The 60,948-nt window shown below is 36.5% G+C and overlaps 1 protein-coding gene across 1 annotated transcript; it reads right to left on the bottom strand.

Annotated features, from left to right (window-relative positions):
• Positions 1-4,460: 4,460 nt before the first annotated feature.
• KRIT1 (KRIT1 ankyrin repeat containing) lies at positions 4,461-40,781 on the bottom strand (the record flags this gene model as incomplete). Its single annotated transcript, XM_079710959.1, has 17 exons — positions 40,411-40,781; positions 35,966-36,124; positions 34,860-35,019; positions 31,661-31,753; positions 30,369-30,498; positions 29,125-29,368; positions 28,799-28,914; positions 28,431-28,574; positions 21,908-22,064; positions 20,849-20,956; positions 18,463-18,619; positions 17,525-17,676; positions 12,157-12,323; positions 11,429-11,516; positions 10,730-10,936; positions 5,372-5,488; positions 4,461-4,529 (listed from the first exon to the last, which is right to left on the bottom strand). The coding sequence occupies exons 2-17, from the start codon at positions 36,065-36,067 to the stop codon at positions 4,461-4,463; spliced, it is 2,211 nt and encodes a 736-aa protein (XP_079567085.1). The 5' UTR covers positions 36,068-36,124; positions 40,411-40,781.
• Positions 40,782-60,948: the final 20,167 nt, after the last annotated feature.

Raw genomic sequence — 60,948 nt, 5'->3', positions numbered from 1 at the left:
TAGAGATATATATATGAATTAATATATCTAAAAGTGCTTCAGACAATGCCAGGCATATAGTATGCACCATTTTAAAGTATTAGTTATTATTATTTAACTAATGGGGAAGTATTTCCTGTTTATCGTTGGTGCCCTTCAAATGAATTCTGAACAACCAGCACTTCCTCTTATAATAGAAATTGGCACAATGTACTGAAATTGCTTTTCTCATCTACACCCTAAGATGTCTAAAATATATTTCTTTGCCTGAAGCACTCTGGTTTCTAAGAACCCCCAGGGCTTACCCCTCTTTTGCTTTAGGGTCTTTTCAGTCTGCCTATCCCTGCCTCTTCAAATACCAGATATCACCATGGAGGCATTCTGGCTTTACGAATACAAATGTTAAATGGGAATCATACCATCACAGATGGATTTTTGTTGAGGAAATATTTTTTGCGTGTACTCAAACCAATTTAATTTCATGATCAGTTTCCTATACACACAGTACAGCAAAAACAATTTAAATTTTTCCCATTTTCATCTGACTGAAATTATTTCAGTAAGAAATAATTTCATTGTTTTTTTCTCTGTAAATTTTAAAGGAATTGATTAATAAATCAGTTTTTTGCACATATCAAATTCTTCCAATTACAGTTTTTGCCACTGAGTTCCTCAGGATCAAATTAAAATCTAAATTTTATTTATGCAATTCTTCTATTAAATTTGGTCAAGAACTATGGGCAGTTTTACTTCATTATATATTTCTATCAAGTCTAATTTTTCTAGGGTCAATTTTTGCAATTTTTAATCTTACAAGATGTAGTTCTTCAGTAAGTTTTCCTCTTTACAATGGAGTTATCATGCACAGGGTTACCTATTCTGGTTTTATTTCTACAATGGAAATTCATTTGCTGTGATTTGGATAAACAACTGTTTGAATTCACTTCTTAGCTAAAAATTGTAATTCCTCTCATCAGTTCTCCAAGACCACCCTTGAGGTCAAAATATCTCACCTCACTTCCTTTCCCCTCAACTCTCTTCACCTCATTCATTCCTGCTTACTCCTCAGATGCCAGCTCAAGAAGCACTGGCTTGAGGAAGCCTCTCCTGATCTCTAAGACTAGATCAAGTTTCCCTCTTTTTGCTTAGATAGTACATTTTATTTTTCTTTCAACACAGTTCATGGGTGAAGATTTTTTTTAATTTTTAAAAAAGTAATTTTTTGGCTGCGTTGGGTCTTTGTTGCTGCGCGCAGGCTTTCTCTAGTTGCAGAGAGTGGGGGCTACTCTTTGTTGCGGTGCGCGGGCTTCTCATTGTGGTGGCTTCTCGTTGGGGAGCACGGGCTCTAGGCGCGTGAGCAGTAGCTGTGGTGCACAGGCTCAGTAGTTGTGGCTCGTGGGCTCTAGAGCACAGGCTCAGTAGTTGTGGCACACAGGCTTAGTTGCTCCGCGGCATGTGGGATCTTCCCAGACCAGGGCTTGAACCCGTGTTCCCTGCACTGGCAGGCGGATTCTTAACCACTGCGCCACCAGGGAAGTCCCTCATCACAGTTCATAAATATGAGTACTTATTATCTCCCTCATTAAACTCTGATCCCTGAAGGCAGGGACTTTTTCTTACCACTGGATCCCTGGCACATAAAAGGCACTCAAATTTATTGAAAGGATGAAAAGGAAAATAATCTTTTATCCCCAGTGCTCATATAGTGCCTGACCAATCCTAGGCACTCATTAAAAGCTGTTTGCATTTTCCCCTTATTGTTTATTTCTGGTTTGTTATGGTCTGACAATGATGAATTTTTTTTCAATACTAACTTTGAAATTGACTTCTTAATGCTATATATTTTTAAGCTTTTAATAGGCATGCTACTCCAATAATTTCCTCTTCCCTTCTCTCAGGGCTGCCATACTGTACAACTCCGGGAGGGTACACTGTACTCAATGGAGCAGGGAGTTGTTTGATGCAGCATTGATGCATCCTCACTTCCCTCTGTGAAAGGAAAAGCATTCAGCTATTTCCTAAAGTTAGTTACAATAGCAGTTCTGAACCCTAAGCTATAAATCAAAAACACCTGGGATACTTTCAAAGCAGAAATGCTTGGGCCCCACCCGATAATTATTGAGTCATAAAGTACCAAAACTCCCCAGGTAACTGCAGAGCTAGGGTTGGGAAACACTGGGTTGGGAGCACAGGATGAGTGTGGGAGAATTGGTTAGAAATTAATCTAGATAGGCAGGTTGGTGTATTCAACACTTAGGAATTGGAATTTAACTTTACATCAGTGAGGAGGGTTTTAAGAGGGTAATGAAATAATCAGATCTATGAGAAAGGTTAACTTGGCACCAGTGTGGCAGGGTTTAGAGCCTGAGTTGGGGAGGCCAGGGGAAGAAGCTACAATGAGCCCTAGAATAGACTGCGAGGACTTGAACTAGGGTGGCTGCAGTGCAAACACAGAAGAAGGGAATAGGGGCTTCCCTGGTGGCGCAGTGGTTGAGAGTCCGCCTGCCGATGCAGAGGACACAGGTTCGTGCCCCGGTCTGGGAAGATCCCACATGCCGCGGAGCGGCTGGGCCCGTGAGCCATGGCCGCTGAGCCTGCGCGTCCGGAGCCTGTGCTCCGCAACGGGAGAGGCCACAACAGTGAGAGGCCCGCGTACCACAAAAAAAAAAAAAAAAGAAGGGAATAGGAAAGGACTCACAAGACATTTGACAGAATTTGCTAAGTGGAATGTGTAGGGTGATTAAAGAGGGAGAAGTTATAGACCACTCCCAGATTTCCAGGGTAAGCAAATGGATGCAGTTTGATGCCATTAACCAGAGAATACAAGTGTAAGGATAGAATGGAGCAGGTAGATGAAACAAATTCTGTTTCCAGCTGTGATGAAACAGGCGTTCCTTGTGTAAACCATTTAGGTGGAGCTAGAATAGCAAGAAATTGGAAATTAAGATCTAGAATTCAGAAGATAGGTTGAGGCTGAGGTTTTAGGTTTGGGAGTCAACAGGGTATTTGGTAACAATTGAGGCTACTGGAATGGATGAAACTGAACAGAGCACTGTCTATGTAGAGTCAGAAGTGCTTAGCACAGAATTAAAGATAAATCAGGCTTTCTCATTAAACTTACTTAACCACATAATCTTAATTTTATTTTTTAATATTTTTATTTATTTATTTGGCTGTGCTGCATCTTAGCTGCAGCATGCGGGATCTTCGTTACCGCGTGCAGGATCTTTTTAGTTGCTGCACGCGGGATCTAGTTCCCTGACCAGGGATCAAACCCGGGCCCCCTGCATTGCGAGCATGGAGTCTTAACCACTGGACCACCAGGGAAGTCCCCTTAATTTTAATAAAGCTCAGCAGACCACCATTAAAAATATGCAGATGTCAATGTGAAGAGATGATAATATAAAAAAATTATCTGCAACCTGTAGGATAATTTTAAGTATTACTACTGTTATCTCTGAACTTACTTAGAACACAACAATCTGTTAGCTTGGAAAGACTAATTTCTAAGCTTATTAAATAGCAGATTAATCAAGTTAGCTCCTCATATGATATCCGTGCTCCCCTAAATAAAACAACCAGATATTTGGTGATCTACTGCCTACAATGTAAAGGCAATATAAATACATCATTGAGCCAACTCATAAAAATACATGTTCTTAACAAATGCAACTACTAATATTCAGAGATTGTCACTTAGTCTATGCGTCCATGTATGTATGTGCTTATGTGCCAGGCAGTTCTGTGTAATTTACTTAACTTTAATAATACAAGTTCACTATTAGGTCTGGAATTATTTCAACAGAAAATTAAGTAAAACTTAAGAAAAAATTCCCAGGCCCTGCTATTTCCAAGAGAGTGAATGAACTTGTCTAGAACTTGTCCCTGAAATCGTTGTTTTTAAGAGGCACTCATGTAATTATGATGCAGGGGGTTCAAGAACTATAATACTTTGAGAAATACTAGCTTATACCAAATAAACATTTTAACTAAGTCTTTTAAAAACATGTTGAGAAATGTTCAGAGATTACAAAAAAAAATTTAAGTAACTGTTACATATGCTTTAAGTAGAAAACACATTTTCTTTATTCAAATCATGTGACTTTCTGTACATTTTGAAATGACACACAAAGTCATAGCAAAGCTATATTTTAATTTCATCATATTCCACTCTAAATTCTGTACCATTTACCAAAAATAACTTTTTATAAAGCTTACTGTTTTGTCTAATATTATACAGACTATCAATCTACACATTTTTGTGTGTTTCTCCTAAAAATTAGATTAGCTTATTAGGATATTATATAAAACTAATTGGTATATTACACACCAAACATAAGTACAGATTCTGTACAATGTAATAGTATACATATATATTACAAGAGACTAAATGCCTTGTTAAAAGTAATAGTTTAAGAAATCTTTCATGGAAAAAATCTATATCACAAAATGTGGTGGCTTAAGTATCAGTTGCTTTCCTCTCATGAATTTCTTTCCGTGGGCATTAACTGTCCATTTAGCTTCATTAGTAGTTTTACCACAAGGCCAGCCTACAAAGTAAAATATATGTTGACAATAAATTTGAAACATGTAAGAATGTGTAAATGACATACATGGCAGTGGACAGACAGTTCTCTATGTATTTGAAAAGGAATTTTTCATTGTTATAAGACTGCAATAAATTATTCAGATAAGTTTCGGGCTTTGCTTAGGAAAGGCCTGCCTTTTTACCTTGGTCTTAAATATGTTAATTTCATGTTAGAGGTTTTCCTTAAAGTAAAATGGACTATCATTTTTTTTGTTAGTTTCTGCTTTATAACAAAATGAATGTTATACATATACATATGTTCCCTCCAGGCTTGCGTCTCCCTCCCACCCTCCCTATCCCACCCCTCCAGGCGGTCACAAAGCACTGAGCTGATTTCCCTGTGCTATGCGGCTGCTTCCCACTAGCTATCTACCCTACGTTTGGTAGTGTATATATGTCCATGCCTCTCTTTCGCTTTGTCATAGCTTACCCTTCCCCCTCCCCATATCCTCAAGTCCATTCTCTAGTAGGTCTGTGTCTTTATTCCTGTCTTACCCCTAGGTTCTTCATGACATTTTTTTTTCTTAAATTCCCTACATATGTGTCAGCATACAGTATTTGTCTTTCTCTTTCTGACTTACTTCACTCTGTGTGACAGACTCTAAGTCCATCCACCTCGTTACAAATAGCTCAATTTCGTTTCTTTTTATGGCTGAGTAATATTCCATTGTATATATGTGCCACATCTTCTTTATCCATTCATCCGATGATGAATGATGACTATCATTTTTTAAAAAAGAAATAACTTTATTAATACAGTAGAGTTTATTACTAGAAGTCCAGAATAACTGATTAGGTACTCACCTGTTTTGTATGTACTATAAAGCTCATTTTATATTCCATACTATGGATCTGAAAACATGTATCAGCATCTCCCAACTGCCACATAAAACAACCATACTTAAGACTGATGAGTAAAGCCTGCAACATAATTAGAAATCATTATATTGAAATATTTATTAAAAACAACACCCATCTTCTCTTACTATCTACATCTATCTAGACAGGTCTAAACACAATAGTTTTGAAAGTTAGAATAAAACTTGTTCAAAGTGCCCACACTAACTTCACACAGCCTGCAGTACAGAGCCACATATATGGTAGACTCTTAGAAAACTGCCTTCAGCAATGATATTCTTATCAGAATGACAAAATTTTTTAAAGATGCCCATTCTGTGCTATGTATTTGTATATGTGTACACACACAGAAAGAAGTATTATTCATCCATGAGAAATAAGGAAATCCTATCATTTGCAACAACATGGATGGAACTGGAGGGCATTATGCTAAGTGAAAAAAGCCAAAGAAAGGCAAATACCATAGGATACCACTTATATGTGGAATCTAAAAAAGCCAAACTCACAGAAATAGGAAGTAGAATGGTGGCTACCAGGGGCTGGTGGGTGGTGGAAATTAAGGAGATGTTGGTCAAAGTAGTACAAACTTTCAGTTATAAATTCTGGGGATCTAATGTGGGGCATGATGATTATAGTTAGCAATACTGTACTATATGCTTGAAAGTTGCTAAGAGAGTAGATCTTAAATGTTCTCACCAGAAAAAAGAAACTGTAATTATGCAGTGTGATAGAGGTGTTGGCTAATGCTATGGTGGTAACCATTTTGAAACAGATAAGTGTATCAAATCAACATATTGTACACCTTAAACTTACCCAATGATGGGGGGGAAAAAAAAAAGATGCCCATTCTATCAGTGGCTTTCAAGAAAATTAAGTGTACTGCAAGTTTTTACTTCCTGCATCTTAAAAACAATTCCTTTTACTATTGATATATTCAGTACCTTTTGAATATTCATATAGTACTTTCAGATCTGAAATTTATGTAATAGGGTAACATGTCGATTTAGGCAATTTCATATCACTGAAAATAAGTACACTGATATATTTATTGTAAATATAAGCATTATTTTAAAAATTAATAATATATCCTTCATATATTCAACAGAACTATTTAAAACCAATTACAGTACCCTATTCCTACATGTTGTAACATAATGGTATACTTAAATAGGAATCCAATATATTCTTTGGATTATTTAAAAAACAATTATCTCCTAGTAGTAACTTACATTTTCTTACCCTAAAAATATATTCTTTGTATACACATATACAAAGAAAGTGCTCATGCCATCCTTTAAAATAAGTATGTTGAGAAACATTACCTCTCTATGACTAGCAGTTCTTAACATAATGATTGTAAATAATAAACTAAGGATATGCCAGGAAGGTAATGGTTTAGGGCATTCTGAAAGTGAGGTTCTGTAAGTGAAATGTAATATAATTAATTTACATGAGTGTATACCACTTATAATGGGAAAATAATAACATCTTGCTTAAAAATAGCTATACTTATAAAATATAACTTATAGACAGGATCTACTAAAATAGCTATTTACCAAAGTACACAATGAAACACTGAGTCAAGATATTATAAAACTTTAAACTGTCTTTTGGATCAGTGACTTGAAACTTGTTTAATCAAGAGACAGGAAACTGTCCATTTAATATGTCCTCAAAACAGTTTAACATACAGAAAAAAATACATCTGTGGTATAGCAACTCCTCGATTACATGAAGGTCAAATGACCAACAAAAGCACTGAAGCCATAAGTTAAAAATAAAGGTTTTGTTTTTAAAGGACAGTATGCAGGGAGAAAGGAATTCTTGAGAAATCCACAATAATGAAAACGGCTGAATGGAGTTGAAGAGCCCACATGGCTGTTTTGAGAGACCAGTCTGCTCCAGAAGGAAAAAGTAGCTCTCATTAGGAGGTAAAACCTACAAAGGGGAAGGTGCTTAGTGAAGGAAGTCAAAAAGTAAGAGGGCTTCCCTGGTGGCGCAGTGGTTGAGAGTCTGCCTGCCGATGCAGAGGACACAGGTTCGTGCCCCGGTCTGGGAAGATCCCACATGCCGCGGAGCGGCTGGGCCCGCGAGCCATGGCCGCTGAGCCTGCGCGTCCGGAGCCTGTGCTCCGCAACGGAGAGGCCACAACAGTGAGAGGCCCGCGTACCGCAAAAAAAAAAAAAAAAAAAAAGTAAGAGAAATGACAGGGATAGTTGAGAGCAGAAAAGGGAAACCATGTAAGTCAGAAGTAGAAATAGCCAACCAGGACACACAGGAGAAATAGTGATGTTGACAAGTGACCATGAACAATGGCACTAATGGGTATTTAAAGAACCAGTTTTATTTCAGAAGAGCATTATGGTCTACATAAATTGACATCAGCAAAGGGTAATCTATTGCCTGGATTAGCAGTGGTATTAAGGCTGAAGATATATCAACAAGTACAGTTCAGTTATGAAGACTGAAATGCTTTCACTATAGTAAAACATTGAACCGTAACACTGCATTTACCTACTCGATAGTGCCTACATTTTATGTAAGTAGACAGATAGGTCTCTGATGAGTATATGAAACTGGCTGAGCTGTATTTTCTGAGGGGCAACTTTCATTATTCCAAACAATAACAAAATATAGAAGGCAGAAGTAATTGAGATTAAAAAAAAAACCACAGCTGTATTCTATGGCTTTTCCTGAGATTTAATCTCTGAGGCTAATGTATCCCATATGTAGACTTTTAAATGCAAATGAAAGTATTTTTGCAGATGAAGATGTTTATTTAAGCAAGCTTGTCATATTCAACCCTAGCAGATTTGGTCAATCTAAGACAACTGAGGACAAGCTGATTGTTCCTATCTTTGATCGTTTGAAAATGTAATTATCTTAGAGCTTTTATAGGTGCCATAAATTTATCAGTAGCTTACAGAACACAAGGTAATGATTATGTGGACAGAAAACATTGTTACCCTTGGTTTCAATCACCTTTTTATATGCCCAATGACAGCATTTCTATTTATATTTCTAGAAAAAGAAGATTCTTAATAACACTATCATCCTCTGCCTGCTACTGCTATCTCACTTACTCAATTCCTGGACCAGAATATTATTCATAATATGAAATGTTACATTACTGAAACATCATTTGAATACTATATAAAACTTTTCATTGTTGCCTAAATTTGGAATGCTCCCAAAAGTCAAACATAAAATACAGTTTAGAGAAAAGGCTCAGTGTTATGCCCACAGTATCACCATCCAGTTCAATGAAGAAGAATTTGCAGATATTTGTATAAAATGGTCTGAAATAGCAGAGGAAAAATTTCTTGAAATGACAAGGGGAATTTCTCCTTCATTTCCTTAGTACAACAGGAATAGAAAAAGTAGTTACAAGCTAATAAGAAGTAGCTTATTTTGTATGAGTAAAATAGTCTAAATAGAAAATGATAAGCAAATGATTCCAAAGCAAGCAGATATCAGAGACTTCAAAAAATCAAGTTCCAAGTCAGTCACTGCCCTATGTCCCTGCATATTCTTTATCTCCATTCACAGGCATATGTAACAGTATGGGAAAATAACTGTTGCCCATAATGATGATCCTGAGTTATCAGGAAATAACTAAACTACAATTGGGATACTTTCAGAAGGTATGTGATTACATAATAAAGACTTACAAAAATGATGAAAAAAGTTAGGTTTACGATGAAATTCCCTAGTCTAAAACGCCTTTTAAAAAAATGCGTAACCTTAGTTACTTAAACTGATTTGGAAAATAGTCTATTCGTGACATATCTGAATGAACAAAATAGACTTTTATCTGCTTCCTTTACTAACCAGAAAGCTGTTTATCCTGTGAAATGTGTTAAATATGCTAAAAGTAATTGATAACCCCATATTTATATTATCATGACTTTGATTAGAAAAAGGAGCACAATACGGTAATAAGCCTCTGATTGAAAAGCTCTGAAGTAGGGGCGGCCAGATCAAGATGGTGGAATAGAAAACCTCTGAACAGTTCTAATAGGTATTCACAGTCCCATCCACACTTCATCTTGCCCCCCAAAATGTTCTTATAACTTATTCTAATTTGCAAAATGAACCACTTGTGTCAGATATTATATTTCCTTTTTTAAATCTGTATTTTTTTCATTTAAATCTAATTGATTTTTAGAATAGGTAATACATTCACAGTTAAAAAAATTTTTTTAAGTTGTAAAATGCTATATAATGAAAAGTCTCCCTTCTACTCTTATTCCCAGTTACATGGTTCCCCCCTCTAAAGGCTTTAAGAGACATTTTATGCATACAAAAGCAATACGTATTTATGCAAATATAGTATTCACTTCCCCCCATTTTTTGAGGTACAATTGACATATAACATTATATTAGTTTCAGGTATACAACATAATGATTCAGTATTTATATATATTGCAAAATGATCACCACAATAAGTATCGTTAACATCCATCACCATACATAGTTACAACTTCCTTTTTCTTGTGATAAGGAATTTTAAGATCTATTCTCTTAGCAACTTTCAAATATGCAATACAGTATTATTAACTGTGGGCACCATGCTCTATACTACATCCCCATGACTTATTTATTTTACAGCTGGAAGTTTGTACCTTTTGACCCCCTTTACCCATTTTGCCCATCTCCCAACTCCCTGCCTTTGGCAACCACCAGTCTGTTCTTTGTATCTATGAGCTTGTTTTTTTTTTTTTTTAAAAAGATTCCACATATAAATAGTGAGATCATATGGTATTTATCTTTGTCTGACTTATTTCACTAGGCATAATGCCCTCAAGGTCCATCCATATTGTTGCAAATGAAAGACTTCATTCTTTTTAATGGCCAAATAATATTCCATTGTATATATTTACACATTTTTTTTAGGCATTCATCCACCGATGGACACTTAGGTTGCTTATCTTGGCCATTGTAAATAATGTTTCAATGAACAGGGACGTGCATGTATCTTTTTGTGTTAGTGTTTCTGTTTTCTTCAGATAAATACCCATTTCCACCCATTTTTACATGAATGGTGGCATATTACATATGGTTCAGCACCAAATATATCTTAGAGATCATTCCACAGAAAAATATTCTTCTTTCTTTTATATGGCTGCAAGGTATTTCAATGTTACAATTAATATGTTAACTCCCTATTGATAATCATTTCGTTTTCACCCCCCTATCCTTTGCTATTATAAATGAATGAAATTGTTCATGTAGGCTAGTACTGTTATTTTAGATATTACATAATGTGACTGGTCAAAAATAGCTGAAAAGATGAAAATCTACCTTAGTTTCCATATTGAGAAGATGAAGTCCTTTTATATTCACACCTACATACACAGGGATGACTTTATGATTACTGGGGCTTGCCTTTGTAAATATCTGTCCTATGAAAAAAGCTGCTCCATATGTAGGAATTTCCCAACAATTCTGTAAGAACATGCGCTGTAGGTGATGCATTTCTTTACTGACACCTTCACTTGTACTAAGATTCTAAAAACAAAGTAAAATAAACAGATGTGAAAGGAGAATGTACCTTTGATAATCCAAACAGGTCAACTAAACAGTTTCTAAGATCAAGGCTATCCCAAAGACAAATAAAATTGTGTGACATTATCCCAAAGGCAGTTTTTCTTTTGAGATCTTATATTAAAAAAAAAGAAATATCAAGGTCTAAAAATAACGTTTATCTATTCTATTACATTTTTAAGTGCCTCGTGGATAGAGATAGTGTATTATCTCATGTTTTTTTAATCTCTAGCACTTACCACAGTATCCAGCATACAGACGGTATTCAGTAAAAGATTCTACATTATTAAAAATAAAACTATTTTGCTCCTTTTCCTTTCAGGCATGTGAACTATAAGATCCTTATTTAATTGCAAGAATAAAATGTAATGTACCTATGTTTAAAACATATTAATAATACTAACAAAATTTCAACTAGGCTATAAAATGTCTTTTTATTTCTATTTAACAGCTTACCTTGTATTCATGAAGTATTCGGTTTGTCCAGTGAGGTGCCTTACTTTTCAATTTGGTAATAGGTACAATGGATTTTAGATTTTCTTCACTGTAAGCAAATACGCCAACATCTTTTAAATAAATCAACTTTAGTAGCTACAGTAATATAATCATTTACATGTAAATGGCTTTAAATAATATGATTTTTGAGCTGAAAAATATTATATTGTAACATATCAGAGAACTCTCAACATGTTAAGCAAAAAGTCACGATCCTAATATTGCTCAATTTAGAGAAATGTTTCTTCTTTCAGTAGGCACAAAATATTTTTGAATATTGAAAACTACAATAAACAAACTTTAGATATGCTAAAACCTCAATGTTTTCTCTCAACATGAAACATGAACTAGTTTTTGTGGTGGTATACTGAAATGCATCTGCCTTGTAACATTTTTTCTACTAATCCAAGTCAGGTTTTAGTGAACTTATTTAAACATACAGTAAAGAAAGATAAAGCTAACAAGTATAAGGCATATCAAACTATATTCAAATATAAAGAAAAGAACTTTGGAGACAGTGTAACTTAAAGAATGCTTTACTATGTTTTTTTTTTCTCATTCCATGCCTTATATTATTTAATTCCAAACCAACGTCTAAATAGTTCTTAGTAACATAATATTTCTTAATTTTCTTGGTTAAACTGAACCTTGGGTACAGCACAAGACCATGAATTGTATTAAATACTTACTTCAGGAAACCTTGCTTGTGTTTCTTACTCTCATAATTTCCATAAACTATCTGCAGCAGTAGACTTGCCAATGTTATCAGTTTAGCATCAGGAGCTGTATAAAAGCCCTTCAATAAATTATATCTGGCTTCATCAAAGAGAATAAGAATAGCTAATGGGTCTTCAATCTTAAAAGAAAAAGTATAATTTGGTTATTAGGCCACAATTTCCTGTTATAAATGTACAACTTGCCACTATCTAATATGAAAAAGCAAAAGCTATGTAATTTCATATAAATAAGCTGTTATTGCTTTAGAGCAGAGGTTGACAATTTTTTTCTATTAAAGCCCAGACAGTAATATTTTAAGCTTTGTGAGTCAGATATTCTGTTAGAACGACTCAATTCTGCTATTGTAGCACAAAAGCAGCTATAGACAACACATCTACAAATGTTGGAGTTGTTCTAAAACTTTTTATATTGATTCTGAAATTTGAATTTCATGAAATGTTCATGAAATATTCTTTTGAATTTTTTTCAACCATTAATAGCTTGCAGGATATACAAAAATAGGCAACAGGTCAGATACAGCAATAGGCCATAGGTTGCTAACCTCTGATTCACAGTTCAATAAAATTATCATCAGTTTATGGATATGAGTGTGTATAACTTCTAGTACAATTTTACTTAAATTCTTTATACTCCTCAAACATTCTTCTACAATCTGTGCTTCACCCAATATAGTAGTGAACCTCAAAGAAGATAAAAGGAAGTGTTAATTCCCAGAAGGACACATGAAGTTTGAAAAAAGCTTAACATTTTTTATTTGACTAAAAAATATTCAGTACTTTGCACTTTCAAATAACACTAAAGGAGGGCGTACTTTTTTCAAGTTTTGAAAACTTTAAAGTTTCACTTTATCTGATAAGATTAACAAACATTGAAAAATGCCAGCCTACAGAATACATTTCTACTTGGAAATAATCACCAATTATAGAGATTCTGAATGAATACTTAGTGTGTTTCCAAATATTATTCAAAATGACCCAAATTCCTTATGGTAAAAGAAATTTTGTCATACTAACTAAAATAATATCTTATAATACTCCATATATTGCTAATATCAAAAAAACTGAAACAGAATTTCATGGGGAAAAAAGATAAGGGGATTGCTCTAGATTAAAGGAGACTTAAAGAGACAGTAATCAAATGCAAAGCATGAACGCTGACTAGCTCCTTCAGTTGGGAATTATAAGAGACTGAAAAATTGGGGGGAAATCTGAATATGGGTCTGATATTAGATGTTATTATGGAAATACTAATTTTATTAGGGTGAAAGTGGTACTGTACTATGTAGGTACATCCTTGTTCTTAGAAGATGCACGTTAAAATATTTAGGGATGAAGTGCCAGGATGTCTGCAACTTAATTTTAAATGGTTCACAAGGAAAAGAGAGGAAAGATGAAACAAATGTAGCAAAATGTTAACAATTAGTGAATTTAATGAATGGTATATGGTATGAAGTTTATTACTTTTTCAACTTTCCTATGGGTTTTTTTTGTGGTACGCGGGCCTCTCACTGTTGTGGCCTCTCCCGCTGCGGAGCACAGGCTCCGGACGCGCAGGCTCAGCGGCCATGGCTCACGGGCCCAACCGCTCCACAGCACGTGGGATCCTCCCAGACCGGGGCACGAACCCGTCTCCCCTGCATCGGCAGGCGGACTCTCAACCACTGCGCCACCAGGGAAGCCCACCTATGGGTTTTTAATTTCTCAAAATAATTGTTGGGAAAAAATGAAAGAAAACATTTTTCTAATAAAAATTGACTTAATGAATTTGAAGAGTTTGAATAGAGAATAGTTATAATTCCTAACAGTGTGTTCAGTGACTATTAGTCAACAATTGTTCTTTTTAAATGAAAGCAGGCTCTTTTCATCCTAAAAGAATAATCCTAACCAAAAAAATTGCAATTCTTCTATTTTTCAGGTGGTAAAAATAGGAATTTTTCAATTACACAATGAGTGAAAAAGAACGCAACCACTTTATCAGATGATCGTGATATTCTGATTCACCTTAAGTACTCACTAAGCCTTACTTCTTTTCACTTGAGCCTACTTTATATTATTTGTAACATAATATGCAATTAATTAATATCCAAGTATTATCATTATTGCTCTTTCTCTACCAGCCAGCTTTAAAAATATTACTTAGGGAGAAAGAAGACAGGCTGAGTATATTTAGATTATTTGCAAATTTCATACATCTATTACATTTTAAGAACTGCTAACAAAGTTTGCTATTTTTAACTATTTTTAACTGTAGAATTTAGTGGCATTAATTACATTCACAATGTTGTGAACCATCACAACTATTTACATATTTTCATCGCCCAAACAGAAACTCTGTAACCATTAGGTCCTCATTCTCTCCCCCCATCACACTTATATACTTTCCGTTTATGATATCTATTCTAGATATTTATTTAAGATAAGTAGAATCAAACAGTATTTGTCCTTTTGTGTATGGCTTATTTCACCTAGCATGTTTTCAAGGTTCATCCATGTTATGACATGTATCAAAACTTCATTTCTTTTTATGGCTGAATAATATTCCATTTTCTTCATCCATTTATCTGTTAATGAACACTTAGCTTGTGTCTACCTTTTTGGTTATTATGAATAATGCTGTTAAGAATGCTGGAATACAAGTATCTGTTTGAGTTCTTGTTTCCTTTAGGTATATACCTAGGAGTGGAATTGCTGGATCAAATGGTAATTCTATGTTTAGTTTTCAGAAGAACCACTCAACTATTTTCCACAGCAGCTGCACAATTTTACACTCCTACCTACAACATACAAGGGTTCCAATTTCTCTATGTCCTCATCAAAACTCAACATCTTCTTTTATAAATTTTTATTATTACAACCATCCTAGTAGGTGTGAAGTGGTTTCTCATTGTGTTTTGATTTGCATTTCCTTAATGACTAATAATGCTGAGCGTCTTCGCATGTGCTTGTTGGCCACTTGTATATCTTTACTGGAGAAATGTTATTTAAGTCCTTTACCCAATTTAATTGAGTTGTCTTTTCGTTGTTGAGTTGTAGTTCTTTTTATATTCTGGATAGTAAACACTTATCAGATTTATGATTTGCAAATATTTTCTTGAATTCTCTAGTTTGTCTTTTCTCTTTCTTGATAATGTCCTTTGATTTACAAATGCTTTTAATTTTGATGAAGTCCCATTTATCTATTTTTTCTTTTTTTACTCATGTTTTTGGTGTCATATCTAAAACTCCAAGGCCAAATCTAAGGTCATAAAGATTACCCACATATTTTGTCCTATGAGTTTTATGGTTTTGGCTTTTATATTTAAGTTATTGATACCCTGAGTTAATTTCTGATGCGGTGTGAGATCAGGGTCTAATTTTATACTTTTTGCATATGAATTTCCAGTTGTTCCAGCATCATCTGTTGAAGAGACTATGCTTTCTTCATTGGATGCATTTGGCATCCTTGTCAAAAAGCAGTTGGCATGGATATATGGGGTTACTTCAGGACTCTCAATTCTATTCCACTGGTCTATGTCTATCCTTATATCAGTACCACATTGTTTGGATTATTGTAGCTTTGTACTAAGAAATTTGGAAATGTGAATCCCACAACTGTATTCTTTTTCAGGAATGTTTTGGCTATTCAAGGCCCTTTGCAATGAATTTGGGGATTGCCTTTCCCATTTCTGCAAAAACGTCTGTTGTTAGGGAATTGTGTTGAATTGGTAGATCACTTTGCTTGTATTGATGTCTTAACAATATTAAGTCTTCTTATCCTTGAACATGGGATGTCTTTCTAGTTACTTATGTCTTCTTTAATTTCTTTCAGCAATGTTTTTGTAGTTTTCAGTGTACAAGTTTTGCAGCTCTCTTGTTAAATTTATTCCTAGGTATTTTATTCTTTTAGAAGTTATTTTAATGGAGTTTTTAGTTTCCTTTGTGGAGTGTCTGTGGCTGGTTATAGAAACAACTGATTTTCATGTGTTGAGCTTGTACCCTACAACTTTGCTGAAACCATTTATTAGCCCTAGTAGCTTTTGTGTAGATTCTTTGGAATTTCCTATATACAGGATAATGTCATTTGTGATCAACAGAGACAGTTTTACTTTTTCCTTTCCAATCTGGATGCCTTTCTTTTTTTTTTTTTTCTTTCTTTCCTTTTTTTGGGGGTGGTGGTGGGGGGAGTGTGGCTCATTGCTTTCGTTAGAACTTCTAGTTCTATGTTAAACAGCAGTGGTGAAAGCAGGTATCCTTGTCTTGTTCCTGATCTTAGGAGGAGTTTTCAGTCTTTCACCACTGACTATGTTAGCTGTGGGTTTTTCATAAATGCCATTTATTACACTGAGGAAGTTCCCATCTATCCTAGTTTTCTGAGAGTTTTACCACAAAAGGCTACTGGATTTTGTCAAATGCCTTTTTTACCTTTAGTTTGATAACAGAAGAGGGACAATATGAATAGTCAGGCATAAAACATTTACCAAGTTTGGACAAGGTCATTGAAATTTTCATGTGCTGAAATTTGTTTAACCTTGTCTGTTTAATATTTTCTTGAATAAAGAATCAGGAAATTGTGTATTTTTTCTTCACCAAATTTATGAGACCCTGGAACTTTTCTTTTTCCCCCAGTTTTCACAGCTACCACTGCATTTAGATTATCACCTAGTTTAACTTGTAACATCTCCCTTAGGTTTCTTCCTTGTCCAGTTGTACCTCAGATGACATTATTTCACTTCTCCTCTAAAATTTAAAGTAATTCAAATCCAAACATACTTGTTTGGGACAGACCTTTTTTTAATCAAATGTAAATTCCATTCTCTTTTTTACTATCTATATAGTTCTCTGTTGAGTCAAAAACAGCTATTTACCGACTGTTGAGAATAACTTTTTAATGTCCCCTTTGTAAATATAATCTTCTCTAACCAGGATGTTTTTTCTGTTCTCCCCCTACACCAATGCATCTCTTTGCTCCTTTGAAACTTACACAACTGATTAGCCTTTATTAAGTTTATCTGACACTGTACTCCCTTTCTAACTACTCTAAAATTTTTTTCTACTCTAAAATCTTTCTCCCATCTGGTTGGTAATTCTCTTTAGGATGGATTCTCTATTTCTTTTGTATTCTAAGACAATGGAGGTGGGGAAATGGAAAAACCAACCAGAGGCTTTGTAAGTAGACTGACTCAAACTCTACCACTTACAACAGGGATGTAAGGATTGAACAGAAAAACAGAAATAAAACCTCCTGTAAAGGAAGAGCACAATTTTTGCCTCTAGTGCTTAAAACAGGAACTCAGTAGATTCTGAACATTTAAATGACTGTAAAAAAGATTTCTGAGCAAACCTTTTTCTCAACTTCCAAAGGAAGTCTCACATCTCTTCTTAGGAAAAGCTGCGGTGTCTCCCTTTGGGGATCCAAATTAGTCAATTCAGCAAGTATTTCTGGCCAGTCACGAACATGTTGCAATGGTTTATGATAAGGCTTGAGTTGAAGGCCTGAAAAACATCTTTCCTTTTATAAATGATAATGTAAAAATGAACCAATTAAATCAACACACAAACTTTTTATCAAATTCTGTACCTAAGTACTGAGCACACACAAATTAAAGGTCTAAATTTAAATCAATATTGACTTTAATCAACATTACTACCCAATTTGAGGTTAATTATTTATTAAGAATATAAGAATTATGAGACTAAATCTGAAAATGAATAAAATTTATCAAATATATTTAAGATCCTTAATTCCATGATAGCCTACTTAATGAGAAAATCAGTAGAATTTGGTGTTTAAAAAAATACAATTAAATCACTAGATAACCAATCACAACCAACTCAATGAAATCCCTTATGTATCTGCAATACTTTGTCTGAAAGACAAATCTATAATGACATTGGGTTGAGTGTAAATAACAAAGATCTGATAGAAAACCAATATACAGAAAAAGAAAATCTGTATTATTCTGAGATGAGGTGAGCACTGAAAATAAAGGCAAGTTGGATGAGCACTACGTTTAACAGCATTCAAATCAAATTCATTGCCAAAGAAAAAATGTTTTGGTTTTTATCATTTCAAACATTGTATGAACAAAGAGGGGCCAGGAGGAAGCAGAGGCTTATCTGTTTCAGCAATTTGAACATAAACAATCTGTATAAAAGAGAAGAACACTGTATCATTTGAAAATTTAAAAGTCAATAATAATTGATGCTATACTTAAGTTTACCAACCCACTCTCAAAAAGGAATAATCAGGTTTATACAACAGAATAACAAATTGCTTACTGAGATTTTCTGAACAGATCCAAATAGTGAAATATTGCTGTGTTTCTTGAGAGAGACGCATTCCTTCCATTATCTGCTGCACTGTGGTATTATTTCCATGCTTCAGTTCAACAGAACGGTATGATCCATCCATTCTGTATATTCGAACTTTTTCATACTAGGACAAAGAATGATAATAAATTATGCAACCTGATTATAAATTATACATCCCAATACAACAAAATGCTTTAATTTCAACTTCATCTGCTTAAAAACAACTTTAAGTGAGAATCTTCTGGCGGTATTTTATTTATTTATTTTTGCCTTGCCGTGTGGCTTGTGGGATCTTACTTCACCAACTAGGGATTGAACCTGTACCCCCTGCAGTGGAAGCACAGAGTCCTAACCACTGGCCCTTCTAGCAATATTAAAAAAAATTTTTTTTCATTATTTATATTTTCTAACATGTTTTCCTCTGAATATTCCATGGTCAAATAAGTTTGAGAAACTAAGGCAAATGGGTTTTTAAAAAATATTCAACTTCGAAATCTTCTGAAAGGATATTTTAAAGCCATTAATGTACAATGTAAATATCAAATGGGGGATATAGACTTGGTTAACTAAATCTGGTGTTAGTCAAGTACCTCATGAGTTTAGTGGGCCACAAATTAGAATGTAGAAATGTGTACCAGCAATAATTTGTCCTAAGAGGAATCTGTGATAGAAGATTTTGCAGGTAAAGGTTATGAAACAATGGACCATGAGCCAGTTTCTTTCCTCCTGTTCAGAAAATCCCAGAGAGAACTGATATTCTCAATACATTTTTATTGTTATAGGAAGTAACTGATGCCACCAAACAACTTCCAGGACAGTTCATTTTAGATAAAAGTACCTAATTCCTTTTATCTTATACATTCAGATATAAAAATTATATGAGAAATAAAAATGTGGTTTTTTACAAAATAAACTTATTTATTTATTTATTTTGGGCTGCGTTGGGTCTTTTTTGCTGCACACGGGCTTTCTCTCGTTGAGGCAAGAGGGGGTTACTCTTCATTGCAGTGCATGGGCTTCAGCAGTTGTGGCTCGCAGGGTCTAGAGCACAGGCTCAGTAGCTGTGGCGCGTGGGCTTAGTTGCTCCACAGCATGTGGGATCTTCCTGGATCAGGGCTCAAACCCGTGTCCCCTGCATTGGCAGGCGGATTCTTAACCACTGTGCTGCCAGGGAAGTCCCTAAAAATGTGTTTTAACTATACAAATAGAAAACAAATTGCAACGAAGTATAACATAAGGGTGCCTGTACTGCTTATCTATTTCCTTGCTTTTGTCCTGTACTCAGGAAATAGTGTTTTGACAAAAATGTGTATGAATGTGTGTAATTTTCCTTAAAGACAGAGATCATGTACTGAATAAATAAAGAATATGTATTCTTTATCACATCACTTTCAGCATTTTATGGTGTTAAATTTACAGAAATACTCAACAAATACTCATTGCCTACTTAATAGAAATGTCTGGAAAGGCTCAAACATATGGGTTATACCTGTTGGTATAAAACTTTTATCCTTTATCAGTTGGTATAAATCCTTTTATCTGGTTTGCAAGTTTCCAAACAATTTTTAAACTGATAACAGTTTTATCGTCACTATAACTTTCAGGCATAACTGAGTTTTTTCTAATTGTTAATTCTTCTCTATTTTAATGTCACTGCTAATTATTTTGTACATAAGTAGGTGGAAAGGCCAGGTTGAACTGGCAGAATAAAAGACTTAGAAATCTCCTATTTTAACCCATTCACTCTCTTGAGGAGGAAAATGAATCTGTAATAGATGACAACTTGCAGAAACTAAATTACCAAATGATGTGTAATATTATTATTGGGTTGACCAAAAAGTTCATTCAGGTTTTTCATATATTATGGAAAAACCCGAACGAACTTTTTGGCCAACCCAATATTTACAAATATATTACTTAGAAGGCCTAAGTAAAGAGAGATGCTTCAATGAATAGGTTAAAATTTGTAATCAGCATATCAAGTATACAGATTACACTGGAAATTAGATTAATTTTAACTGATCAAAAGATTTATTTATGCAGTTTTAATTTGATATGCAAGAATAAATGTCCAAATGTTAGTGATGATAACAAATTTAATACCTATGAAGTCTAACCATGAGGTTTTATAAAAGCAGGAAAGAAGCCATCCATACATTTATATCCTTCCACCCTTGCCACAGATCCTCAAATTACTTATCAATTTAAATACAATGCTTGGCTCTAACTAGTATTTTTTTTTTTTTTTTTTTTTTTAGTTTCTGCTTTATAACAAAGTGAATCAATCATACATATACATCTGTTCCCACATCCCTTCCCTCTTCTAACTAGTATTTATGAAGATAATTCTTACTGGTTTGTTAATGGCTTCCTTCAACAATTTTGCAGCTTCTTCCCAATTATTTTGTTTGTTTTCTTCACAAATATTTAAAGGAGATCTTCCTTGTTGGTCTGTTATGTGCTAGAAATGTGGGGAAAAAAGAAAAGGTTAAAGATAAAAGGCATTACAAATGTACAAATAAGGGAAAATATCAAGTTTCATTACAAAACTATTGTCAAGTGTTAAGTACATATTAAGCAATCTTAGTGCATGCTATACTTAAAATAAACATGAACTGCCAAAGATGACTCAAAGCACTAATCAATGTGATTATTGTTTTTCAAAAGTTCTGATTATAGCAATAACAAAGGTTTTGTTAAAGTTTTTTTTTTTTTTTGGCTGCGTTGGGTCTTTGTTGCTGCACGCGGGCTTTCTCTAGTTGCGGCGAGTGGGGGCTACTCTTCGTTGTGGTGCGCGGGCTTCTCATTGTGGTGGCCTCTCTTGTTGCAGAGCACGGGCTCTAGGCATGTGGGCTCAGTAGCTGTGGCTCGCGGGCTCTAGAGCACAGGCCCAGCAGTTGTGGTGAACGGGCTTAGCTGCTCCGCAGTATGTGGGATCTTCCTGGACCAGGGCTCAAACCCCCATCCCCTGCATTGGCAGATGGATTCTTAACCACTGCACCACCAGGGAAGCCTCAAAATACTTGTTAATACAAATTCCAAAATATCCTTTTCCTTCTTAAAGATATTTTTGAGAAAATACACTATAAAATGAAAAGAGGTTAAATTTTATGTACATTCTGTAGATGCATGGCAGTGATGGTTCTAAAACAATGTAAATGTACTTAATGCCAATGTACACCTAAAAATGGCTAAAATGGTAAATTTTATGTGAGACGTATTTTACTATAATCTAAAAAATTATGTACAAAAGCAAAGTGTATACATAAATATTACTTATTCTATATAGTAAGTGAAATTTGTTTTTATTTTTCAGCTGACCTCTCAAGTGTATAACTTAACATTTTAGTGTCATTACTTGTTATTCACTGTTTGATCATTTAAAAAAAAAAAAGCCTGGAAAATAACTTACTCTGTCAACTTCTGGATGGTTTAGGAGAATCTGTACTATTTCAGCATGTCCTCCTCCAGCAGCAAAATGAAGAGGAGAACTAAGTTGTCCATTTAAAAGGTTTGGATTGCACTTTCCTTTCTCTAACAATATGCGAGTGGCTTCAACTTTTCCATACCTATAAAAAAATAAAACACCTAAAAAGTCATCTGAAATGTTTGAAAAATCCAAATTTTAGACAATATCTCAAAGAAATCTAAGATTTTTCTAGCGCAGAGAACAAGGAATGAAGACACTGATGTAATGTTTACAGTGCTTAGGGATTTCTTATGAATTACTCTGATTCAGTTCAACTGTTTCTATTTCTGATCAACTGGGAGAAAATATAATCTCAAATACAAGATGGAGCAGATGATAGAGAATCACTATCACATAAAATACAATACAAAAATTATAAATTAGGGAGATAAAATTTTTAGTCAAAATTCTTTTCAGAAGCAGAAAGTAACTCATAAATTTAATAATGCTTTTTACTCAGCCCTGCCTTTGATTTACAAAATAGGCCCAAAGACGTAATTCTCCACATAGCTGCTGTATGAGGCAATGTGGGAGACACAAAGATACGTTAAGATGAATAGTCTCTGCTCTGGTAAAGGCTTATAATGTAATCAGAGAGGAAAACAAAAACATGAGATGTTACATAATGCTGTAAAATTTAAGTAACAGTTGAGGAGAACAATCAAAAAATATGTATTTGTCAAATCATAATAGTATATAATTAATGTTTTAAAAAATGTTGGAAAAGGAAGATAAGATTTCAGTCTCAGTTCTGAAAAGTGTTCTGATAGAAGAATAATTTGAACTGGATTTTAAATAGGAAGAAGCTGAAGAGATGCTGAAGAGAAGTAAATATTCCAGATAGTGGGAAAAAGAGTAAGCAAAGAGTACAAAGAATGTGCGAGATATAGTGAGTCCACCATTTGGTTACAAAGACTTATATAAGGTCGCAATCTAATGCAATGGTGGAAAGGTAATTCATTTTTTGGAAATAAATGGGTAGAAGGGGAAAGGAAATTTGCTTTTAAATATGGTGCATTTGAGGGGAAAATAGCACATCTTTAGAACTAATACGATTTGCTGTCAACTTTCTTCCCCCTCACATACCCTATGGTTTTCCTACGCCCTGAACCTGCTAATTGTATCCTAGCCTTCTTATTCATATGACTGTTTGCTCATGTTCTTAGCTATTCTTGAGATGTCCTTTTACCCCTCCTGACTTTGTTTAGGTTAAGTTCTAGTATTTCTCTGAAACAGTTTAAAATCTACCTCCTCTATATTCCCACTACATTTTACCATTTCAGTTTTACTTTTTAACCTCATTTTATCTACTTTCATCCTTGTATATATACATTTCTATCAGCCTGGAAGCTCCTTGAAGGTTATGTCTTTGCATTCTCCAAACTGCCTTATGTATATAAAAAAAAAGAAAAAAAAAGTGACTAAATTGTTCAGTTGGCAATTGAAAATGCAGACTTGGTCCTCAGAAGGAAGGCAAAAGCTTGAGATATCTAAGAATATGCAAATTCATCCAACTGAAAAGAATTACTGTTAAGGCTGGGAGGAATGGATGAAATCTTTCTGAGTATTTTGAGAAAGATGAACATTTTAGAACAATGAAATGCATCTTGAAAAACACTTTCAGGATAGGAAGATACTAGGGGAGCAATTCAAGAAGTAATAATAAAAGTAATTAATATAAACATATTTTATATGATTCTTTAAAGTTTTCAAGGTATTTCCTTATATAATTACTTAATATAATCTTCACAGCAACTTATGATGCAGGCAGAGATATTTCTAGTGCACAGATGAAAAAAATGAAGCTTGTACCAGTAAAGTAACTTGCCCAAGGTCTCATGGTTACCAGCCAGTTAGAATCCAGTTTTCTGAATCTTAGTATAGCTGTTTCCATACTATAACACATGCTTGGGTCACAGAATGGAGACCAGTATTTCAATAATAATAATAATGGTATCAGTTATATCTTGCATTTGTACTGACCTTTACTATAGCTCCATTATAGCTGTCCTTCCAACTGCAATTTGTTCCTTGAACAAAGGGATGGTCAACAGCATTTAATGCAGCAGAGCAGGGAAAGAGATTAAAAACTCAGAAAAGGTTAAGAAGGTTCATGAAGAGTGAAAAAGAGAAAGCAGTGTGTGTGGCCCCCTTACCATTGAAGTCTGGCTATGAAAGGAAGGGAATAAACAGGATAGTGGCCAGAAGAGGCAGCAGGTTCAAATTAAGGTTTTTTTCAAGGGAGAGGAACCTGTTTGAAGACAAGGGGAATGAAAGTGCAGAAAAGTAGGAAGTGAATTTAATGGGGAACAAGAAGGATTTTTCAAGCAAACCCTATGATACAGGATAGAGATGGGAACAAAAACTGATGATTGGAGTGAGAAGAAGGACATTTCTGATGGCGTCAACTGTCTTTGAAAATAGGGGATAAAACCATCTGATGAGAGTAGAGAAAAAAGGTAGTGGAAGTTTAGGTGCTTAAGAGTAGAAAGATTTAGAATAGTTTACAAGATGCTAATAGTTTACAAAAGGCTAACAAGATGAATGAGACAAAGACAACACACAACTGGCTACAGTGAAGGCCCAAATGAAATCAGATGGAATAACTTGTAGGGAGCCAAATCATCATAGTTCTAAAATACTCTTTAGCAATGATATGAAGCCTGAAAGTACTATCAGAGAGAGAAGATACTGATTTGAGAGAGGTGAGAAAATATGAGATGTCAGTGAGACTTTTACTGAGTGGCTGACAAGTTACCCATAAGGGGAGAAAGCCAACTTAAATAGTTTTGGAAAATGGTGATTATAGTAAAGAAAATTTTTAGGCATGTGTCATCAATATGAGAATTTTTGAAGCTTGGAGCAATCCTAGGAGTGATTTAATTAAGTGGTCCTCAAAGACTGATCCAGAAAACTCTTTGATCTCTGAAATCTTTTCAGGGTGTCCTCTCGGTCAAACATATTTTCATAATAATACTAAGATGTTATCTGCCCTTTTCATGATCATTTTCTCATAAGTGTACAATGGAGTTTTCTAGAAGCTACCTGACATGAAAATTGCAGCAAATTAAAGGCAGAATCAGATGTGAGAATCCAACTATCTTCTACAAGGCTAGACAGTAAAAAGATGCAAAAATGTAAAATAATGCTACTTTTCTCATTTTTTTTGTTTTTGGAAAATAAGGGCATACTTCATAAAACTTTGTTATTTATGTTAATATGTTTATTGTTATTTTAAAATGAATTAAGAAATGCTTAAAATATTTTTCAGTTTAAACTTCTAATATAGTAAGTAACACTAGATATACTTCACATAAACCAAAGCTAATTGGGATCCTGTAATTTTGAAGAATGACACGGAGCCCTAACACAAAAGTTTGAGAACCACTGATCTAATAAAACCCCTCATTTTAAAGATGAGAAAACAGAAAAAGATGGGTAAAACATCTTGTCTAAGCTTATAAAGATAGGCCCCAAATCCCAGCCTCTTGATGAGATAGCCCAGTATTCCCCTTCTCAATCCTTGTACCAGTTAGTGAATAAGAGTACATTTCCAAGATAAAGTAATTTATGTTCTTTACTAAACAGTTAAATCAGTCTTCATTCAAATTCACATGAATCAAATTATCTATCTTATTAAAAGTATTGCAGGACTTCCCTGGTGGCACAGTGGTTAGGAATCTGCCTGCCAATGCAGGGGACACGGGTTTGAGCCCTGGTCCGGGAGGATCCCACATGCTGTGGAGCAACTGAGCCCGTGCGCCACAACTACTGAGCCTGTGTTCTAGAGCCCGCAAGCCAAAACTACTGAGCCCACACGCTGCAACTACTGAAGTCCGCGTACCTAGAGCCCGTGCTCCGCAACAAGAGAAGCCACCGCAATGAGAAGCCTGCACACCACAATGAAGAGTAGCCCCCGCTCACTGCAACTAGAGAAAGCCCGCGCACAGTAACGAAGACCCAACGCAGCCAAAAATTAAAAAAATAAAAAGTATTGCAAGGTGACCTATATACTACTAGTGGTGTATTAAACTTGGTTATTATTTCCAGCTGACAGAAATTAGTTTTATTGAAGGATAAAACTCTTCCTTGGTGTACTGCAGTAATAAGACTTTACAAATAAAAATACAACAGATTAATGAATTTTAGATTCAGACATCAAAATCTTTAAATTTTTATAACACTTTAATAACAGACAATATTTTTTGAGTGCTTATTACTGGCAGGTACCCTTCAAAGCATTTATTTGCATTTTCTCCTCTAATCCTAAGAGAGGCCCTAAAATTAAGCTCATCTTTTAGATAAAGAAACAGATCCTTAGAGACATTAAGTAATTTGCTAAAGGCCATACTTTTAGGAACTAAAAGTTTCAGTTGGGTCTGAAACATAGGTACATTCCAAAGCACATTAAATACTATACCATACTTCTGTTTTTATGTAATAGGCAGTTGAAAATATTACCATTCTTTTAATAGAGAAGAAAAAAAGGCCCTGCCGCAAAAAGAGCAACAATATAGGCAAATATAAATTTGGGATTCCTAAGCTAAAATTTACTGCCTCTATCTTTTTCAATTCCACAGTGTACTTTCTTGGAGTTTGAACTATATTCTCTACCTCTTTTTGTTTAGCTCAAGAAAAGGCATGTGATTTCTTCTGGTACTGCTGCTGCTACCAGTATCTACCAGTAATCTGAAGAAACAACTGTAGTTCAGTGAAAGAAGATTTAGGGTAACTCTTTCCAAATCTGAGTATAAAAATTCCCTGTAATGGTAAAACAATTAGGAATACATTCATAGAATAAAAGAATATATTTTCAAGGAAACAGAAAAAAAATTAAGAGCATATTTATTTAATAAAGGAGCATATTTTTAAGGAAACAGCATATTTTTAATGGAGAAAAGATATATATTAAAAGCATCTATATTTAGCTACTAGATCAGAAATATTGATCAATAAGCTATCTGATCACAGTGAAATAAAAAGAGTTTGAGTTGAAAATGATCTAATTAATTTATTTTACATATAGATAATAAACTAAGATGCAGAGAGGTAAAGTAAAGCAGCAGTAACCTTTCTGGCACCAGGGACTGGTTTCATGGGAGACAATTTTTCCATAGACGGGGGATGGTTCAGGCGGTAGGTAACGCAAGTGACGGGGAGTGGCAGATGAAGCTTCGCTTGCTCGCCTGCAGCTCACCTCTTGCTGTGCGGCCTGGGTCCTAACAGGCCACGGACCAGTACCGGTCCACTGCCTGGGGGTTGGGGACCTCTGAAGTAAAGTCACTTGCTCAACATCATGCAGCTAAAACGTTGTGGACTTTACCAGGCCGTAAATAGTGCAGGCACTTCTTAAACTAGCCAAAGAAGCTCACTTTAAACAGTAAGTCAAAAGCAACTTTCCCATAAGAAATAATGGTAAATAACTTTATTACATCCTTTCTAGAGGACAGGCTATAGCAAATAGTTAACTACTGCTACGAACATAAATTTAAGAACGTAGCCCAGGCTGAGGGGAAGAGTTATTATTATGTGAGAAGTGTATAAGAGCAAAAACTATACTGGACAACTAGTGGAAAGAGCTAACTCCAATCCTGTGAGCTAATCCCTCTCATAAAAAAAAGAAAAAAAAAAGGAAGGCTTTAATTCTAATGAAAACTTTTGGTGTTTCCTGATACCACAGCTTTCCAAAGAACTAAAAGAATACTTTTCTAACATGATGCAAGGTCAAATCATAAGTAGCTAACACATGTAAATTTTATAATAAGGATAGGGCTTCCCTGGTGGCACAGTGGTTAAGAATCCTCCTGCCAATGCAGGGGACACAGATTTAAGCCCTGGTCTGGAAAGATCCCACATGCCACGGAGCAACTAAGCCCGTGTGCCACAACTACCGAGCCTGAGCTCTAGAGCCCGCGAGCCACAACTACTGAGCCCATATGCCACAACTACTGAAGCCCACATGCCTAGAGCCCATGCTCCGCAACAAGAGAAGCCACTGCAATGAGAAGCCTGCGCACTGCATCTAAGAGTAGACCTCACTCACTGCAACCAGAGAAAAGCCTGCGCGCAACAAAGACCCAACGCAGCCAAAAATAAAAAATAAATAATAATAAAATAAAATATAATAAGGATAAACAAACATAACACAACTCCAGTACAAAATAGAAATTGCAGGGGTGAATAAGGGACCTTGTGCTGTGCAATGGCACTTGCTAGTCATTAGCTATCCTACTGCATGACCTCAGGATGCCTGAGAACATTAATGATACTTTTCCTGTGGGGCAGACCTTGTAAATCTGAACAGTGTGGCACATACACAGTAATCAAAGATTACTACAGAGAAAGCTCATAAGGCAAACATGGTAGAGGAAAAAGTGGCTGGAATGAGAACAGCTTTGAAAAGAAGCACTAACATTTATAAACTAAGGATTCATTCTTTCTAAAAACAAAAGAATAATCTATTTACCAGCATGCATAATGAATGGGTGCCCAGTGGTCACTATCTAATTGGTTGACTGAAAATCTTTCATTGAGAAGTCGGCTTAATAATTCTGAATCTCCTTCACAGGCACTTCGATGGAGAGGAAAATCATCTACCCACTGTCGTTCCCTAATCATTAAAAGAAGAAAAAAAAAAAGGCACTGTTGAAATTCAGATTGTTTTGAAACAAATGTGACATATCTATGAAAGCTATGTTTCACTGAGCAGCTGTAAACTAAATCATTTATGCAATGATTACATTGCATACTAATTGCATATATCATTTTAAACAGTATTTTAACATTAGAATGTACGTGTTTAAAAAGCAATGTGGAGGAAAACCAGAACAGTACTTGTCTTCTGTGACACTGCTCATGCTTCTCTGCCATTTTTCCTGTTTGGGAATTTGGATTTTTGAGTAGTCTGGAGCTCCTAGACCAAAGTATGGATTTATTACGACTTTATCTACCTAGAAAGGGAAAACAAAACAAAACAAAAACAAAAACAGCTTTAGATACTGAGCTTTAGATACTTGACTTTGATGTATAAAAATAGAGCTAAGTGCAGATGTCATCTTAATGTTTACAATTAGTAATAGATGCATTTATTTCAGGAAAAAAAATTACATTTGAAATGAAATGTCTTTTGAAATCAGGACCAAAATTCATTCAACTCTTACCCGGTTTGTATATTGAAGATCTGATCCAAACAAAGGGTTGTAAATACACGTATCTGCTTTCTCTAGGGCTAACATTTTACTCTTTATTTCTAGTGCACTGTAGCCCATATGTAGTGAGTTTTCTGTCTGACCTGATTCAGTAGCATATGCAGGGTTTATAACATTAGTTTTTATCCGCTCAAGAGGAGAAGGTCGGAATAAAGCCGGAATAAAGTGAGATTGTGCATGACGTTCATCTAACCACCTGGCAAAATAAAAAGAAGAGGTAGTAGATGTATTTGTTAAAAAGTGAAGATGAAAAAACTAAACTACTATCCAACTCTGATGTGTGATTCTTTCTAATACTACATTCAGATTTTTATAACTTTTCTAAAAAATAAATTTATTTATTTATTTTTAGCTCTGCTGGGTCTTCATTGCTGCACACAGGCTTTCTCTAGTTGCGGTGAGTGGGGGCTACTCTTCAGTGATGTGCACAGGCTTCTCATTGCAGTGGCTTCTCTTGTTGCAGAGCACGGGCTCTAGGTGCATGGGCTTCAGCATCTGTGGCACACGGGCTCAGTAGCTGTGGCTCACGGGCTCTAGAGCTCAGGCTCAGTAGTTGTGGTGCACGGGCTTAGTTGCTCTGCAGCTTGTGGAATCTTCCTGGACCAGGGCTCACACCCGTGTCCCCTGCATTGGCAGGAGGATTCTTAACCACTGTGCCACCAGGGAAGTCCCGGGATTTTTATAATTTTAATTAGTGTTAAGTATTTCATTTACTGTAAATAAAAGTTCTGTTATTGGACATAGCAAACTATTTTTTTAATGCATGTAACATAATAATAATTAAAATCCTTTTCAAAAAACATGAAGCCCTTTAAAAACTTAAACCACTGAGATGTAGGTGACATTAGACCTGCTGTTACAGAAGGACAAAAGGCATGACAGGTGAAACGACTTGTTCACTGATAAGGGTAAATCAATACTAAATCTAGTTTTATAACAAAGGAATCTTAATTCTTAGGCCAGGGCAATCTTTGTCATTTTCTAAGAATAAACTTAACATATTGCAAACAAATCAGGACAATCTTGTCTTTGGGCTTTAAAATTTTTATATTATACTTCAAAAACTTACCATTTCTTAATATATATATTATTAATTTTATTATTTTCTTCCAAAAGAATTTCTATCTCTCAGAGCTAATATCTAATATGAACATATATTTGATTTATTAAAAAATATTTTTAATGGCAGTTCTTACTTATCCAAGGCTATTAACATTCTTGCTGTAAGTGCAGCAAAGTGAGTGCTGGATTCACTACAGACTCGCATAATATCTTGTAAGCAGTAAAAAATTGGGCATCCTGGAGTATACGTATATTTAGTATTATCTGAAAAAGAAAAATGAAGAATTATGCCATCATATAAAAGGTTTACGACTGCATGATTTTTATTTAAAAGTACACAGTATGTTAAAAAAATTGTTAGGTATAACATAAATTGTTCTAGATTTTAAATTGGTAGACTTGGATTCAAGTGCTGGCCAGCTCTGTGACCGTATCCATTTGGGTGAATGCAGGATTTAGAATCCTGGAGGACTACAGAAATTGTTTCCCCTTTCTCTTCCTCAACAATGTTGTAAAATTCTGATTAATAATAAGATTTCCAGCACCATTTAACATACTGATCTGTTTAACCTAAGTATGGCTGGGGAAAAAAAAAATTCTGGAATGGTAGAGCTGGCTAATAAAATACGTGTAAGTACTGTGTAGCAGCAGTCTGATGAGATGTCCACAGTGGGTCATTAATATATCATTAGTATTATTACTGCCTTACATGAGGCCAGTACTCTACAGGTTCCAAAGTGATTTTTACATATAATACCTCACTGAATTCTTCCAGCACGATGAACCAAGTAGGAGCAGATACCTATCTTACAAATAAAGAGGTGAGGCTTAAAGAGGTGATTTGCCCAGAACACAAAATTAGTGGGCTGCAAGGTCTGCACTGAAGCTCAATATTTTTTCTATTATTCCAGGATAATAGGATAAATTCCTTGTCAAAGCTCAAATTAAATTTTCATATTAGATCTAAGTTCTTTAAATATTGTCACTACTGTTGGGAAGAGTATTTTAGAACTACTACTGACACTTTCTTTTCCCAAATATAAGACAGGTTCTGTTCATAATCTGTTAATTTTCAAAAATATATAAATTTTTATTTCTATTCTACCTATATAGCACAGTCCGAAAAATCCCTCATTATAAGCTAAAAACTTTTTGTTTCGATTATGGCTTCCTTCCTCACTTCTTTGTTCTACTTTTAAAAACAGAAACAAAAACATTACTCATCAGTCTGGAAGCCTGAATATTACTTTGAAATCAAAACATCTTTTTAAGTAACAAATTTCTCCATCTTCCTTTATCTTAAAAACATGTATTTTATAATAGTATTACAATAGTAACTATGAATCCAAATTCCTAAGTTCCTCAACAGACTTTAACTTAGCACCTAAGGTACACAAAGATTCATAAGGTGAAACTTAGACTTTACCTTTGACAACTGATGGAACAATAAATAATGCCGCTTCTCTGCCCATCTTCTCCCCATCCAGAGGAAATTTCTTCATTAGTACCACTCGTTTTCCTAATCATTTTTTTAAGTCAGTAAAGATAAAAATAATGGGCCTTTTAAAATCTTATATATTACCTTGAGAATTAGAAAAAATATTTTAAAGGCAGTATTAAGAGGAACTGAAATATAAAAAGTCAATTTTATTATGGGCACTAATAAACTGGTAATTCTGATAATAATGTAAATCATTCTGTGGACAATCAACCAATAGATCCCCTGTTCTGACTCACTAGAAGAGAAGCTTCCTATACGTAGCAAGGAAAACCATCCTGCTAAGGACTGACAGAGCAGCTGAACAGCAACACATCCTGCAAGGTGAACAGGCATATACTTCATTCAGTTGGGATGTAGATGGTAAGAGTTTCACTAAAGTCTAAGCTGGCCAAGAAGCGTAGTGTACATAAACTGCAAAGTCTTAAAGTTTAGCAGCTCTTCATTTAATATTCAACCTCCACCCTCAATTTCAGTTTTTATTAAAATCTGATTGGGCTATAAACTATTGTTCTGAATTGTAACCACCATTCTTATACTTAGTCTGTTGTTCCTGATTTGGCAGCAAGGGGGCTATAAATAATAACCTACAAGTCTTTCACTCTAAAACCTTTCATATTCTGGATACCTTTGTCATAATTTTTATCAACCCTTCCAATCTCCCCACCCCAAGAAACAGAACCTTGTTCTTGACCCAGGTAGGAATGCCTGGCTGGATGCCTTCTGTGGACAGGTAGATAATATGAGCTCAAGCAGCTTCATTCATTCACAAAATGCTGGAGTCAATATTTGTGATTATTATGGCACATTATTATTATAGCCCCCAAACAATTTTTTACAAAATTGACACTTGTACAAAATATAAGTGTTAGATACATTCTAATAAATTTCAGAGGCAATATTTCTTTTGTCTGGCTTGAGGTCTTGTCCCACTTAATCTTTCCTGCCTTGCAGCTTCCCTAAATCCAGTTCTGATCCATTGTTTAATTGCCTACTTTGCAAATTATATATGCAACTATGAGATCTGTCATGCAGGGAAAGAAAAGCACTGATTACAAGTTGGGAAATGAGGTTCTAGTTCTAACTCCTCCACTAATGGGAATATGATTTTTGTAGGTGACAACCTATGTTTGCATTTCCATTTTACAGATGTAAAAATGACTATATACCAACTCACAGGACCAATTTAAGAATTTCATTAATAAGTAATTGTGGTAGTGCTTTATAAACTATATATAGCACTGCACAAAAAGGCACAACTACTGCTATTATACAGTCATTGGTAATTTTCATGTGATGCTTATATAAGAAATCATATTACTCTATAAAAATATTTCACACTTTTAGAAAACCTCAATTGAATAGGATAGTCAGGTATGGTATGGTTCATTGATATAACTGGCTATTTAGTTAAGTAAAACTTCTTTACTTTCATTTCTCTTATTAAAAGCTGCCTGAAAATGTATTAGTACATTCTATTGTCTAAGTATATAAGACATAATTGTGCTAGACATGTTTCAGGGTGCCTATCCACTTGTAACTTCTCCTAAGAAAAACTACCCAGCCCTCTGGGCCGGGGGATATTTTTGTTAACACTGATATCACTTATATCCCCCTTCTTGGTAAATGAACCAAGTGGTAGAGTTTGGCTAATTCATAGCAAATTATGACTTGTCTATCTCAGCTCAAATATGTGATTTGGGCTCAGACTTTGTCTCAGTAATTTGATCTCAGAATAGATCCTGATAACTGTAACAACTTAGTGATAGTAAAACAAATCTGGATGAAAATTTATCAGAGAAATCCAAGACTGAGGTAGAAAAGGCTGACAAATTTGTGGCATCCAAAAGAAGAGCCTTTCACTTGCCTTGATCACCCACAGGGATAGTCCCCCTTTTTAGCTAAGATCAATTTCTAGATCATTTTATTTAAAAAGTCAATCTGATAATTAGGGAAAGGGGATTCTCTCTGTAGTACTCAGAATGTGTATCAAAGATCTGTAAATCTATGCAGGAACTTCTTATAATCTCGAGTTACAATGCTTAGAGCCCCAAGCCACAAAAACCCTGCAGGCCCTATTGAGGAGGTTACCGGTTGGGGAGGTAAATATGGTGAATGGTACCTCCAGAAGTTATGAAACAGGCTTAGTTCAGCTATCTCTAGAGAACAACTATCCCAAATAACCAACAAATCAAATGACAGGATTCAGCCTTATCTCTGCAACAAAAATAGTCTCTTTAGTGAGAGATGAATTAGACAACTAATCTCTATAAAGATGAGCAAATAGAAAAAAACACTAAATAAGCTTTAAAAAACCAAAAACTAGGCACAGAGAGGTATGCTTTACCTCACTATCAACAACTGTTTTCAACTGCTGTTTGACTGAAATTAGCTTTACCTTTTTAATTATAATGCCTGAATCCTGGACAGAGTATGTAATTTCTGTAACTTCTGCTATATGCTTCTTGTGAGGCCACAGCCTGATAAAATTGATCATTAATGTTTAATCAGTTTCATAGGCTATAGATTATCTAATATTTTAAATGAGGCCTGAACCTTTCAGGGTGAATACTTCTACAATTCATTTTGGCTCTTTGAAAATGATCTTCTTCTTGTGACCAAATGGGAAGAAAACCTCTGCTGACTGGTAATTTATAGGACTTGCTCTAATACACAAAATCTTAACTGTTACTTAGTTATGGAGAGAGGTTTATAGTTTTCTCTTGTCCTGGAGTAGAGAAACAAACATAGTAGTTCACAGATACTTATCTAGGGAAATATACTTCTAACAAAAGTAATTTTGTGCTTTCTTTTAATTTTCAAGCCACCCGTTGGCTTCCTCTCTCTCTTGAACAAATCATTAACACAATTTAAATATTTTCAATTTTTTTTTACTTAAAATTATTTAAACATTTCAAAAATATTTTTTAACTTAAAAAAATTGTTAAGTTACTTTTGGAAGGGGGCTTGGCTGCACCTTAAAAAAAAAACCTAGAAATTTCGGAGTCTTTTTCAAGTTTTTCAAATGAAAAGGAACGTAAAAAGAAACTGATTTTAACCTACTTTTTAAAATGTCTTTCTCCACAAGCATTTAAAGCCAACTGTGTTAAAAAGAAAAGTTTCTTACCTCTGATACCCTGGTTTGCAGGAGAAATTGGTTTGGTGGTTTCTACTACATAATCCAATATGCCTTGTGTTATTTCACTGTTGCCTTGAAGTTTAGTTTCCAACAAAACCTTCTTTCTCTTTTTTTTCTGTCCTTCAATGGGAACTTCATGCAACAAAATCTTAGATGAGAAAAATAATATTAAGAGAGTGTTTAAAATAAAATTTACTTGCCCTAGAATATAATAAGCCAGCAGTCTTTCTTAACCCTAGCTGCATATAAGAATAACCTGGACTTTCAAAACAGTATCAATGCACAGCTTCATCTCAGACCTATTAAAGCAGAATGTCAGGGGAGTGGAGTCCTGGTACTGGAAATTTTAAAGTTCCCCAGGTGATTTAACAGTGTAGCCAAGACTGAGAACCAGTAAGCCAGAGCACTGCTGAAGCAGCAGTCTGCTCAGAACCCCTGCAGTATCCCTTAATAGGTTTCAGAAAACTAACCTTAAAAAAGCAATTAAAGCAAAATACTAGAGAAGTTAGTTAAAGTTAGATTAGATTAGAAGTATTTTATGATGCTTGAAATCTGCTGCATAGAAAAGATAACAATTCTGCTTTGGGTTTTTTTTGGTGGGAGCCTCAGTCATGTTTACTAATATATGTATTCAAGACTACAGAGATGTAACTTAATTGCCTAAGACTTAATTAAAGGTAAAGATATTTTTTAATGAACTTTTAAAAATAGTTCTTTGGGAAAACAACCAAGAACAAAATTTAGGTTGGAATTTTGAATAAGCTGAATTTTGCAATTTTTTTTTCAATTTTTGAGAGCCATTCCGTAAACTGTACTAAAAACCAAACTCTCATAAGTTATATAAGTAAAACTCAAATAAGTAACTTTTAATATCTAATAATTTATCCATATCAATGAATAGAAAAATGGTCAAAACACATGCAGCGGAAGAGACATGATGATGGGCAGATCTACGACTGTAAATTCTAGCTTGTCAAGATCAAGGTTATCAACAAGAATTTACAGGCTATGGTTATACTTTATATGTAAATGAAAATGATAATGGAGAATGACATTCAATGGTTGAAAATCAAATGTTAGTAAATCGTTCTCACTTCATATGACTTAGCTCTGTATTCCCGAGAATTGAGACTGGCAGCATTCTTTGGCCGAATAACAGCAACGTACGCATCTTCTATGTTTTCTGGATTTCCCATTGCTTTATAAAACAAAGAAATCCCTTGAAAGATTAAATTAAAGGACACATAACCACTCTGAAAAACAATTTAAAAAATAAAATGTTGATTTTTCTATCTTAGAATACATATACTATGTAAAAAGCAAGTCAGAGATGACTGATTATATGTTACCATTCAAAACCTTTGTTTATAATTTAAGATTACCTTGTCCTTTTTTCCTTTTCTATTAAAGGTAGATTTTTGTTTTTTAAAATGGGGATACATACTTTCATAGGTCTTAACAGCATAAGAATCTGCCTTTTGGACCTAAAAAAAGGTGATATGATTATAAAATGTCTTGTAAATACTAAGTAAAAAATGGCTTGAACTAGCAATTTAGAATAGTACCCACTTATTTTCCATAAATTGCACAAGTGAATGTCATACTGTTAATAGTTTGGAAGCTAGAAATAGATAGCTGCCATTGACATTCTTTCCAGAATCTTTAAAAATAACTTTGATATCTGACATTTGGATGAACTAAAGGATAGTTTATAATTTTCATTGGAGCTGCCTATCACAGACTCAAAAACATTTAGTCAGTTGATAAAAGCTTTCTGATGATGACTTAAGAATATTTCCCACTTCCATTATCAATTCCCTACATAATCCAAAAATTTTCTTCCAAATATATAATATATATATTTAAATATACATACACATGCACACTTTTTCCCCCAGACTAATTTGAAGTCTCCATTAGGCAATTTCTAACAAGTAATTGAAGTTCAAGCACTCTCAGTTGTTTGATAGTTCCATCTCTTCATTAAGTGCTATTATTAATTTTTTTCATGGCTAGACTAAAACATCTCTTTGTATTGAATATATATATATATTTTTAAAAACTTCCTCTCATTTATATGCCAGTAAATTTCTAAAAGAACATCAAGCAAGGAGTTGCTTTCCTGTCCATGGTGAAATGAACCTTCTTCAGTTTTTTTTAAAGTCCATTAGGCATTAAAATGACCTGTTCCTATTTAATGATTTCCTTATTGCCCCAACTCTCATAGAAAAAAAAGAGCTCATTTTCAAGAAAGGTTTTGAATATCTTTTGAGAGGAGATAGAGGACTTTATTCTGTTTTCTCAACTACAATTAATAAAGTCATTTTGAAACCTTTAATTTGCTTCCTTGTGTAATAACAAAAGGCTTTAATTTACTTCCTTCCACTGCCTTATAACTGGAAAATTTCCTTTAAAAGAAATGTTTTTAAAATCCAGTAACTTATGACATTTTAAGTAAACGTTAGCCTAAAATTAAAAGAACCATTAAAATTATTGCACAAAAATTATTTTAATTTATAAATTATTTTAAATTATAAATTTAGTTATAAATTATAAAAATTTTATTTTAGATTATAAAAATTTTCACTGATTTAGATCCAGAGAAACTACAGCTGTCTCAACAGAGGAACTACAGAAAACATTAGGATTGAGACATTTCATTTTGTGAAAAGTTTTCAAGACATTCATTTTCACTCTATACCTTGTGGAATTTTTTTCAGTTCAGTTTTTCCATAAGATCATCTTAAAACCCACCTCATACAACAGCACTTTCTATACTAAGTGAAAAAGATGAGGCTTTTTTCTTCTCAGAATTTCTATTTAGCAATTACTTTTCACCTCAGATTAACAATGACTTCAAGATAATAAAACCCAACAAAATTTGAAATGTATGGATGCCTCCTTGAAGACTGCCAGCCCCCAAAAGAAAGACATTGCATTGTGAATATATTTTGTAACATATATGGCACTATTATGGAAACTCTTTTTTCTACTAAGCACCTAAAAAGAGAAATCAAGTAATTCTTAGTTTTCTAAACACGATTTAAAGCAAATCAATTCCTGTGCTGGTCAACTCATGTTAAAAAAAATCTATTAGCAAAAAGCTTTATTTGTTAATACTTATTACTTCTCTAGAATATTTGGTATTGCACAATACACTCAATTTTTAAAAGATAAACAAATGTGATATAATTTTAAAAAACCATGAGGGTTATAGCATTTTGTTTTTACGCCATTTAATGTTAATGTACCCCAAAGATTCTAAAAATTGAGTTTCAAGAAATATTCACACTTGAATGTTTGAAATATACATACTTCCAGTGACATGAAAGAAGGAAACAAAGGCTTAAGTGAGGAAAAGAACAGAAGCTACTAATATATGTAGGCAAAACTGCTAAGGCAGAAACATATGCAAAAGGATTGGAAGAGGGTAATTTGAGCTAAAAATAACAGAAAAAGCTATAACTAGAATTTGTAATGTGTTTAGACTGAATTTTAGATAAAGGTTCAAGTGACTAAGTATAGGAAATATGTGGCATTTTCTGGAAAATGCTTAAGCATAAATGATAATATGCTGCCTGACTAATAAAGCCTTACAAATATGTAGAAGTGGTTCTCAATTGGGAGTGATACCTACCTGGGATCATTTGAAAATCTGTAGGGGCATTTCTCGTCACTATGACTGGGGAGAAATGGGGGTGAACAGATGCCATTTAGTCCCCATGGGGGGAGGTTTGTTAACATCTTTACTAAAAACAGTCCTGTTGAACAAACTGCCAATAATGTCTTTAATGAGAAACATTTGCTATATAGAGTACAGATAGACAAGCTTTATTTATTTATTTTGGCCGCACTGCAAGGCTTGCAGGATCTTAGTCTCCTGACCAGGTACTGAACCCGGGCCCTAGGCAATGAAAGGGCAGAGTCCTAAACCACTGGACCGCCACGGAATTCCCCAGATGGACAAACTTTAAAAGTTGTTTGCAATGTAGAAAAAGAGAAGATTCAGTACATGAATATAGGTATTGTAAATTTAGTTACCAGAAGTCAAAATTGACAAGATGATTTACAAAGGACATGCTAATAGAAATTACCAATAATGATCAGAAAGTGTACTTCATGAATAAAAACAAAAAAAAGGAGCATTATCTTAGGGTTCTGTAGGATGTTCCTGATCCCTTCTCCTCCATCCTTAAGCAATGTTTCTCAACCTAATAAAACCCATGTTATTATGCTTTTAAAATAATATGAATAAGTGCTAACACCTATAATGTTTATTATGTGCTAGACACTGTGCTAAGTGCTTTACATGCATTAACTCATTTTATACTCCCCCAAACCTGATGAAGTAGGTATTATTATTATCTCCATTTTACAGGAGAAAAAAACTGAGGTAGAGTAGCTAAGTTACCTGCCACTTCTCCACTCTCCTGGAACAATTTAATATTTTAAAGCATTGTAACATTAGAGAGAAGCGATGGCAACTAAATATCTGTAAGAATTCCCCTAAGGGATATGCTGACCATTAAAAATTTCATCCTTTTGCCACTCAAATTGGTTTATAGTAATAAAAAGAGAGGAATAATAAAGCAGAATAGAAAATAGTCACTGGTGCTACTTCTAACACAGCTTGCTTTGTCCTTGTCCTTTCAACCAGTTCTACCAATCATCAGGTAGTATCAAAAAGTACCATCGGTAATTTTCAAGTACTTTCCTTCTGTTAAGTGACATTCTATTCTGTAAGTTAAGATATTTAATAATCTTCAAATAACTTCTGAATGCAATTATACTAAATCTGGCTAACAGAGAAGGAACTAAGTAACAGTGGAATTGGGAAACAAATGAATTCCTACAAGTATATTTAAAGAGGTTATTTGGGGGAGCATGATTTCATCCGTAGTATATCTAAATATGCTTTTATATCAACTGCTACTGTAGTTCTTCAACCCAGTTCGAAGGGGAAACCAACTAACACATTAACTCGGGTTTACGTCGAAAAGATCATGGAATGAATTATTTGTTTTCCTATTGTTATGAAAACATTTTTGAGTTTTTGACATTTCCCCCAAATAAAATGAGGACATCAAAGCAGTTAAAAGACATGATGCTGAGAGAAGTATTTGCAAGCAAACTGAAGATACAAAAACTCTCCAAGAGTGAGAAGGGAATCATGGAGGTGAGATCCTGAGTCAGGTCAGCTAGATCGAAGATTTCTGGTGAAGCTAAAAACACCATGGAGAAACGAGCAAAGAACGAAAGCCCAAAGCCTTAAAAGATGGAGAGAGGGACAGAGAGGAGCGGTGAGCTGCAAGGACAAGTTGTGAATCGCTTTTCCTGAAATGACAAAAGTCAACACTGTGCCTAGGAGGTTTTTCCTCCGCCACCGCCCATCAGCGTCCACTAACGGAAAAGGACGTGCACGCCTCTCTGCACCGAGAGCCGCCACCCAAAAAGGGTCTTTGGCGTCTTGGTAATTACTTGTAAGAAGTAAAGTCCTTGCCTGGAAAAACTAGATGTGGATGGAGATAGTTCGGCCTACCTTTCCGTTTCTCTCGCTGGAGTCTGAATCGTGTTCCTCCTCGTCTCACCCGTGCGGGGGGCCGAGGACCTCCCGGGCCGCTACATTCAATTCAGTGGGTGGGACAGTCACCTGGGGGGCGGGGGACCGTCACCGCTTTCACATTTCTCCTTCCCTTCACTTTCCCAGCGGCCAGGCCCAACTTCCTGTGACAGGAAAACACTCGGTCGCCACCAGAAGCCGCCCGGCGTGTTCGGCCGCGCTCCGCACCCCGCGCCTCGAGAGCTCTGATCTCTGGACTCGGAGAGCCTCTTGTCCACAGGCTCTTTATTGGCCTTCCCTCTCCTCTCAGCTTAGTGCCATACACACCTCACCCCCTCCCCAAACTAGGGGATTCCAGATCTTCAAAGGCCTTAGCTTTCCATCCCGCTGCTACCGGGGCGAGGAAATCGCTTCCGGGTTCACGCCCCTCGCAGCCTCGCGGTTGGCGGTGGAAGAGCTTCCGGGTCGGCTGCTGAGCTGCTGCCGTTCCTGCCGTTTCTCGCTGGGGCTGTGGGCTGTCTGTGGCTGGTGGCGGGCGGCTTGGGGGCTGGGGTGGTGGCGGCAGTGGGCGCGCCAGCGGCTGAACCGGAGGCGGGGAGGGGAGGGGGGCGGCCCGGGCTGCAAGCGCGCGCCAGGCTGGAGCATGAGCGGGATTTGACCGCGAGGCGGAGGCAAGAGCCACCGCCCCCTCTTCTCCTCCCCAGAGTGAGGCGGCGCGGCGGCCGGAGAGGCATGGGGGGCCCCCGCCCAGTCTGAGCCTCGCCGCAGGCGCTTCCAGCTCTCGCTGAGTTCCCCGCGGGCCTCCAGGGCGCACCCTCGGCCCCGGCAGCCTTTGCCCGGCGGGCGCACCGGGGCCGGCGAGGAAGGGGCGCAGGGCGAGGAGGGGCGTCCGCCCGGGTGGGTGGGGCGCAGGGAGTACCTGAGGTCACCGGCTCGGCGCGAGAGGCAGGGGCGGCAGAACTGCAGAGCTGCGGAGTCCATCCGACCCTTACCCTCAGTCCGGGAAGTAACCGTAAGTCTCAGCTTCGCCGTACCGGTCTTTTTGAGGCTGTCTCAACCTATTTTCGGCTCCGAGTTCAGCGCTACCGAGTTCATGCCCTCCCGGGACTCCTGCAAATGTGCCTCCCTTCATTTGTGGAGGATTGTGTGTCCCCATCCCTGAACAGTCAACATCCTCTGTCTGATCCATTGGGAGCTCTTCTCCCAGCGAATTTGCAAGCCTCTGTGTTTCGGTAGCACGCCCCATCCTCACCATCTGGATGCATCTCCTTGTCCCTCTGTCCTCAAAGGATCTGTGTCCTCCCTTTTTTTCTGTTTGTACCCCGGACCTCACAGCTTCCGCCTCCCATTCTTTGAGACGTGGAAAGCCACGGGTTCGGCTGTTCTCGAGAGCTCGAGAGTATTGAGCGGGTGAATGGATGAAAGTGAAGGGCTATGATGGGTGGGGATAGGGGCACATAGCTCTAGGGAACCTTTATTTTTGCATCTTCTGCACCCACAAAAGAATGGGCCTTTCCCCTGGACCTTCATTCCTCTCCCTTCCTGTGTATAAGCTGTTTTCTGTACGTTGCTGTTTGAGTGGCAGGAAACTGGAATTAGAGCTGTAAATTAAGATCTCCCGAGGAGGTTTTGAGGATGTCTCACAAGCTCTATTCACACGAAGTAGCATATTGAACAACCTTGTATTGAAATGAAGACCCATTCCAGGGGAGATTTACTACTAGGTCTGAGAAATCAATGTGAAAACAAAAGTCTGATGTTTCAAATGTGTTTTGGATACCTTTAGATAATTTTTTAGTGTGTTGAATTTACATTTAATTCTTAATTTAAAGTGTGTGTGTGTATGATGTGAAAATCTTTGTATTGGAAGTTTTTGCTTTGTTAGTGGTTAAAGTGATTTTTGATCATGTCAGATTATATTTGTCAAGATATTGTCTTAAATCCTTAATTCCATAGAGACTTTTTTTTTAATTGATTTGGCTCAGCCATCTACAGATGTTACACACCTTTGTGCCCGTCACCTTCCTGCTTCTTAGTTAAAAAAAATAAAAATTAACCGTGAATATCTTCAATGTGTATTTCCAGATTTTCAACTAGGCATTTTTTCTCGTTAAAGTTTGGTTTCCTTTTTAAACTACCACAGCAGAACTTTCCAGAAATTAGACTAAAAAGTAACTGTAATGCTGTCAGTGACTGGACAATAGTTCTTAGTTGACTTCATGCATTTTGTACTTTTCCAGGTACTGTAGGAAGCAAATGATCATTTAAGAATGACTTTCCTCTGTGAACTACAGGTTCTTTGTTCTCTAAATTACTCTGTAGTTTAGACAGGTAGCTTTGGTTATTTTTTTCAGAAAACGTCATTTTGTTCAGAAAGGTAAATGTGTTTAATAATGATTTTTTGTTTTCAAAACCTCCTTCTAGCAGTTGATTTGAGGTTATTATTTGATTTGTAACTGCACACTGTTCACAAATTTTAGTTTGAACTAGGCTTAAAAGATGTATCTCCAGTTGTCTCTCTGGAATTGTACTTTACTGGCTTGTGTCAGAAGCCAAGCACTGCACAGAGTTGAATGTATTATTAAGGGTGTGGTTTTTGCTTTTCATAAAATTGATCAGTTTGCAAATAAGAAGAGTGGGTGCTGTAGTGAGGTGATGGGCAGTAACTTGAAAAGGTCCTTTTTAGAAACAGTAAATTGACCCCTATTATTCTTGGACGTAGGGTGGAAAAGATAGGACTGTATTTTCACATTATGCTTTTTCCCTTGCCCATTGCACTGGGAATTTTGAGTTTTCAATATGAAAGTGTTCTGAAACCATGCAGACCGTGCCATAAGTGTGGGCTATATTAGGTGGCTGCTGAGACATGGGAGAGAAGTTTTGTTTGCTACTCTTTTAAACTCCTATAGCACTGCCCACTTTTGAGAGAGTTGGTTTTCTTTCTTCCCTTTTCCTTTTCTGGGGTGCACTTGAACTTGTGAAAGTGAAATATGTGTATTTACAACTTACTTGTAGGTAAAAGCTCAGGCTAATTTTCATGTATAAATAGATGGAAGAACTATGAGTTAAGTCTGATTCTTCTTGAATGGAAGTTAGGAAAGATTCCTCAGTGTTTTGGGTACTTCTTACCTCTTTGGGTATGAACATTTATTTAGATGAAATTTTAAAATCCTTCTCTCTATTATTGAACTTTATATATGACACATTTGCCAAAACAGATCTGAGAGTGACTCAGTCATTATTAAAAAGACCAGTCTGAGAGAATTTTCTGTGCATGGTTCTAAAAATGCTTAGGTATTTTGTTTTCTTTCTCAAAGTGTGATTTGCTTAGGGAATAGTAATTTGGTGACTCTTTACGTTTATTTTTCAGACAACCTCAGATTACCTCTTTTTTTTTTCTTTTCCACATAACTTACTTTCATACTCTCTTCATTTCAGTAAACCTTTATTGAATGCCTACTCTGTATACCAGGCACTATGTTAGATTCTGGAACTACAAGGATAAATAAGTTAAGATTCCTTTCCTCCCTGAATTTGCCAGTCTAGATATTTGACTGTGATTTTATCCATATGCCTTTACAGACATCTCTAATAGGTTTTTAAGTTACTTGACCATATTTCAGGGTTGTTTCACGTCCTTTCTATAAGAATTAACACAGTAAAGGCCATTTATTGAGCACTTAATTCACACTAGCTACCCTGCATTTAGTTATTACATTATCTCACTTAATTCTTAGAAGTGTCCTAAGAAGTATTTTATCTCCATTTAAAAACCACACTAGGGTGCTTCCCTGGTGGCGCAGTGGTTAAGAACCTGCCTGCCAATGCAGGGGACACGAGTTCGAGCCCTGGTCCGGGAAGATCCCACATGCTGCGGAGCAACTAAGCCCATGCGCCACAACTACTGAAGCCCGCACGCCCTAGAGTTCGTGCTCTGCAACAAGAGAAGCCACGGCAGTGAGAAGCCTGCGCACCACAAGGCAGAGTAGCCCCTGCTCGCTGCCCTAGAGAAAGCCTGCGTGCAGCAACGAAGACCCAACACAGCCATAAATAAATAAATAATAGATAGATAGATAGATAGATAGATAACTAACAAACCCATACAGGGCTTTCCTGGTGGTGCAGTGATTGAGAATCTGCCTGCCAGTGCAGGGAACACGGGTTTGACCCCTGGTCTGGGAAGATCCCACATGCTGTGGAGCAACTAAGCCCCATGCGCTACAACTTACTGAGCCTTGCTCTAGAGGCCGTGAGCCACAACTACTGAGTCTGCGTGCTGCAACTACTGAAGCCCGCATGCCTAGAGCCAGTGCTCCACAACAAGAGAAGCCACGGCAATAAGAAGCCCGTGCACTGCAATGAAGAGTAGCCCCCCCTCACCGCAACTAGAGAAACCCCGCGCAGCAACGAAGACCCAACACAGCCAAAAATAAATAAATAAAATAAATAAATTTTTTTTTAAAAAAGTCTTTCATTTCTCTTGTCCCTCAAAGGGCCTGAAATAAAATCTAATTCATGACCCCCAACCAGACTTTAAAAAAAAACAAAAAATAAACCATACAGATTCTGGTTTATAGTAATGGTGAATGTTGTTTTACTTCTTATATGCTAGAAAAGATTTGACGTTAAGATTTCTCATTAAGGGGAAGAACTTGTAATATAGTTTTAACAGTTTTTAATTTTTTTCCTGTAGGTGATTAAAAAAATTTTTTAAATTGAAGTATAGTTGATTTACAATATTGTGTTAATATCTGCTGTACAGCAATGTGATTCAGTTATACATATATATACGTTCTTTTTTTAATATTCTTTTCCATTATGGTTTATCATATAATATTGAATATAGCTCTCTGTGCTATACAGTAGGACCTTACTGTTTATCTGTTCTCTATATAAAAGCTTATATCTGCTAACCCCCACCTCCCTCTCCATACCTCCCCCAATTCCCTGCCCCTTGGCAACCACCAGTCTGTTCTCTATGTCCGAGATTCTGTTTCTGTTTCATAGATAGGTTCATTTGTGTCATATTTTATTGGGTTGGCCAAAAACTTCATTCAGGTTTTCTGTAAGATCTTATGGAAAAAAACCTAACGAACTTTTTGGCCAACCCAATAGATTCCACACATAAGTGATATCATATGGTATTTGTCTTTCTCTTTCTGATATACTTCACTTAGTGTGATAATCTCTAGTTGCATCCATGTTGCTGCAAATGGCATTATTTTCTTCATTTTTATGGCTCAGGAGTATTCCATTGTATATATGTACCACATCTTCTTTATCCATTCATCTGTCAATGGACATTTAGGTTGTTTCCATGTCTTGACTATTGTAAATAGTGCTCCTATGAACATAGGGGTACATGTATCTTTTTGAATTATAGATTTGTCTGCATATATACCTGGGAGTGGGATTGCTAGATCATATGGTAATTCTATTTTTAGTTTTCTGAGGATCCTCCATACTGTTTTCCACAGTGGTTGCAACAACTTACATTGCCACCAACAGTGTAGGAGGGTTCGGTTTTCTGCACACTCTCTCCAGCATTTGTTATTTGTAGACTTTTTAATGATGGCCATTCTGACTGGTGTGAGATGGTAACTCATTGTAGTTTTGATTTGCATTTCTCTAATAATTAGCAATGTTGAGCATCTTTTCATATGCCTATTGGCCATCTGTATTTCTTCTTTGGAGAAATGTCTATTTAGGCCTTCTGCCCATTTTTGGATTGGGTTGTTTGTTTTTTTGTTGTTGACTTATATGAGCTGTTTGTAAGTTTTGGAAATTAAGCCGTTGTCAGTCGCATCATTTTGCAAATATTTTCCCATTCTGTAGGTTGTCTTTTTCTTTTTTTTTATGGTTTCCTTTGCTGTGCAAAAGCTTGTAAGTTTGATTAAGTCCCATTTGTCTATTTTTGTTTTTATTTCTATTGTCTTAGGAGACTGACCTAAGAAGACATTGGTATGATTTATATATGTCAGAGAATGTTTTGCCTATGTTCTCTTCTAGGAGTTTTATGGTGTCATGTCTTATGTTTAAGTCTTTAAGCCATTTTGAGTTTACTTTTGTGTATGGCGAGAGGGTGTGTTCTAATTTTATTGATTTGCACGCGGCAGTCCAACTTTCCGAGCACCACTTGCTGAAGAGACTTTTTCCCATTGTATATTCTTGCCTCCTTTGTCAAAGATTAATTGACTGTAGGTGTGTGGGTTTATTTCTGGGCTCTCTGTTCTGTTCCATTGATCCATATGTCTGTTTTTGTGCCAATACCATGCTGTTTTGATTACTGTAGCTTTGTAGTATTGTTGGAAGTCTGGGAGAGTTAGGCCTCCTGCTTTGTTCTTTTTCTTCAGGATTGCTTTGGCAATTCTGGCCTTTTATGGTTCCATAGGAATTTTAGTATTATTTGTTCTAGTTCTGTGAAAAATGTCATGGATAATTTGATAAGGATCACATTAAACCTGTAAATTGCTTTGGGTAGTATGGCCATTTTAACAATATTAATTCTTCCAATCCAAGAGCATGGGATATCTTTCTATTTCTTTGAATCATCTTCAATTTCCATTATTAACGTTTTATAGTTCTTAGTGTATAAGTCTTTCACCTCCTTGGTCAGGTCAGGTTAATAATGCTTTGAGTAGAAAGATTCTAATTTCATAAGGTATTAGTATCTTTTATTTACTAGAGCAGATGAATTGTATAGTATCAAAATGTAATTTTCACCTGTTGTTTAGACCTTTGAAAAGACAGTTCTGAAGTTCATTATGGTTAACTGTAACACAGATTTTCAAGCATGCATAACTTTTTTTTCTTCTAGTTAATTAGTGGGACCAAGAGCCTAGAAAATGTACAAAAAAATGTTTGTATTCTCCAGGAAGGAGAGAGTATTGAGCTACATGAAACCTATTCAGTTTTTAAACATTCTCAGTTCAATTCTGACAATTCTTTGATGCTTTGGAGAGTTTTGGTTTCTGCAATGAAAATGTATTCCTTCATATTTAAAAATGACCTTACTCATCTATTAGTAGGATATATACTTTATCAGCAATTTGATATGGTTCAGTCTAACTGTTTTTCAGACCCTCTCAATTGTTTTTTTTTTTTTTGGTGGTATGCGGACCTCTCACTGTTGTGGCCTCTCCCGTTGTGGAGTGCAGGCTCCAGACGCGCAGGCTCAGCGGCCATGGTTCACGGGCCCAGCCGCTCCGTGGCATGTGGGATCTTCCCAGACCGGGGCACGAACCTGTGTCCCCTGCATCGGCAGGTGGACTCTCAAGCACTGCGCCACCAGAGAAGCCCCCCTCTCAAATTTTTTAAAGTATTGTCATCCACTGTCAGCTCTTTTCACCAAGTTTCATTTGTATTCTGTTCTGTCTGGTTGTTTTTAACCAAAAACTGTTAACAGTTAGCCATTCTTTAGACTAAGGCCTTTTGCTTCTGGTTATACATTCTTATTTTTAGGACTGTAGAGCATATAATTATTCCTCCTCCAAGTTCCTAAGAAAGGTAATCCTTGATATTTTTCGATCCTCAGTCTGACATATATATTTTAGCTTAACATATACAGTTTTTCCCTTTCAGTGTAATAGAATTCTTGGTACTTAGATCACTGTGTTTTGTTTTCTTAACATCTTTATTGGAGTATAGTTGCTTTACAATGTTGTGTTAGTTTCTGCTGTATAACAAAGTGAATCCGCTATACGTATACATATATCCCCATATCTCCTCCCTCTTGCGTTTCCCTCCCACCCTCCCTATCCCACCCCTCTAGGTGGACACAAAGCACCCAGCTGATCTCCCTGTGCTATGCAGCTGCTTCCCACTAGCTATTTTACATTTGGTAGGATCACTGTATTTTCTGATTGGAATAATATTGGGGATAGAATTCCTATTCAAGACATAACTGGGGCTTCCCTGGTGGCGCAGTGGTTGAGAGTCCGCCTGCCGATGCAGGGAAGGCGGGTTCGTGCCCCGGTCTGGGAGGATCCCACATGCCGCGGAGCGGCTGGGCCCGTGAGCCGTGGCCGCTGGGCCTGTGTGTCCGGAGCCTGTGCTCTGCAATGGGAGAGGCCACAACAGTGAGAGGCCCACATACCGCAAAAAAAAAAAAAAAAAAAAAAAAGACATAACTGACAAAAATCATAAACGCATTAGGTACTGGAACCACAGAGATGACAAAGTCAGAATTCCTTTTCTCATTGAACTGTAAAATGCCTATTTAATATCCATGAAGAGAAAGGAAAGTTCACTTAAAAACATTGAGATGCCTTTACGCCAAATAGGCATAAAACATTGTCCTCCTATTCATGTATCCCCTCAGGGTATTGTAAAGGAATGTTATGTAAATAAACATATTAAGCCAAGGTTTTCATTCTGTCTCCTAGCCTCAGACAGTAGCTGCTTATCATTTGCTATAACACCAGATGTTCTGTATCACATATTAATAATCACATTTTTTAAAACTTTTGAAATAATTTAAAACTTAAAAGATGCCAGAACAGTACAAAGAACTCCTTTATCTCCTTCATTCAGATTCCACCATTGTTAATATTTTACTGCATTTCTTCCATTGCCTGTCCTCTCTCTTTCTGTCTTCATATATTTGTTACATACATGTTTGTATATGTGTATAAATACATATGTACATACCCATTATCATAGTCTTTTTCAGAACCTTTTGGAGCAAGCTGTAGACATGGTGTTCCATCACCCATAAATACTACAGTGTCTATTTCTCAAAAACAAGGCACTCTCTTATATAACCCTCCAAGTTGGAAGATAAACATTGGTACAACACTACTGTCTAGTCCAAGGAGCCTATTCATATTTCATTGACTATCCCAACAATATCTCTTTCTTTTTTGATCTAGGATCCTATCCAGGAATACATGTTGTATTTAGTTGTCATGTCTTTTCAGACTTCTTCAGCCTCATTTTCCCCCATCTTTCATGTCCTTGACAGTTTTAGGTAGTACATTCTGTAAGATCACCCTGAACCTAGGTCCATGTGATATTTCCTCATGACTCCAATCAAGTCTTGCATTTCTAACAGGAATACCACAGAAGTGGGGCTGTGCCTGTCTCGGTGCATTGCATCCACAGGCATATGATGTCAAATCATGCTGCTACTGGTGATTAACACCTTGATCATATTGGTGTCCTTTTGTATTTGATCAAAATTTGTGGAGAGGTATTCCAAAATTATTCATCTTGATTCTCATCAAACTTCTACTCACTAGCCTCAGTGTAGGTATCAGTGATGACTCCCACCTGAATTAACTACTTTTATAATTATATTTCTCTTTTTTTAATTCCTTCTACATGTATTAGTTGGTATTTTATTGTAAGGTAGAACTTTTTTTCTCCCCTATTTATTTGTTTATTAAATCATTAAGGACTTGTGGATTTTGATTTTAGTGTGTTGTGATTTGTTACTATCATTATTTATTTTGCTGTTTAAGTTGTCCCTGATTTAGCCAGTGGGAGCCCCTTCAAGCTGGCTCCTATGCCTATTTATCATGCTCCCATCTCATTCATTGTGCACTTCTGGCAGAACATGCTGTTCCTGGTTCGTCTTGTACTTTGCCTGGTCTAGCCCTGGAATCAGCCATTTCTTCAAGGAGCCCTGTTTGGTTTTTGTTATTGTTATTTGTTTTTGTAAAATATGGTGTTTAAAAACAAAGATTTAAGGGCTTAGTTTCTCATTGCTACTGGGGTGTCATTGCTTATAGGGACTAGGAAATGTATGAGTATGTAAGTATGGTTTGTATACACATACATATATGTATAATGTACTAATATACATCCATAATTATTTCTATATCTATGTGCATGTTATAAAACCAGAAGTTGGTTCCTATACTTCCAATTCCAATCCAATAACCCAGGGTTCTTTCTAGTCTTTGCCCTTTCCATGTTTATAATGCCTTCTCTGGTGGTAAGAAACTTAGCTTCACATTAGTCTCATTATAGTTATCACTTGTCCAATTGTTTCGTTATTCTCCCTGCCGTGTAGACCATCACCTCCCTTTATCTCTCCCTACCACACGCTGCCTCGTTGATTGCTGGGCCTGTTGGCCTGTGCCTCTTTGTGGATCCATAAGCCCTCCCTGGGCCCACAGCTCTGTGCAACTCCCTGTCTGCACACAAGACCCTGTTATCCTCACCTCTGGGCCACACCTGTGTTGGCCTTGCTGACATGCCCTCACTGCCCTGCATCCTTAGCCAGCATGCTGACTACTTTACGTAGCTCAGTATTTCATTAGTTAATTTTTAAGCATATTTCCAGGATTTACAAACATACATATATGTGATGACATATACAACTATATAGTATTGCTATAATAGAACTATAGATTTACAAATATACATATATATAATGAAATATACAGCTGTATAGTACACACACATACACACACACTACCTACCTGTGGTAGAATGATTAACGACCATAAAGTTCTTCCATCCTGGTATGCATTCCCCTTTGCCATGGGGCTATGCTGCTTCTCCCAACTATTTCTCCATCTCTTGAGTCTTGTCTAGCCTTGTGATTTGCTTCGGCCGATGAATATAGTGAATGTGATGTGTGAGTTCTGGAGCTTAGTCCTTAAGAAGACTTCAAAGAATGCTTTCCTGTAGCTGCCATGTAAGGAAGCTGGTCTAGCTTATAGGAGGGTGAGAGAACCAAGACACCCCAGTCAGCATCAACCAGCAGACATGAAAGTGGACTATCTTGGACCTACTAACCCAGCTGAATGTTTAGCTGGATTAATTCACGTGCAGAGGAACCAGAGGTGAAAACAGCAAAGAAATGGCCCAGCCAACCTATAGAATTGTGAGAAATCACATTGTTTTGAGGCACTAAGTTTGAGGTGGTTTGTTTTGTAGCAATAGATATATGAAACCATATCTGTTTTCCTTTTGGACATCTGTGTTGTCTCTAGTCTTTTATTATGAATAATATTGCAATGAATATCTTGTACATAATATATAATGTTTTAATTTTAACACATAATGCCAGATTATTTTGCAGAAATGTTGATATAGTTCTTATTGCCGTCATAAAAATCTGAGAGTAATGATTTCCCTCACAAACTCACTATCACTGATGTTTTCTTTGACAATAAAATCAATTTTAAAAGCATCTTATAATTCTTCATTTTCCTAACTACTTGTGAAGCTGAGCATCTTTTGATATTTTTGTTAGTCCTTTTGATTTTTCAGTTCTTTGACTTGCTTATTCATAGCTTTACTCATTTTTTCCTATTGGGTTTTTTCTTAATTTTTAAATTTTATTTATTTTTTTATACAGCAGGTTCTTATTACTCATCAGTTTTATACACATCAGTGTACACATGTCAATTCCAATCGCCCAATTCAGCACACCACCATCCCCACCCCGCCCCCGTAGCTTTCCCCCCTTGGTGTCCATACGTTTGTTCTCTACATGTGTGTCTCAACTTCTGCCCTGCAAACCATTTCATCTGTACCATTTTTATAGGTTCCACATACATGCGTTAGTATATGATATTTGTTTTTTCTCTTTCTGACTTACTTCACTCTGTATGACAGTCTCTAAATCCATCCATGTCTCAACAAATGACTCAATTTGTTCCTTCTCATGGCTGAGTAATATTCCATTGTATATATGTACCACATCTTCCTTATCCATTTGGCTGTCGATGGGCATTTAGATTGCTTCCATAACCTGGCTATTGTTAATAGTGCTGCAATGAACATTGGGGTGCATGTGTCTTTGAATTATGGCTTTCTCTGGATATATGCCCAATAGTGGGATTGCTGGATCATATGGTAATTCTACTTTTAGTCTTTTAAGGAACTTCCATACTGTTCTCCATACTGGCTATATCAATTTACATTCCCACCAACACTGCAAGAGGGTTCCCTTTTCTCCACACCCTCTCCAGCATTTGTTGTCTCTAGATTTTCTGATGATCCCCATTCTAACTGGTGTGAGGTGATACCTTATTATAGTTTTGATTTGCATTTCTCTAATAATTAGTGATGTTGAGCAGCTTTTCATGTGCTTCCTGGCCATCTGTATGTCTTCTTTGGAGAAATGTCTATTTAGGTCTTCTGCCCATTTTTGGATTGGGTTGTTTGTTTCTTTAATATTGAGCTGCATGAGCTGTTTATATATTCTGGAGATTAATCCTTTGTCCGTTGATTCATTTGCAAATATTTTCTCCCATTCTGAGGGTTGTCTTTTCATCTTGTTTATGGTTTCCTTTGCTGTGCAAAAGCTTGAAGTTTCATTAGGTCCCATTTGTTCATTTTTGTTTTTATTTCCATTACTCTACAAGGTGCATCAAAAAAGATCTTGCTGTGATTTACGTCAAAGAGTTTTCTTCCTATGTTTTCCTCTAAGAGTTTCATAGTGTCCAGTCTTACGTTTAGGTCTCGAATCCATTTTGAGTTTATTTTTGTGTATGGTGTTCGGGAGTGTTCTAATTTCATTCTTTTATATGTAGCTGTCCACTTTTCCCAGCACCACTTATTGAAGAGACTGTTTTTTCTCCATTGCCTCCTTTGTCATAGATTAGTCGACCATAGGTGCGTGGGTTTATCTCTGGGCTTTCTATCTTGTTCCATTGATCTATGTTTTTGTTTTTGTGCCAGTACCATATTGTCTTCATTACTGTAGCTTTGTAGTAGAGTCTGAAGTCACGGAGTCTGATTCCTCCAGCTCCGTTTTTTTCCCTCAAGACTGCTTTGGCTATTCGGGGTCTTTTGTGTCTCCATACAAATTTTGAGATGATTTATTCTAGTTCTGTAAAAAATGCCATTGATAATTTGATAGGGGACTGCTTTGAGTAGTATAGTCATTTTCACAATATTGATTCTTCCAATCCAAGAGCATGGTGTATCTCTCCATCTGTTGGTATCATCTTTAGTTTCTTTCATCAGTGTCTTATAGTTTTCTGCATACAGGTCTTTTGTTTCCCTGGGTAGGTTTATTCCTAGGTATTTTATTCTTTTTGTTGCGGTGGTAAATGGGAGTGTTTCCTTAATTTTTCTTTCAGATTTTTCCTCATTAGTGTATAGGAATGCAAGAGATTTCTGTGCATTAATTTTGTGTCCTGCAACTTTACCAGATTCATTGATTAGCTCTAGTAGTTTTCTGGTGGCATCTTTAGGATTCTCTATGTATAGTATCATGTCATCTGCAAACGGTGACAGTTTTACTTCTTCTTTTCCAATTTGTATTCCTTTTATTTCTTTTTCTTCTCTGATTGCCGTGACTAGGACTTCCAAAACTAAGTTGAATAATAGTGGTGAGAGTGGACATCCTTGTCTCGTTCCTGATCTTAGAGGAAATGCTTTCAGTTTTTCACCATCGAGAATGATGTTTGCTGTAGGTTTGTTATATATGGCCTTTATTATGTTGAGGTAAGTTCTCTCTATGCCCACTTTCTGGAGAGTTTTTATTAGAAATGGGTGTTGAATTTTGTCCAAAGCTTTTTCTGCATCTATTGAGGGGATCATACAGTTTTTATTCTTCAATTTAATATGGTGTATCACATTGATTGATTTGCGTATATTGTGGAATCCTTGCATCCCTGGTATAAAACCCACTTGATCATGGTGTATGAACCTTTTAATGTGTTGTTGCATTCTATTTGCTAGTATTTCGTTGAGGATTTTTGCATCTATATTCATCAGTGATATTGGTCTGTAATTTTCTTTTTTTGTAGTATCTTTGTCTGGTTTTGGTATCAGGGTGATGGTGGCCTCATAGAATGAGTTTGGGAGTGTTCCTTCCTCTGCAATTTTTTGGAAGAGTTTGAGAAGGGTGGGTGTTAGCTCTTCTCTAAATGTTTGATAGAATTCACCTATGAAGCAATCTGGTCCTGGACTTCTGTTTGTTGGAAGATTTTAAATCACAGTTTCAATTTCATTACTTATGATTGGTCTCTTCATATTTTCTATTTCTTCCTGGTTCAGTCTTGGAAGGTTATACCTTGCTAAGAATTTGTCCATTTATTCCAGGTTATCCATTTTATTGGTATAGAGTTGCTTGTAGTAGTCTCTTAGGATGCTTTGTATTTCTGCGGTGTCTGTTGTAACTTCTCCTTTTCATTTCTAATTCTATTGATTTGAGTCTTCTCCCTTTTTTTCTTGATGAGTCTGACTAATGGTTTATCAATTTTGTTTATCTTCTCAAAGAACCAGCTTTTAGTTTTATTGATCTTTGCTATTGTTTTCTTTGTTTCTATTTCATTTATTTCTGCTCTGATCTTTATGATTTCTTTCCTTCTGCTAACTTTGGGTTTTGTTTGTTCTTCTTTCTCTCGTTCCTTTAGGTGTAAGGTTAGATTGTTTATTTGAGGTTTTTCTTCTTTCTTGAGGTTGGCTTGTATAGCTATCAACTTCCCTCTTAGAACTGCTTTTGCTGCATCCCATAGGTTTTGGATCATCGTGTTTTCATTGTCATCTGTCTCTAGGTATTTTTTAATTTCCTCTTTGATTTCTTCAGTGATCTCTTGGTTATTTAGTAACGTATTGCTTAGCCTCCATGTGTTTGTGTTTTTTATGTTTTCTTCCCTGTCATTCATTTCTGATCTCATAACGTTGTGGTCAGAAAAGATGCTTGATATGATTTCAATTTTCTTAAATTTACTGAGGCTTGATTTGTGACCCCAGATGTGATCTATCCTGGAGAATGTTCCGTGCGCACTTGAGAAGAAAGTGTAATCTGCTGTTTTTGGATGGAATGTCCTATAAATATCAATTAAATCTGTCTGGTCTGTTGTGTCATTTAAAGCTTCTGTTTCCTTATTTATTTTCATTTTGGATGATCTGTCCATTGGTATAAGTGAGGTGTTAAAGTTCCCCACTGTTATTGTGTTACTGTCGATTTCGTCTTTTAGGGCTGTTAGCAGTTGCCTTATGTATTGAGGTACTCCTATGTTGGGTGCATATATATTTATAATTGTTATATCTTCTTGGATTGATCCCCTGATCATTATGTAGTGTCCTTCCTTATCTCTTGTAACATTCTTTATTTTAAAGTCTATTTTATCTGATATGAGTATAGCTTCTCCAGCTTTCTTTTGATTTCCATTTGCATGGAATATCTTTTTCCATCCCCTCACTTTCAGTCTGAATGTGTCCCTAGGTCTGAAGTGGGTCTCTTGTAGACAGCATATAAATGGATCTTTTTTTTGTATCCATTCAGAGAGCCTGTGTCTTTTGGTTGGAGCATTTAATCCATTCATGTTTAAGGTAATTATCGATATGTATGTTCCTATGACCATTTTCTTAATTGTTTTGGGTTTGTTTTTGTAGGTCCTTTTCTTCTCTTGTGTTTTCCACTTAGAGAAATTCCTTTAGCATTTGTTGTAGAGCTGGTGTGGTGGGGGCTGAATTCTGTTAGCTTTTTCTTGTCTGTAAAGCTTTTGATTTCTCCATCAAATCTGAATGAGATCCTTGCCAGGTAGAGTAATCTTGGTTGTGGGTTCTTCCCTTTCATCACTTTAAGTATATCATGCCACTCCCTTCTGGCTTGTAGTGTTTCTGCTGAATAATCAGCTGTTAATCTTATGGAAGCTTCCTTGTATGTTATTTGTCATTTTTCCCTTGCTGCTTTCAATAATTTTTCTCTGTCTTTAATTTTTGCCAGTTTCATTACTATGTGTCTTGGCTCTCGGCGTGTTTCTCCTTGGGGTTATCCTATATGGGACTCGCTGCGCTCCTGGACTTGGGTTGCTATTTCCTTTCCCATGTTAGGGAAGTTTTCAACTATAATCTCTTCAAATATTTTCTCAGGTCCTTTCTCTCTCTCTTCTCCTTCTGGGACCCCTATAATGCGAATGTTGGTGCGTTTAATGTTGTCCCAGAGGTCTCTTAGACTTCCTTCACTTCTGTTCATTATTTTTTCTTTATTCTGTTCCGCAGCTGTGAATTCCACCATTCTGTCTTCCAGGTCACTTATTCGTTCTTCTTCCTCAGTTACTCTGCTATTGATTCCTTCTAGTGTAGTTTTCATTTCAGTTATTGTATTGTTTATCTCTGTTTGTTTGTTTTTTAATTCTTCTAGGTCTTTGTTAAACATTTCTTGCATCTTCTTGGTCTTTACCTCCATTCTTTTTCAAGGGTCCTGCATCATCTGCACTATCATTATTCTGAATTCTTTTTCTGGAAGGTTGCCTATCTCCACTTCATTTAGTTGTTTTTCTGGGGTTTTATCTTGTTCCTTCATCTGGTACATAGCTCTCTGCCTTTTTATCTTGTCTATCTTTCTGTGAATGTGGTTTCTGTTCCACAGGCTGCAGGATTGTAGTTCTTCTTGCTTCTGCTGTCTGCCCTCTGGTAGATGAGGCTATCTAAGAGGCTTGTGTAAGTTTCCTGATGGGGAGGGACTGGTCCTGGGTAGAGCTGACTGTTGCTCTGGTGGGCCGAGCTCAGAAAAACTTCAATCCACTTGACTGTTGATGGGTGGGGCTGAGTTCCCTCCCTGTTGGTTGTTTGGCCTGAGGCAACCCAACACTGGAGCCTACCTGGGCTCTTTTGTGGGGCTAATGACAGACTCTGGGAGAGCTCATGCCAAGGAGTACTTTCCAGAACTTATTCTGCCAGTGTCCTTGTCCCCACGGTGAGCCACAGCCACCCCCTGCCTCTGCAGGAGACCCTCCAACACTAGCAAGTAGGTCTGGGTCAGTCTCCCCTGGGGTCACTGCTCTTTCCCCTGGGTCCCGATGCACACACTACTTTGTGTGCGCCCTCCAAGAGTGGAGTCTCTGCTTCCCCCAGTCCTGTCGAAGTCTTGCAATCAAATCCCAGTAGTCTTCAAAGTCTGATCCTCTAGGAATTCCTCCTCCCGTTGCCGGACCCCGAGGTTGGGAAGCCTGACGTGGGGCTCAGAACCTTCACTCCAGTGGGTGGACTTCTGTGTAATAAGTGTTCTCCAGTCTGTGAGTCACCCACCCAACAGTTATGGGATTTGATTTTACTGTGATTGCGCCCCTCCTACCGTCTCATTGTGGCTTCTCCTTTGTCTTTGGATGTGGGGTATCTTTTTTGGTGAGTTCCAGTGTCTTCCTGTCGATGATTGTCCAGCAGCTAGTTTTGATTCTGGTGTTCTCACAAGAGGGAGTGAGAGCACATCCTTATACTCCGCCATCTTGGTTTCTCTCTCACCTTTTTCTTTCGTGCCGTCCTAGTCTCGAAGTTCCTGCCCCTGCTCCTGGGTCACTTTTGATGTTGTATATCCTAAATTGTTTCTTGGTGTCAGTCTTTATAAGTTCCTAGTCAATATCCATTCTCCTGAGATCATCCAGTTTCCAGTGGAAAGCACCACCTTCTGGATTTTTTTCCCTATTGATTTGTTGCTTCTTTTTGAGATATTATAGATATAATCCTTTAGCTTTGTTTGCCAAAAGTATTTTTTTTAAGATTTATTATTTATTTATTTATTTTGCCTGCGTTGGGTCTTTAGTTGAAGCAGGTGGGCTCTTTGTTGTGACGTGCAGGCTTCTCTCTAGTTGTGGCGTGTTGGTTTTCTCTCTCTAGTTGTAGTGCGCAGGCTCCAGGGCACATGGGTTCTGTTGTTGCACGAAGGCTTATTTGCCCTGTGGCATGTGGGATCTTAGTTCCCTGACCAGGGATTGAACCCATGTCCCTTGCATTGTACGGCATATTATTTACCACTGGACCACCAGGAAAGTCCCTGCCAATAATGTTTTGTCAATCTGTCTTTTGTTGTTTGTCTTAGTTTATGGTATCATTGGCCATACATTTTCTTTTGGTACTTCATATTATCATTTATGTCTATCTTTTTTTTTTTTTTTTTTTTTTGCGGTACGCGGGCCTCTCACTGCTGTGGCCCCTCCCGCTGCGGAGCACAGGCTCCGGATGCGCAGGCTCAGCGGCCATGGCTCACGGGCCCAGCCGCTCCGCGGCATACGGGATCCTCCCAGACCGGGGCACGAACCCGTATCCCCTGCATCAGCAGGCGGACTCTCAACCACTGCGCCACCAGGGAGGCCCTATGTCTATCTTTTTCCCTATGGCTTCCAGTGTTCTTGTCTTGCAAATGTCTCTATCCTCCTGGGTATACCAACTTTTTTCTAAATATTCTTCTAACTTTGTATTGTCTTTCCTATCAATCAGAAATCATATTTAGTTGCTGTAGAAATCCAAAAAAGAGTGGTAGAAACAAATGATGTGGGGGGGCATTTTCCTTAAGTATAGTCATCCTTCTATATCTGCAGGGGATTGGTTCCAGGACCGCATGCAGATGCCAAAACCTGTGGATGCTCAAGTCCATTACATTCAGCCTGCCATATCTGCTGGTTTCTTATCCATGGATATGGAGGGCCACTGTAATGAGAAATTAGAGGGGGGACGTCCAGGGCTGTTTTCGTGGTTCCATTGGCCTATCAGGAATGCAGTTTCATTTTTCTTTTCAGTCATCCATAACAGGTGCTTTTCACCTTTTAGTCCCAGGATGGCATTCCAATCTGAGCAGCAACTTCTTTCTATTTATTCTTTCATTATCCATGGCTCTGCTTGTTTTAATTGAGGATCAAATCCAGTTTGGTAACTATAACCTCTGGGGATGGGGCCAAGAGAAAACAGGTCCCCCATTGGTAGCAAGTACTTGTGAAATATTTTTTTCTGTTTGAAAAAAATAACGCTGATTTTGCTTTTTGTGTCATAGTAAATGTGTGTGCTGAATAAAGCCCCAGAATCTTTTTCTTTAATCTATTAGGCAGCCAGGTGTTTTTGTCCCTCAGTTATTTACAAGCAAACAGGGAAATTAACATGATTATTCTCAAATTGGAAACTATTGTTGTTGAGAACAGAGGACTTTATCATTAGGCTCAATAAATAGTATTAATTAAAGGTGTTTTATGTGCCAGTAACTGTGGTAAACAGTGGATATAAAACTGAAAGTGGTATGATCCTGTCCTCAAGTTTACCACATAATTAAGGAAGCAGGTTAAACAGTTCATTATAGTATTAGATGGTAAGTTGAGTGTATTATCAAGTTAGGGAGGCAGGACATCTAACTGTTGGCTGAGGGTTGGAGAACTATGATCAGGGACCTTGATAGAGAAAATGACTTATAAACTGAGGCCTGGATGACTAGTAGACATTGGCCTATTGAGGAGGCGTTTGTAGGGGCATGGGAAGAACATTCCTGGAGCTTCAGTAGTACCTACTCAGAGATAAGTCTGAGTTATAAGAGAGAAATTCTTGTCTTGTCAGGAACTTTTCCTTAACTGCTTAAGGGCTGGAAGCCTTGGAAGGTTTTAAAATGGAATTGGACAAAATCAGATTTGTCTTAAGCTAGTTGGGGGGTGATGTGCTTTGGGAGCTGACATTTGGAAGCAAGGGTACCTATTAGGTAGGAAGTTTATCTGATATATTAAAATCTATTCCATATTAGTTAAGTAAATATTTATTGAACACCTAAGTGAATATAATGCGGGGGAATACAGAGATAACATAAAACATAGGTCCTATTCTCAAGGAGTTTGTATTTTAAAATAACTGAAGACTAGATATCAACAGTATGAGGCAGTATACTAATATTACGGCTTCTATCCTATATGCGAGCAAGTAAGGACTAGAATTAAAACTTGAACCCACACAGAACTACAACAAATAATTCTAAAATTTATATGGAACCACAAAAGACCCAGAATTGCCAAAGCTATCCTGAGAAGAAAGAACAAAGTTGGAGGTAAAACCCTCACAGATTTCAGACTATAGTACAAAGCTACAGTAATCAAAGGAGTATGATACTGGCACAGAAACACACAGATCAATGGAACGTAATAGCTCAGAAGTAAACCCATGTACTTACAGTCAAACAACAGACAATCTGATCAAAAAATGGACAGAAGACTTGAGTAGACGTTGCTAATTATTAGAGAAATGCAAATCAGAACAACGAGGTATCAACTCACACCTCTTAGAATGGCTATCTTCAAAAAGTCTGCAAATAATAAATGTTGGAGAGAATGTGGAGAAAAGGGAACCCTTGTTCCTCAAAAAACTAAAAACAGAACTGTCATATGATCCAGTATTTTCAGTGCTGGGGATATATCCTTAAAAAATGAAAACACTAATTTGAAAAGGTACATGCACTCCAGTGTTCATAGCAGCAATATTTACAATAGCCAAGACACGGAAGTAACTCAAGTGCCCGTCAACAGACAAATGGCTTAAGAAGATGTAGTGTGTGTATATATGTATATATACACACAATGGAATGTTACTCAGCCATGAAAAAGAATGAAATACTGCCATTTGCAGCAACATGGACCTAGAGAATATTATGCTTAGTGAAATAAGTCAGAGAAAGACAAATGCTATATATAACATATATGTGGAATCTAAAAAATAATACAAATAAATATGTATGCAAAACAGAAACAGACTCACAGACATAGAAAACAAACTAATGGTTGCCAAAAGGGGAGAAGGAAGTGAGGAGGGACAGATTAGGGGTATGGGATTAACAGATTAAAAACTACTATGTATAAA

Source organism: Hyperoodon ampullatus (assembly GCF_949752795.1).
Source record: "Hyperoodon ampullatus genome assembly, chromosome: 9".
In the NCBI taxonomy this organism is placed as follows: Eukaryota; Metazoa; Chordata; class Mammalia; order Artiodactyla; family Ziphiidae; genus Hyperoodon; species Hyperoodon ampullatus.
This window is presented reverse-complemented; position numbering and strand designations above follow the sequence as displayed.